This window comes from Dermacentor albipictus, unplaced genomic scaffold (genome assembly GCF_038994185.2).
Source record: "Dermacentor albipictus isolate Rhodes 1998 colony unplaced genomic scaffold, USDA_Dalb.pri_finalv2 scaffold_35, whole genome shotgun sequence".
Taxonomy (NCBI): domain Eukaryota; kingdom Metazoa; phylum Arthropoda; class Arachnida; order Ixodida; family Ixodidae; genus Dermacentor; species Dermacentor albipictus.
In genome coordinates, this window is record NW_027225589.1 from 224,236 (window position 1) to 296,324 (window position 72,089).

At 44.6% G+C, this 72,089-nt stretch overlaps 1 protein-coding gene and 1 long non-coding RNA gene across 4 annotated transcripts; both read left to right on the plus strand.

Annotated features, from left to right (window-relative positions):
• The first annotated feature begins 946 nt into the window (after positions 1–946).
• LOC135897218 (uncharacterized) lies at positions 947–11,605 on the plus strand. Its single transcript, XR_011510062.1, has 3 exons — positions 947–1,084; positions 7,831–8,306; positions 10,627–11,605. It is a non-coding gene; the product is annotated as an uncharacterized lncRNA (long non-coding RNA).
• Positions 11,606–39,889: 28,284 nt separating this feature from the next.
• LOC139046730 (sulfotransferase 1C2-like) lies at positions 39,890–64,979 on the plus strand. 3 transcript variants are annotated; one of them, XR_011510067.1, is made up of 5 exons: positions 39,890–40,011; positions 51,900–52,375; positions 59,181–59,677; positions 61,927–62,074; positions 64,903–64,979. XR_011510067.1 is itself a non-coding variant. In XM_070529896.1 (3 exons), the coding sequence occupies exons 2-3, from the start codon at positions 51,920–51,922 to the stop codon at positions 59,664–59,666; spliced, it is 942 nt and encodes a 313-aa protein (XP_070385997.1). In that variant the 5' UTR covers positions 39,890–40,011; positions 51,900–51,919; the 3' UTR covers positions 59,667–59,716. The 3 variants fall into 3 exon arrangements, 2 of the variants coding, with proteins under 2 accessions (XP_070385997.1, XP_070385998.1); XM_070529896.1 differs by lacking the exons at positions 61,927–62,074; positions 64,903–64,979 and having other exon boundaries at positions 59,181–59,716; XM_070529897.1 differs by lacking the exons at positions 39,890–40,011; positions 61,927–62,074; positions 64,903–64,979 and adding an exon at positions 50,793–50,812 and having other exon boundaries at positions 59,181–59,716.
• The last annotated feature ends 7,110 nt before the right edge of the window (positions 64,980–72,089 follow it).

A 72,089-nucleotide genomic window follows, 5' to 3' on the forward strand; every position in this document is an offset into this window, starting at 1 on the left:
AATTTGTTCCGGAATTATTTTTTTTACATGAACGTTTCTTTTCCGATGTCTTCCAGACTTTACTGTAAGCCATGACTTCTGGGTAGTAGAGCCAACTCTATGAGAAAACTGAACTGCGTGCCCGATGGTGGCATCGTACTCCCGGTCATACCACAACAGCAGCCATATATCTAACCATTAGGCCACAATTGCATGAATGGTTCTATCACGACAGCGCTAACTACCTCTCAGAGTTAGTCGCCGTGAACGTCTCCTTGAAAATAACACGCGCACGCGAGAGCAAACGAACTTTCCAGCTTTCCTTCCCACGAAAGACACATAGATGAAATCGGCAAACTTATAGCATTTGATTTACCATTTTAAGCAAGCTTCGCTTCACATATATCCAAGATGTGCGTTGCTTATGCATAGTTTAATATTTCTATTCGCCCGTCCTTGTATGCGTAGAGTACCTATAGTGGCAACATTATGGTGATAATAAAATTACTATTTTTTTCGAACAGGGCGCAACGATACGTAAGACAGCAGTCAGGTATGCAAAAAAAAAGTGTGCCATTTGGCTTATATATTGTATTTCTGTACGCTATATGAAAGCAATAACCTGAACACGTACAACAAGAAGAAAACAATCAAGAGAAGGATTGATTTGCGAAATGACTGAAACCATCCAATTTTTCCAGTACATGCAAGATGAAATCGCCGTACAGTAAACAATAAGCATGCGAGGTTCGTACAATAATTAAAGGAGAATCCTCTTTAAAGTTGTACAACATTCACATAACCCAATGACTTACGTAAGTTACAACTGTCGCATTCACTTCGGACACAGCAAAAGGAATTATTTGCAGGTAAAGAAAAAAATCACCTTTGTTCCCACAGCGCGCCATACGGTGACCGTATCAGTACAAGAAGCACTCTAAAGGCTCTCACAAAAGCAACGCCCAGAAAGAACGAAAGGCAGGCGGGTTTGCTTGCCGCAGCAGTTGAGATAGCAGTCCCGTTATTCTGAGCTCAGAAACATTCGTTGGCTCGCTACGCTGAAAGAGCGCCAATTATACACATCAGAAGGCACTGTGAAACAGAGGTAGGTGGATCTACCCACTATTGTTTCGTTCCACTTTGCGCTACTTTTTCAGCAACAGGGGTATTCCATTGCTAGCGTATATATTAAGAAGTCTGTCCTCCCGCAGAAACTGTAGTTAATGAAGGAGATTGCAGCCAATGGCTACGTTGGGCATTTCAGCGAAGTTTGGATGGTCAATATCTAACCGCACTTGCCAAGGAAAGGGTCTTAGAATTAACAGATTGTCTTTCTAAATTATCATTTGCCTTTGGCCAGTTGCATTCCCTAACTATATGGCGATCGTCAATGTTAGCAGATTTTTTTTCTTCTGTTAGAAACAATTCCATACTAGGAATTGTTTCTGGATACGGGTCTTGTGGTTTTATGCCACAGCAGTACTGCATTCATAAGAAGAAATAAGATATCTTATTATAGAAGTTAATAACGTGTTGCCGTTTTGGTGGCTAGCAACTACATGAATAATGTTCAACTCTACGGAATGCATTTTCATTGAACCCACACCTCAGCTTTTCAAGGAGGGGCATCGAACTACAGCTTGCATATAAAGGCTAATGCGAGTTATACAAGTGTCAAGCTGTCATTTTCCATTGCGATTGGGCGAATCCGGATTGCGCTCGGCCCGCATGCATGGTCACGTCTCTTTTGATCACGATCTTGGTCGATCCGAATTGACACAATCGCGATCCGTGCATCGCGATTGCGCCTCTTTAACGAAATTATAGACTGACGGCCATGCATATTGGAGAGTTGCAGATGATCATTAGACGATAACAGCCCTGAAAATATAGTTTCCTGAAAAAAAATATTTCAGTGGTGCAATTTTGACACCATATTAGACAAATTTGGTAATTGATTTAGACCCACTTACTACAACGGGTGTGGTTGAACTCACTCAAACTTGATCGGGACTGTTGGACCATGTAGCAGCGTTCATTATCGATAGCGATCAAAGGTTCCACCACAAATCGGACCCTCTCGCGATGAAAAACGACAATCTGACACTGCCAATAATCTTAACGCAATAATAAATTTGCTTAGCGCAATATACATGAACGTTATACGAAGTAGACTTAACTAACTTCTGAACTTCTCAGTTATTATAATAACATGACAAGCGTCAATGAGAAAATATTTAGAGTATCATGGAAAACTGCCGATACCGTTTTCTGTTGCTCAATACGTGCCACATAAAAGCATTTTTTTTCCGAGCAGGTAGAAGCCCGCAAATTCAGGCAAAATTGCCACGCGATGGCCCCCTCGAGGCGCTTTGCGTGTAATCGCGGGCTTCGTTCACGCTTGCGAAAACACACTTTCCTGGGGCACGTATTCAGCAGCAGAAAGCTGTATCAGGACTTTGTCGGGTTGCTCTACAAATTTTCTCAGTGGCACTTTTAAGATAATTGTGACATTTGAGATGTTTATAATTTAGCTAACGCCAATGATCTGATTAGATTAGGTGAGAAGAAAAATAATTTGGGTCATCTATCGACCTACCTCTCTCTCTTTCTCTCTCTCTCTCTATATATATAGAGATATATATATATGTAGAAACGACCAGCAAGTGGGTAAACGGAGAGCCATGATTTTTGTTAGTCACATCATGAGAAGCCCACAGACACTGACACCAAGCACACCATAGGCGAAATTACTTGTGTTTAATCATTGAAATAAACAAACGATAAATTATTGGTCGCGGAGTTTGTGGGATCGTTCACCAGCTTCGGCAAGTTGTTTCTTTGGCCACTTTTATTTCCGGTGATTCAGCTATTCTTTAGTTCATCTATTGAGCACAAGTGATATCCCCCATGTTGACCTTGGTATCGTGTGTGTAGGCGTCTTGTGATGTGAATATATATATATATATATATATATATATATATATATATATGTTATAATATATATATATATATATTATATATATATATATATATATATATATATATATATTTCTTTATTTATTTATTTATATATAACAAGTACCATGTACCATGTTTCATTTATCTTCCTCCCAAAGTGTGTGCATGTTGTCAGGCATGGCGTGCACCGCTGAAGCGTTCACGTCAGGCAGGCAGTCTACCAAGCTGAAGGATAGGCTTATCATTGGCACTAAGAGAAATATTTTTGTTTTGTCCGTTAAACACTTAAAACAATCGCTGCGAAATTCAAACAGTGGTTATTCAGTGGATAATTATTATTCGATGTTGGCACCTTCATTTGACGAGAAGCAAACTTCACGGTTATATTTGGTGTATTTACCGGAGTCTGGGTCAGTAGATCAATTTTTGTCAAGGCGTACAATACATCGTTGCCACACTCTTTTTATATATTTAGGTAGAGAAATAACAACGCCATAAGAAAGGAAAGACAGAAAAAGAAAGAAAACAAAACGGGGTGAGAAAGAAAACATGCAAAGGAAGAAAAAAATGGCCATGGGAGATAGCCGCAGGATACGGAGAGTACCGGTAGATAGCGGGGTTATCACTGGCAGTGTTGAAGTCTAGAACACTGCCAAGTCTTGACCCGCTCTCCAAGAGAAGTGTCAAGTGGCCATGGTGTCAGAGGCCTAAGAAAGGAAATGTGTTACGCGTGCTTTTACATGGTTAGCAACCCCGCAAGCCACGTGCGGCGCACTGATTAAAAGCACCCTGGCGCTTTTATTGTTCAATTTCTCCGATATAAGCGCAATCTTCGGGCAACACCTGTCAGTCAACAGCTTGCGATACCTTAATTGCACGCTTGCTCATTATGTCATGGCTTTACCGACTACGGCGATTGGCAGAAAGCCAATGCATCATGTTACTTGTGGGCGGAGTCATCTTCGTCATCGAGCTCCCACAGCCGTTGGCATGCAGCAATGGCCAGGTAGCAGTGCTACACGCTTGCTTTCCAAGACTTTTCCCTCAGCGCGCACTCCAGGGAGTGACGCAACCAGTTCTCCAAGTCAGCGCACAGTGTTTCTGCGAACAGGGGTACTTGCCCATTCTCGCATCTGCAGCAGTTCATGCTGGCTTCAAAGATAATCATTGAAGAGCAGCAGCACGTATGCACGCATTGCCGCACACTAAGTGACCCAAGCTGACCCAAGTTTTGCAGAGCAGCCTGACGCGCTAACAATTCGATCATTGACTGCCCAGTGAACCAGGTAGCAGGAAAAACGGTTTTATACAAACATAGATACGTATACATATACAGAAACGTGCATACTTATGCTCATAATAGTCCGTGAAGGATTCTAAGACTTCTAGACATTAAAACAAACATATATGAATAGAAACAGACAGGCGGGTGCATGTACACTTACATAGCACGGCGAAAATTCATGAAATACCTTCACATTGCTGATTTTAATACCATATTCCTAAAATTCCAGAACGCTGAGCGGAATAAAAACCACGTCACAAGGGTTTCTCAAGGGCAGTAACTCGACGCTTTAGCAGGCTGCCCTACAAATTCAGTGGGTATGTGGCACTTTCACGGCAGTGCTTCAGCAAGCTACGCCATGAGCGCACGGTGCATGTGGGGCTTTTCAATAAACCTGTCCCAAGCTTGGGTCACTGAGTACGCACTACTCCGTGTGCGGCTAGCGAGGGAACAACTCTCAATGTTTGCAGGCGCCGGCGTACCACGCCTGTCCTCTGGGAGGCATTGCGCGGACTTCCCGGCGGTGCCTCCAGATGGCGCAGTGCTTCCTGAAAGAAGCGCGAGGTTTCCCCATGACGCCTTTGTAAGCGGTGACACGAACCGGCACGCCGTGCATTTAGGAGGCCGCGCAAAATGACATCGAGTGCATTAGGAAAGTGTGAAACAGGAGCCCCGCTGAACTACGCGCCTGATACGTAACTCCTTTTGGGGGTGGCAAAAGTTGGGTTGCTCTATGGATCCTATTCTAGACGGATTGACATCGACAGTCATCGTGAGAATGGTTCTGCCATATTTCTTGTCTGTTTGTTTATTTTCATTTTTCGATAAAACGATGTAGTCTATCCTAGGCAACACAGACGACCGCTTCTTCAAAACTCAGCAGATGTGAGATTGGGTAAAACTATGGTATGATACTGTTTTCAATCTGCCGTGGTGCTTTAGAATGAGGCAAGTGCATTGCATAGTCTCAAGTGCATCAGAAGGAACCCCTAGAGCACACCTGGGCAGGAAAAAAACAGCTGTTCTTTTCTGATAGTGCATCGCCATCTGCCGCCATCATGTGAATAAACCACGTTTATTCCACATGAAATGCGTCGAAGACGCCGCGCTGGAAAGAGGAGGGGTGTTGTTGGAAAAGGGGAAGGGTAAGGCTGCCGCCGTTTTATCAATGAACGTCCTGGAGGCAGCTAAGTGGGGGCGGCATGACGCTTGTGGCTGTCGCGGAGGCGATCGCCGACGGGTGGTGCTGCAGGGTCCTGAAGGAACAGCAGGAGTGCTCGCCAGAGCTCGATGGCTTGGTCCGGAGACGTGGTATCCGGGCAAGCCCAAGTCCATGAGAGAAGAAGGCCAGGGTCCTCGCTAGCTGGTGGCCAGGGCACGAAGCCTAGGTGGGATGTAGAGGGGGCACTCCGAACAAAGGTGGTTTAGATCAGCATATGTGCACATGAAACAGAACCCACTTACGGTTGGTGGTTTGCCACCCTTGTGGAAACGGTTCAACAAGTGAGGAGTAAGGAGGGTGCTTGCCTGGATTCTCCGAAGCAAGACTGATTCTCGCCGTGTGAATACCTTCGGTGGAAGTGACGGTATAGAGAGTGGATTGCCCACTGCTGCGAGGTAGGCGGCACGTCGTTGTTTGGTCGCATGCTTGTCTGCCATTGGGTCAAGCATGCGAAGTCTGTGAATGCGAATAATCGGCATGCGAATAGTCTGTGAAGTGTTCTAGGAATGCTATACATTAAAACAACCATATATGAACAGAAACAGACAAGTAGACGCATGTATACTTACATGCCGCGGCGAAAATTCATGATGTGCCCTCAGATTGCTGATTGTGATACCAGATTCCTAAAATTCCCCAACGCTGAGCGGAATCGAAACCACATCGCAAGGGTTTCTCAAGGGCAGTAACCCGATGCTTTAGCAGGCTGCCCTACCAATTCAGTGGGTATGTGGCAATTTCACACCAGCGCTTCAGCAAGCTACGCCATGAATGCACGGTGTATGTGGGGTTCTTCAATGAACCATTCGCCAGCTTCGGTCGCTGAGTACGCACTACTCGGGGTGCGGCAAGCAAAGGAACAACTCTCAAAGTTTGCAGGCGCCGACGCACTACGCTTGTCCTCTGTGAGGCATTACGCGGACTTCTCGTCGGTGCCTCAAGATAGCGTAGTGCTTCCTGAAAGAAACGCCAGGTTTCTGCATGACGCATTTTTGTAAGTGGTCGCACGCACCGGTGCACCGTGCATTTTAGGAGGGCACGCAAAATGGCATCGAGTGCTTTAGGAAAGTGTGAAACAGTAGCCTCGCTGAATTACGCGCCTGATACGTAACTGATTTTGGGGGTGGCAAAAGGTTGGGTTGCTCTATTGATCCTATTATAGACGGATTGACATCGGCAGTCATCGTGAGATGAGTTCCGCCATATTTCTTGTCTGTTTGTTTATTTTCATTCTTCAGTGAAAGGATGTAGTCTATCCTAGGCAACACAGGTGAGCGCGTCTTCAAAGCTCAGCAGGTGAGAGAATGGGTAAAAACACATTATGATATTGTTTTCAATTTGCAATCATGCTGTAGAATTAGGCAAGTGCATTGCAATGCCTCAAGTGCATCAGAAGGAACCCATAGAGTGTACCTGGGAAGGAAAAAAAACTGCTGTTCTTTTCTGATAGTGCATCGCCATCAGCCAGTAGTCAGGTCAAATGTCAAAGAGGGTCAACTATTGGGCGGTCTGTTACGATTCTTGTACCTCGTCATTTCGTCGCAGGCGTTAAACATCGTTACGCGTGATTTTGTTAACCATGCGATAGCCGAAGCAAAAGCGAGCGGAGCCACCCTCTTTCTGCACTAGAATGACTGGGGAGCACCTGGAACTTGCCGAATGTCGTATGATAATTCAGTGATATATTTCAAATATACTTTCTTCAATAATTTTAGGCTCGGTAAATGACACGAAATACGGGTACCGGTGAACAATACGGTAGCCTGCAGTTTGCAGGCCACGCGTCGTGGCGGTGCGTTCGACGGGCGTATGAAGATCGAACGAGCAAGTGGTCTTGTCAAACTAGGCGAACAGACCCCAGTTCTGGCAGCGGTATAAGGCGTGCGTTTACGGTAGTCTTCAAAAATATGGAAAGTGCCGATGCTAGGACGCAAGCTTCACTCTGGTGGGGCACTTAATACATGAAAAACGTTGGACCTCGGAATCTATTCCTGGCAGCAGATATTACTCGAACAATAAACAAAATACGCGTACCTGATGACGCTGCGAATACTCCGGTAGTTCCATTCGTGTTAACAATGCCCTCTTTAGCTATCGGCCCGGTCAACCCGCACCATCCCAATCCTTCGAGCAAGTTGACACCTATGGGTTTCTGTTTCTCGTTTCATAACAGTTGGCTTTATTATTACTTTAGAAATTGCTCCGTAGTTCACTTGGTTATTTCGTGTTTTTCATTTCTCAAGTTTTATCTCTCACGTTGTAATGGCTCTCAATATATAGACAAAGTTATCGCAAGCGCTCTGCCACAGTACAGTTTCATAACATGTTATCGCATTGTCACCGCCAATTTAAAAGTTTCATCTATCATCAATGCAATGCGCAGGGCCACCCAACAGTGCCACGATGGATGAAGAGTCATACCGTTACGTCGAAGGCCTGTGGATGCACAACCTCTTCAAGGATGAAGATATCCTCTCCGCAATGAACTACAAACCACGGGAGCGAGACGTCCTTGTCGTTACGTACCCGAAATGCGGCACCAATTGGACTCAGTTTATCGTTTACAACATCTTAACACATGCGGCGCCGGTCTCTAACATGTTGGAGTTCAGAATTACGTGCCCGTTCATCGATTTGACTGGAGCAAGTTCTGCTGAGAGCTCGTTGAGAACTGGCCCCATTATGACACACTTCCCCTTCAGCGTTTTACTTCCAGTGGACTGTGCCAAGTACATCTACGTAGCCAGGAACCCTTATGACTGTGCCGTGTCTTTCTACCACTTCATAAAGGGGCTGACTCCGCGAACTGTCACCGATGTTTCCTTTGAGAAGTTCTTCAGCCTCTACTTGGAAGGAAAGGTAAATTTTTTTTCATCTTAATCAAATGCATCCGGGATCCGGATGTATCTCGAATTGTTTACAGCAGTTAATTTCATTCAGATGACTTATACGCATGCCAAGCGTCTGCAGTTTCGACATTAGCTTGTCTCTAGATACAGATCCATTATGCCTTCGTTGCCGACGATCGCTTACACGACTAACTATCATTTTATCCTTAGCGTGTATCTAGAGCTATCGCCAAATTCCCACCTAATCTACGTACTGAGTGGAGAGTGCCCATAGCGTCTTAGTGCTCACAGAAGCATCTCTGACGTAGTCAGGGTTTGCGGAATCGGTCATATTTCAACGCACTACCGTATGAAGACCCCTGCCATGTCTCCGAAAATGATGTGAAAAGACTAAGATAGTGAGATCAACGTTTGTTCAGCAGCGTAGACCACGGTCGAACGTGCACTTCGGCGTAAGAAGCACAAGTGTAGGATATTGTTGCAAGCGCGAGAGCCCATACCGGCTAGTAGTGCGACGAACTCGATCGACGGAGGGCGTAGTTGTGCGCCACCAGTACGGGGGTCACTTATTGACGCTGGTGTTGACACATCCTGTAAATGGGCACAAATAAAATGAAATGAAATGAAATGAAATGAAAAACAAACGGGGCCACTACTAATTTGGAGTGCGCACAATTGCAGAATTACACCCGGTGGCGACTAGCTGCAACGAGCTCTAGCTTGTAAGCATTGTTATTGCGCGAATAAAGGTAACGTGTGCCCCCATTTGTGGACGGCCATTTATGCACCCTAGGGCCCATACACCATCTGCATCACTCACAATGCGTTTAGGGTACCAGAGGGCCACTGCATCCTTGATCCATCCTATAAGATCTGTCATAGTTCAAATGGCATCATTTGATAAATAGAATCCCTGTCTTCTGTTGAGTAACTCGGCACAACTAGTAACAAATTATGCCATCGTTCTTAATCCCATCAAATGTGCCCGTGAGTAAAATGTGTATGGACCAGGAATTCCACAATAAAACAAATTTTTGGTACTGCCTGCGAATTTAGCTTGAAATCGTGCACTTCAGGGAAAATTTGGCGGCGCGAGTTTTCCAGTGGATCGTCCATTTCAAGTGGTCCGTCTTAGTTACCAGTAAAATCAATTTTTTTGGTAACCTGTGCTGCTTAAACTTTTGATCACGGACGTACATTCTTGGTTTTTAAGCCCTAGTGCAACATAGGCAAGACACCAAGTCTGCAAGTTCTGCTATACAGGCACACGTTATCTCCAACTCTTCACAACATCCTAATAACTATGAAACAATAACGAGTCCCTGAAGTGGATGTAAAAGCGAACGAATTGCATATTCCATAAACACCAACTGTCCTGGACGTCTTTCATTTCGTGTTATTTTTATCACGAACTTAACGTGCGCACTGTAAGATTGCTTAAGTTTTGTTGGCTTGCCTTAAGGTACTCGAAGAATGACTAGTTTATGTGGCAAACAATACCAATATCGGGCAAAATGAGGGCATATAAAAGCTGTGTCATTTTGAAGACAATTATCGAAGAGCACATTTCCTAGCTTCGGGTTGAACTATGATTTTAAATATTCCAGTAACGGTGGTGCACCCACATTAAAGGCTATATTTTTCGCGCGAAGGTGCGGCAGCAATTGAGGTTACTAAAATTATTTCGGCTGTGTTATGACCTATATTTGAACGTATGGCTTAATCCTTAGCCAACGAAAAGGCCACCATGATGAGAGGCCCTGTCACTTTAAGAGATTGCCTTGTTTCCAGCCCAGCAAATTAGCGGTGTTTGAGCCTTACGCTTGACGAATAACAGCTCAACTATCCGCACATGCAGAACTGCGGTCCCATTCTCCTCATCAAATAGGCGGCGCATATAGTCTAACAGAAGTTTATACATGACTGCGTAATATGTCAGTCAAAGAATCTTAGGTATGATCCTGCAACTACTCGCACTCAGCATCGTTTCCGTTATACTAGTAAAAGGTTTGTAAACAGACTTCAGCTAAACATTGCCTAATATGAGACTACCTATTTGTAAATTGCGCTATCAACCTAAAGAACCTTGTTTAGCACATTGTTTAATTTAATTAACAATACAATTCGCCGTGCGCAAAGTAATTTTAGCTTTTTGTAAGAACTAACACAAAATGTAGTTCAACATTTCACGAACGGAAGAAAGTAGAATAGATGCAGATTACCTTAGAAAAAATGAAAAAGCCAATGGTGTAGGCACCTAATGCGGCCTTATTAAAATCCTCCGTTTCTATTCCTCTTTCTTAAACAAAGATCGCTTTCCTCTTGTCCAGGTCCTCTACGGCGACTACTTCGATCACCTACTACCATGGTATGAGCATCGAGGAGCAGAAAATATTCTCTTCATCACATATGAACAACTGAAGGCGGACTCAAGGTCGCAAGTGCTCAGAAATGACCGATTTTCTTGGTGAAGAACACGGAACTGCATTACGTAAAGACGATGAGCTTCTTCAGAGAGTCCTCCACGCCTTCAGTCTGCAAAGCATGAAGGCCGTCTTCAATGTAAAACCAGCGGACCTAGCAAAGTCGATGCTAAAAGCTTCACCGGAGAAGTCAGAGACGTGTGAAGTGATGAAGGGCGTGGCCGAGGTAAAGGACGAAATGCACGAGGGCTCCAGCTTTGTTCGCAAGGGAATCGTTGGCGATTGGCGAAGCTATTTTTCTGCTGAGCAGGTACAGCGAACGAAAGCATGGATCAGGAAAAAGACACAGGGAAGTGACGTCATGGCACTATGGGAAGACTGTGATCTCCCGTGAGGAAACGTGGTGTATGTGTATAATATGCATAATATGGTGCATACGCATGGCCTTGTATATATATATATATATATATATGTATATAATATCAGGGTTAGAATACGCACATTTAGCTGTGTATTCATTCACTAAAAGCAAAAGGGCCTGCTGAGTGTAATGGTGGTGTACTCCACCTGGCATTTGCTTGATACACGCGCGTTTTCAAGCTGTCACCTATCAAAACGAAGCATCCAGTAAAACTACTGCGGCTTTTCTGACTTGTGCTTTCTTGGTATAATATTCGATCTTGCTATGTAAGCAGCTAAATGAGGTCACCCATGCAACTTTTTTTATTGCTTCGTTTCAAGTGTACAATATAGTGCAAAAAATTTTGCGTACGAAAATAAGTATTTCGGGTGTATACTGGGTATTTCACGTAAGTTGTGCCAAAATTGAAAATCATGTGATTGTCACATAGCTGGACAGTGCTGCGGTAACGTCGTTTGCCGTGGCCTAAAGCTAGTGAGACGTTTTTGTAATTTGCCTAACTTTCCAATTGGTCATTATTAGGTAATAAATTTGTTACCGGTTTGTAAAACGTTTATCTATGTTTCCCAACGATCACACACAGACACACACACACACGCACGCGCGCACACGCACACACACACACATTGATGATAAAGATCGTCATTGCCACCAAGTATGATAGTGCAAAAATTCCACTTTGCAAGAGGGTGTTTTCTGCTGCACTCTTACAACATAGTCTTTGGACTTGTAGCACGCAAGTGACTCCTGTGCATTACTTCATGATGTCGAGTTCAGTAACGGTGGTTTGCATATCTTGCTTCTAGTGCGACAATGAGAACCCGCTGTTCCTTAGACGCGCAACATCCCGAAATAGGCTTTAGCGAGCTCCCTCAGGCTAGTCCAGTACCTTGGATTAAACCGAACATTTTCGCAGCCGTAGCACAGGCCACGAAGGTTGCCTTCTTCCATTAGTCTGCGTAAGGTCGAGTTTCCTTGACTCTATGCAATATGTTCAGCCTATTCCACGGTGGGTTCTTTGAGCATCTTGAAGCACTCTCCCACTGAGAGCAATGCCATGGCCTGCAATGTGCACTGTGGGAGCTGAGTCCATAGCTGAACTGTAAAAGCAACGAAGCGCTGGCATTCCGAATCAAATGCTGCAGTAGTGGCCATTCATTGCCTTCGCGCGTTTCTCGAACTTGAATCAGAGGTTTGAATGGCGATGAATTGTGGTGTGAGGGACCATGACTCGGCATGCACGGGGGCTCAATCAATCATTCTCGCTGTGCATAATTTAGTGCATGGGATTTTAGTCAGAAGCGTTAGATCTTCCAGTAGCTTCGTGGGAACCGCCTCTTGGGGACCAGCTTTGTCTGTGCGCTTAATCACTTTCGTTACTGGCAAATAATACGGAAGGTAGAGCTTGTTTATTCAATGGGCGTACGTTTTAGGTGGCAGCTCTGGTGTATAGCATTCTTCAATAAACGTTGCCTCAGTAAAGTCTTTGTGCAACAAGCATCATATTCGTCCAATACTTTGACCACTGCAGGCTTCAAGCAAACCCACGTCGTATCTTGTACCCTCATAAGCACATGCGGCTCTTCCCCACCGCAGGGATACCCGAAGAGCTGGCAATATGCAGCTTGGTGGTTCTTTAAATAAGCAAATGACATGTGCGTTTCACGTACCCGAAAATACATGTTCCTAAGAAAGCTTCCATAGACTGCGTGCAGAAATGTCACTCGCGCGAACTGGCCGAAACACTACGATATCTCCTCTCTCAGGGTCTCAACAAATAACTTATGCCTCCAATAAAGTTTGCTTCACTCTCTCTTGCACTTTACCTATTATATTCATATTCGCTTCATTTGGAACACACTTCTCTTCACATCATTTGTGTTCCCCGAGGTGCCGTGAACAGCAATGCCTAGCAGACCTTGCTTTATTTTTCCGGTGGGCGGGCTGGGGCCTTCGACTAGCTTTCCGAACCCCATATATATATATATATATATATATATATATATATATATATATATATATATATATATATATATATATATATATATATTATTACGCTCTTAGGTGCATAGTGGGTCCACGCCTCAACAAACAGTATGGGGAGGCACCTAAGAGTGGTGAACGAAGAAGACGACGTGTGGCTGGCTGGCTGGATCTTAACAGGCGCTCAGCTGATCAAGGCCATCGCTTCTAACTCTTCCCAGCTTCAAAGTAACGCCTTTTGCGGGCGCAACAGAGTGGTGGAGGTGCTGGGTACGACAGGACGTACCACGGAGTCGCAACATCCAGAACTTCGCCGGAGCCGTCGTCTTGCCGGTCTCTTGCCAACGACCTTCCCTATGGCTCAGGACGGAGGTGAACAAATGCCAGCTCTAGTCTCACCTTCTCAACGGTCAGCGCCAGTTGGACCTTTGCGGCACTACATGGAACCACGCTCGTTCGCGGGAAAAGTGGGCGAAGACGTCGACGAGTGGCTGATGCACTACGCAAGGGTGAGCCGCTACAACCGTTGGGATTCTGTCACACAGCTTGAATATGTCGCGCTCTTTCTGAGTGAGACAGCGCTGATGTGGTACGAAAACCACGAAGACTCCCTAACAACGTGGGAGCACTTTGTCGAGGAAATTAAGAAGTGTTTTGGCGACACCCACGCCAAACAGAAACGCGCCGAGAGAACACTTGCTCAAAGAGCTCAAGCTCCTGGAGAAACACGCACTATATACATAGAGGAAATCCTCAAGCTGTGCAAAATCGTAAATCCGCAGATGTCCGAGGAAGACCGAGTCGGACATCTCCTCAAGGGAATTGCAGAAGATGTATACAATTTCCTCATAAGTCGGGAACACGTTGATTCCGTCTCAGATGTCGTGCGTCATTGCCGTACGTTTGAGACGTTGAAAACACGTCGCATTGTGCCAAAGTTTGGACGCCTGGCGAATGTGACTACCATTGCCAGCGTCGATGAGAGCCCATCTGCCGATCTTTCGTCTACTATACGGCAGATCGTGCGTGAGGAACTGCTGCGGCACCAGGAACTTGCACGCGACGTCATACGACAACCTGACGCTTATTACCCGCAACACATGGCGCTTGCCGCACCCTGCGCTTCCTGGCAACCGGCGGTATGTGTCACAGACGTCAACCGCAGAGGTGCTCCATGGCCACGTGAGGACACATTTACGCCCGAGCACCGACCTGCAGAACACCCTCGCCCCAGCAGGTTTGCACGCAGACCGACCGTTCCTCCTGTGCAGCAGGCTCAGCCGCTTCGCTCTGCTACACGACCCCCCACGGCTGAGCCCTTCGAAGGGCAGTTCATCGATCGTCGTTTACCTGTGTGTAATAGCTGTGGCGACTTGGGTCACATTGCCAGGTACTGCAATCGCCGCCAACCACCGAGGTTCGACCGATCGACGATGTCTAGGCGGTACCGCGCTACTCTGGGCGAAACATACTCGCCCTCGCAGACATACTAAGGAAGCTTGCCTCACCAGCACCCGGAGCCGCTGCGGAACCGTTCTCCAGCATCCGATCGCAGCTTGACACCACCACCCGCTCCTCGTGTAAGCCGATCGCCCTCTCCGCGGCGTCGATACCCGTCGCCACCTCCGGAAAACTAGCCAGCGCGGCCGTTGGAGGTGAGGTCGCTGGACAATCTTCGCTGTCGACAGAGATACCTCCAACCATTTGTATGTTTAAGAATAAGGTGTTTGTATTAATTGACGGGGTTTCATCCATGGCCTTAGTGGACACGGGAGCAACCGTTTCAGTGATGAGTCTGGCGTTTAAATGCCTCCTAGGACGAAAGGTGATGTTTCGCTGGGACCGTGCCGATACGTTTCGCGGAGTGAGTGGGGAGTTGTATCCTGTGGGCGTGTGTAATGTAGACGTAACCTTGGGTGGTCAAATATTTAACGCGGAGTTCGCTGTTCTACCTCATTCTACGCATGACGTAATCCTGGGCCTTGATTTTTTGAAACTGTGTGGTGCCACCGTCGACTGCAAAACGGGTGAAATCAGTGTAGGTACGAGCTTGTCTGCTGCGTTTATGGAAGGCCCACCGTATCGTGAAAGTGTGCTTTGTGTGTCCCGGGATACCGTTGTGCCTCCGTTATCCGCAACGTGCGTTTCAGTCGCCTGTTTCCCCACCACCGACAGAACGTTCGACGCTACCGTGGAGCCCGTTCACCTGAGTTGCATCAAGAGGAATGTACTGATACCGTATTGCATGCTGTCAGTTGTTCAGGGACGCACCAACTTATTGGCCGTAAACTGTTCCAGTGAACCTGCAATACTACCACAGGGTCTGAAACTTGCCGCCTACCATGAAGATCACGTGCTAGCGCTCGCCATTCTTACAGAGGCCCTTGATTCTGCGGATGAGCGCCATTTCGCTAATGTCTGCCCTGAGGCGCACTCCTCATTTCTGACTATGGTAAACAAGTCGCTCAGCACTAAGCAGCGTCACGAAGTGGCGAATATTCTGCTAAAACATGCCCGATTGTTTGACTTCTTCCAGCAAGAGGGACCACCATTGTTTCCTCCTTCTCGTATAGACCATCGTATAGATACAGGATCTGCCCAACCGCTGCGACAGAAACCATACAGAGTCTCACCATCGGAACGCAAGGTTATCAATGACCAAGTCCACGAAATGCTAAATAAGGATGTAATCCAAGAATCCTGTAGTCCGTGGGCAGCGCCAGTGATCCTGGTTAGAAAGAAAGATGGTTCATGGCGATTTTGTGTTGACTACCGCCGCCTCAACACCATCACTAAAAAGGACGTATATCCTCTTCCGCGTATTGATGATGCTATCGACTGCCTCTCATCAGCGTCTTACTTTCCATCTGTTGACTTGACGTAGGGGTACTGGCAGATTCCTATGCACGAGGCAGACAAGGAGAAAACGGCATTTTTAACACCAGATGGACTTTTTGAATTTGATGTGATGCCGTTCGGGCTCTGTAATGCGCCTGCAACTTTCGAGCGCTTCATGGACAACATCCTGCGTGGTTTGAAGTGGGAAGTATGCATGTGCTATCTAGATGATGTAGTGATTTTCGGGCGCACGTTCAGTGAGCACAAGGCACGTCTCGTTCTTGTGCTAGACTGCTTGGACAAAGCGGGTTTGGTCCTCAACTCGAAGAAGTGCCATTTTGGAGAGCGCCAAACACTCGTTCTGGGACACCTAGTGGATAAGGACGGTATACGACCTGATCCAGCGAAGACTGCTACGGTGGAAGCCTTCAAGCATCCTCACCATGTAAAAGAGCTACGCAGTTTCCTAGGGCTTTGCTCGTACTTCCGCCGGTTTATTCGTGGATTTGCCAACATCGCGTATCCGCTGACATGCCTCCTCCAGAAGGGCGTTCCCTTTGAATGGACTCCTGAGTGTGAAGCTAGTTTTCGTGAGCTGAAGTCTCGTCTGACGTCTCACCCCATTCTGCGACACTTCGACCATGCGGCTCCCACAGAGGTTCATACGGACGCTAGCGGTATTGGTATCGGCGCTGTCCTTATTCAACGCGTCGACACCAAAGAACACGTCGTCGCCTATGCGAGTCGTTCTTTAAGTAAGTCCGAGCGTAACTACACTGTTACAGAGCAAGAATGTCTCGCAGTTATTTTCGCAGTACAGCGCTTCCGGTCGTACCTGTACGGGCGCCCCTTCACTGTGGTGACAGACCATCATTCTCTCTGCTGGCTGGTTATTCTCCGTGATCCGTCGGGCCGGCTTGCGCGTTGGACACTCCGTTTACAGGAATATAGCTTTACCGTTTCTTATAAAAGCGGCCGCCGACACGCTGACGCTGACTGCCTCTCGCGCATGCCGCTTCCAACGACGGACTGCGACGCGGACAACTTCGACTGCTATATTGCAGCACTGGAGCCGGGATTTCCTGATATAAATACCTTCAAGGTCGAGCAACAAAAAGACAGAACTTTAGAACCACTGCTCATTACTGCAAGGCAATCAGCACCACCCCCTCGTTTCTGTGTTCGTGATGGGGTTCTTTACAAAAAGAACTATTCTACTACAGGCCCACGATATCTTCTGGTGGTCCCGGAGAGTCTCCGTGTCTCCCTCTTGCGCGCTATGCATGACGATCCAACATCTGGACATTTGGGTTCTGCGCGAACTCTCTACCGCCTTCAAGAAAGGTTCTACTGGCCTAAAATGCGCCAGACGACCGCCCAGTATGTGTCCAGCTGCAGCGAGTGTCAACGTTACAAGCGCCCGACGAGTGCTCCTCCTGGTCAACTCCATCCAGTGCCACCCCCCAGCACTCTCTTTGAGCAAGTTGGCATCGACCTCCTCGGTCCTTTCCCGCGTTCATCCGATGGGAATCGCTGGATTATCGTGTGTGCCGATCACTTGACATGCTACTGTGAGACAGCTGCAATACCATCGGCTACTGCAACCGAAGTGTGTATTTTTCTGCTGCATTTTGTCATTCTCCGACATGGACCTCCCAGAGTCATCTTCAGCGATCGTGGGCGGCAGTTCACTGCAGACGTGGTCGAAGAGATGCTTCGTCTTTGTGCTTCAAGGTTTCGACATTCCACCCCGTATCATCCCCAAACAAATGGCCTTACGGAACGCACGAACAGAACTCTTACTAACATGCTGTCCATGTATGTCGAGTCAGATCATAAGAACTGGGACAGCGTGCTACCTTTCATTACGTACGCATTTAACACCTCAAAGCATGAAGTTACGGGCTACAGTCCCTTCTTTCTTCTTTACGCTCGTCCGCCTCGTTATACACTGGACACTATCTTCCCGTTTTCCTGCCACGATAATCTTTGTATATCAGAGACAGTCTGTCTTGCTGAAGAAGCCCGACGACTTGCCGCTTTACGCACTCTTGCTTCACAAGACCGCTCGAAGGCACGCTACAACCGCCAACGCCGACACGTGATATATGACCCTGGTGATTTAGTGTTGCTCTGGAAACCAACCAGGAAACGTGGACTATGTGAAAAACTGCTGGCCCACTATGTTGGACCCTATGTTATTACGGAGCGCATCAGCGAATTAACCTACCGCATAGCACGTCTCACATCAAATGGCCGACGGTCAGCAAAGACTGAACTTTCGCATGTCGCCAGTTTAAAGCCTTTCATTTCTCGACAGCCTGTTTGACTTGCCCGGCGGGCTTCGTCTGCGCGGAGGGAAATGTTACGCTCTTAGGTGTATAGTGGGTCCACGCCTCAACAAACAGTATGGGGAGGCAACGAACAGTGGTGAACGAGGAAGACGACGTGTGGCTGGCTGGCTGGATCTCGACAGGCGCTCAGCTGATCACGGCCATCGCTTCTAACTCTTCCCAGCTTCAAAGTAACGCCTTTTGCGGGCGCAACAATATATATATTTTCTACATGTCAAGCAAAATATATGCCATAACGTCTTTTGTTCCGCTTTGAATGTTAGGCATTCAGGTCTTGCGCGGAACCGCTCGTCTTGCATATATATATATATATATATATATATATATATATATATATATATATATATATATATATATATATATATATATATATGTGTGTGTGTGTGTGTGTGTGTGTGTGTGTGTGTGTGTGTGTGTGTGTGTGTGTGTTTCTTGCACTTGCAACTTCTCTTGACCTCGAATAATTGTGCATTCATGTGATGGTGGGGACGATGCGACCTTGTGATGTGTCACCTTTGCGGTTGAACTGAAGCGTCTCTTTTTTTTTCTTTTTCTTTGAGTCCAAGTATAGGCGTTACTGCGCATGACTGCGGCTCGTTCTGCTTTCTAGCGAATCCAGCTTGACCTCATTTCGGTTACTGAGAGGATAGTACAGTGCTCACCAACTATCTTGCACAAAGACTTAAAAAAATATCAGTTGCGTTACTCGAAGAAAACCTCGTGCGTATTGTTTTCAGTGTAGCGGAGTAGCCGCCACTAATTCTTTGGTTACTGAGATTTAATTCGGTAGATACAATGAACTGTTTAACTCGTGAAGTACTGTCCTAATTTTCAGTCTCAATGATGCACTTGTAGACACCCAAAATGGCGTCTAAGGGCAGTATTTTCAGTGACGTAGTTATTGCTAATTTTTTTCCCGAATGGCGAAGGAAGCTGACGAAGTATGGAAATACCACGTGAGTACGCTCCCACCCACACCATAATGCAGCGCCCTAAATAAGTTAATTTAAAGCAACCGTATTGCCTGTCACTAGCCCGAAGGACAGCGCATCACTTGGATAATGGCATGGAAGGAGCGCCAACAGCAGGTTCTGCGGCTTCGCAGCTTCTTCTTCGTCTCCCTTCTACGTCACACTTATTATCCACCTCTCAAGGCCTGCTTATCAAATTGATAGCAAAAGCCCCATGATAGCGAGGCCGAAGCGCCGCTGTGACTACGCACGAAATGCTAAAAGCAAAGTAATCGGCATAGAATGTTTCAAAATCCCGGCTTTGCTCGCACCGCGTCGAAAGAGTGCGCGCGAAGGTATATTTTGCGCCAGAAACTCGCTTCAGACCAAAGTGACTGATTTATTTTTCATGAAATTGTATACGTGCTGCAAAAACAGGTCGGGGTTAAAAAAGAAAAGCGAAATAAACAGACCGAGAATTGGCCAACGTGTAGAGAAAAGGCAAAAGGCGTGCGCTAAAGAGAGTAAATATACTTCTAAATTAGCTGAATTGACAATCCGTATGTCTGCACAAAAAGAAGAACACACAGAAAAAAACGTCAGATTTCACTGTGCCCTTAATATCTCTGAATTCGTAAGCCCTATTGAACACCAGCTACTACATGCAGGACGTGTTCTAATGAGTCTCCGGCAGCAGCTACACAGTAACGAGTCCGCTTTATCGCATCTTTAGTGGCTTTCTTCATGACAGACGCCGTAATTCTACGGCGGCCATCCGTTAACCTTGCCTGGAAATAATCTGACGTCCGCCTCGATCATGTACGCACGATTTTTCCCATAACCCCAAAGAAAGAAATCGAGTAGAAAGAGGTCAGGTGACCTAGCCGGACAATTTACAGGCCCGTCCCTTCTAATTTATTGCGCATGAAAAGTTGCATTCAGTCAGTTTCCTACTCAGCTGATAATGTGTGCGGGCGAGCCCATCCTGCTGATATCACAGAAATGGAAGACTTGACAGCGGTACTTCACCGAGAAACTCATCCACCACTCCTTCAAGGATTTCGTTCCCGTGCGCTGTCCAGTCAGTGTGCGATTGAAGAAAGTGGGACCGATTACACCACCGGCGTAATTTCTGCACCGCACATTGAGTGACCACTGGTACTGGTGCCGACGGCGCTTTCCCTGGCGTGGATTGGAGTCACTTCAATAGTGTTCATTAGGCTCATTTACCTGGCCGTTTCTGCAAAAACTGGCGCCACCTGTGCACATGATGTCTCATAAAATGCCCGATGACTCATCAGCTTTTGTGAGGACCCAATTCGAGAAATCTAGACAATTCTACAGGTCCCTCTCTTCTAAGCGTTCGTGCTGGCTAAGGTGGTACAGGTGAAAGGCCGTCATTAAGAATGCTTCAAACTGATGGCTTGGAAATTGGTACCTGGGCACCCACGTCCCGCATGCTAACATGATGGTTTCAGGCTATCAATACGGAAAAAATCCGTGCCTAGGATAAGGAACTCAAAGATGGAGACATCCGCAGCTGTTTCTTGAAGGTGCCTGTTTTTCTCAGGTTCTCATAATTGCTCACGATAGTCGTTGATGCGTGTGGTTTAGCGCCACACTGCCATGACTTATATATATATATATATATATATATATATATATATATATATATATATATATATATATATATATATAAAGTACGAGTTAAAATACACTCATTTATTTACAGGTATCCATCTTGATCACTTCTTTCTCTTCCCCCCCGCTGTTCTTGTCTCTTCTGTCTTCTTCTTCTTCGCCGGAACATCACATCCTCCCGGACTTCGGTTTTCATCCCTCCTGGGATGATAGGGTATGACATTTCCCACTGTTGCTATTTCAGTTTTTCCTTCCGGTCCCAAATAGTGTAGCGATTTCAAGATTCCTTGTTGCTTGACGGTCTTTATCACTGCGTAGGGCCCAGAAAATTTGGACTTCGGTCCATCTAAACTCCTCCGGACTAAAACTGTATCTCCAGGCTCTATTACAGGCATCTTTGGGCTATGTCGCAGATCGAAGTGTCTCTTCATTGTTGATCTGTAGCGTGAAAGCTCCTCTTCTGTTTTGCGCCTTTCCTGCAGATCTACTTTCCCAACGATTCCAAGGTCGTAGTCGGCCGGTAGCCAAGTTGCTTCGCCTGATGCAGCAAAGTTAGGCGTGCATCCTAATCCCATGGTATGAGAATGATTGTGGTGCCTGACTGCTGCTTCCAAGGCACACTTCCATCCTCCATGGAAATCATGGTAAATTGCGATGAATGTTTTCAAATCCCGAATGAGCCTCTCAGCTAGGCCGTTTCCTTCCGGATGGTAGGGTGTGGCAAATCTCAGGGCAATTCCTCTATCAAGGGCCCATTCTTGAAGCTTCTTACTGCGGAAAGCTGGCCCGTTGTCGGAGACCACTACCTTGGTGTTCTTGAACATATTCCGCTCCAGTAACGTCAAAACAGAATTGGCGTCTTCCTTTCCTGGCTTTGCAGCAGCCATGCGTGTGCATTCATCTATTGCGACAAGGAAAGCCTGAGTCTTACTGACTCCCTCTCCTCGCTTTTTAGTGCGGCAAAATCTAGATGAATTACTTCAAATGGGACTTGGGAATGATGGGCGATGACCATTTGATTCCCTCTTGGACGATACTTGGCCTTGTTAATTTGGCACTGGTGACATGTTTGCACGTAGTTCTTGATATCTTCCTTCATATTTTTCCAGATGAATCGACTTTTTATCTTCCAATAAGTTTTCCAGAATCCATCATGCCCTCCTGACTCTGGGCTGTCATGGTACAGCTTCAAAGCCTTTTTCACCAAAGTTCCTGGCACACAAAATTTGCCATTATTGCAAGTCAGATCTTCGGTGCCTTCCCACAAGCTGCAAACATGTTCATGATCCGATGTTCTCACTTCTGTGATGTGAAGCCTGGAAAGTGCATCTGCGTCAGGAAGCTTATCACCAGGTCGATGGCTTACATCGAAAGTGAACTGTTGTATTTCACTGATCCAACGCGCCACTCTGCCCTTGGGCTGGGTTAATCCCAAGAGGTAGGTTAACGCTCGGTTGTCAGTGAAAAGCCGGAAATGACGACCCTCTATGTAGCTTCTGAAATACCGGAGTGCCATCACAACAGCCAGAGCCTCTTTTTCTGTGGTCGTGTAATGTTCTTGAGCTTTTGAGAACGTAGAAGAATAATAGCCAATCACCTTGAGCTGGCGTCCTTGCTGTTCCGTTGTGTCTCGTTGATATAGAACGGCCCCTGTACCATATTGTGAAGCGTCCGTACACAGCTCGAAAGGCTTGTTGAAGTCAGGTAGCAAAAGCACAGGATCCGACGATATAGGTTCAACAAGGTACTCGTACGCTTTCTCGCACTCTTCACTCCAGATAAATGGCACATCCTTTTGCGTCAGCTTGGTGAGGCATCTTGTCTTTGCAGCGTAATCCTTAATGAACGCACGAAAATGACCGGCGAGTCCGAGGAAAACACGGAGTGAGTGTAGGTCATATGGCTTGACGAGCTTCTTCATCCTTTGTATAGACTCCTCTTTGGTTGTTTTAGTTTTGCCATCAAAAACTCTTCCTAGAAAGACAACATTTGTCTGAAAAAATTCACTCTTGTTCTTGTTAATCTTTAACTTTGACTTGCTGAGGGCTTCTAACACGCACGAGAGGTGTTTTTCATGTTCTTCTCTTGTACGTGAGTATATGATGATGTCGTCAATGTATACGTTACAAAACTTTCCCAGGAACTCATCAAGAATGCCATTCATCATTTTCTGAAACCAAGCTCCAGAATTCTTCCAACCGAATGGTAAGCGGTTGTACTCGTACACATCGAAAGGTGTTACAAAAGCAGTGTACTGCTTGTAATCTTCTTGTAGTGGCACCTGCCAGTATCCTTTACAGAGGTCGATCCGAGAGAAAACATTTGATCCACCAGTTTCATTGATGATCTCGTCTATTCGGGGCATGGCAAAAGGAAACAAATCAGTCTGGCCGTTGATCTGCCGGTAATCTGTGCAAAGGCGAAATGAGCCATCGTCTTTCGGTACTACGGTGACTGGTGACGCGAAAGTGGATGTTGATGGCCTTATAATACCGGCATTTAGCATTTGCTGCAGTTCGGCCTTTAGCCAGGTCTTTTTCTCGAGGGAAAGACTGTACGGCTTTTTACGCACTACTGTGACGTCACGAAGCTTAAACGGTACCTCGAAGACATCTGCTGCTGGCGGGTACGTCTCAACACAAATAAGTTCGGGAAAATTTGTCAGTATCTCATCAGCATTTCTAACTCTTCGATGTGAATTTTCAATTCCACGCAAGTTAGGCTTAAATGATCCGTCAATAGTCACTTCGTCTCTCCAAGAAATATTCATCTTCAATCGCTTCATATCAGGCCGAGATAAAAGAAACAGGAAATCAACACCCTGCATGACAAGGGCATCTACTTTTAGGTGATGTCCACCAAATTCAACCTCTACTTCTGCCCAGTGTTGCAACCTTCTAGTTTTTCCATCATAGCTTTGAACACTAACTATTCTTCCTTCATAAACCTTGCTCGGTTGGATGATTTCCTGATTTACCAGGCTTACAGATGCTCCAGTATCAACCAGTGAGTCCAGACATTTTCCATTTACCATCATTTTAACAAATAGGAGATTTGACTTCAGAAGGTATACATTTTCCATCGTGTCACATTGGTCGGACTCGGTATTAAAATATTCTACTGTTTCGCCATGTGCGTCAATGCTCAGTGGTAGAGTACTATGCCTTTTGATGGGACCGTGAATCAGAAAATCACTGGACACATACTTAAGGCAAGCAAGTAAGTCATCCGTGGAGGTTGGACGGTGTACACAAACCTCTCTTTGCGATTTGTTAGTCATGCCTTGAATTATCAGGGGAAGGATAGCAGAGTCTGGTAGATTAGGGTCGGCAATGTAGAGTAAACGTCTCTTCTCGAAAAAATAATCCATGACTGTCCCTTCTCTGTGTCTGAAAGCTAATGCGTCGTCCCATCTGTCAACCGGATTTCGCTCAAAAGCAGAAAGAAAACTATCTTTCCACTTCTGCCATGAATCACGGCATTGACTTGCGATTCGCATGTCCCACCATGTTCTGGCATTGCCAGATAAAAAACGGCGCATGTTACACACTTTGTCGTCCAATGACGTCCAGTGGTTTTGCGCACATGCATATTCATAAAATCTGAGCCACAAGTTGGCGGCATTAGACACCCCATCGAAACTATCGGGCTTGAACTCTTCTTGATGTGGTTTCTGTGCTCTTAGTGAGTCGCTAACTGCTTCGAAAATCAGTCGCTGTTGCTCATACTGCGTGGTCTGCTGCTGAAACAGCGCTTGCAACAAGGCGTTATGCGAGTGCTCAGTCTCGTTCTTGGAATCTATCCTTGAATGTCCCGGAAACATAACCTCAAATTCAGACATAGAAGCATCGATTCTTACCACACCTTTCTCAACGAGGGCTGCTTCGTTCAGTTGACTCTTCTCAGCGATGATGCGAAGCAGTTCCGATGAAGTCGCTGATTCCTGAAGAAGCACTGGATCTTCGCCGTCAAGCTGGTAGGTCTTCACGGTCGTCTGCCCATCTGTTCTTCTTGCCAACGTTACTTCGAGCCACATGGTCGGCTGCGCCAAATATAAAGTACGAGTTAAAATACACTCATTTATTTACAGGTATCCATCTTGATCACTTCTTTCTCTTCCCCCCCGCTGTTCTTGTCTCTTCTGTCTTCTTCTTCTTCGCCGGAACATCACATCTATATTTGCAGCCTTCCTTTTGCTGCCGTTTGCAGATCCCAAGGCAAGGATCTTCTTTACCTCGCTCTCGATCTTCATCTTTAGTATCTTTAGAGGGCGACTGGGACAAAACAAAACGAACATCTAAAGCTTCGCTTTGACGTTGTCAATTATCTTTTGTCGTGATAAGTTTTGTGTCATAAAAAACCATCCGTGCACTTTATCTACACTGAGGCAGCAGCTATCACAGCTTCCTTCGAACTAACTCCACAGGCAATTTCTTACTTCGGCCGGGGCGCGCTAGATGAGGCACTAGCACCATAACGATGTTTTTCTTCATTTCCTTTATTTGGTTCTGGATAACTCGTAGGGAGCCTGTTCGAGGGTGCTCCTCTATGATCCGGGTGGGAGCGCAGTCAAGTTGTATTCTACATATTGCGCGATTTTTATTTATCAGTCGCAAAAACGTTTTTACGCAATTAGTACGTCACTCAAAATACCAGAATTAGACATCTCTTGGCTGTGCCTTCAAATGCCTCATTGATAGTCTGATAATTATTCTAGTACGTCTCGAGTTGTAATTACATTATAATTACAATTACAATTATTTACAATTTCTTAATTAAATCTCAGTAACGAAAATATACTGGCAGCTACTTCACTGTGATGTAAAAGGTTTTTTCGAGTAACGCATTGGTTTTCTTTTAAAACATGGCGCATGACAGTTGATTGGGACACACTGTACATATTTATTACCTTTGCACGCAAGTGACGATGTTTCCATTCATAATAAATGTTCCAAATCATTAGAAATGTTTTTATCATGAGTCGTTAGTATTGTTACTGGAAAGAGAAGCGATACTGAGACAAACAACATTCACGTGCATTTCACACGCCATTGATAAGACTCTGCCGAAGGTGTCACTGAAGTCTATAGGTTTTTTATTCATGGTCAAAAAAGCAGGCAAAGCAATTTGAAGCGTGGCCAATATACAGCAACATATCAATTGTCTGGGCATACGCTATCCATACTTTGAGAAATAATTTTTAATTGGCTACCTCCATCTCTTTCAAAAATATAATAAGCTTTGTCGTGTGTGTATATCTAAATATATTGTGTATGTGCATGGTGTTTACAGTGAAAATTTAAAACAATGTTGAAGTGAGAAAATACGGAGGAGGCTGCCGCCGCTAATGCTTCTAATGCACGTGTCCTCCTATTGTGAGGATTTGCAGAAATAAAGTGAAAGTATAAATTAAAAGTCATGCACGTCCGTGCCAACAATGATGCAGTAAGCTATTACTAGCATTAAAATTTTGGAGTGTGAAGGTCGAGGAAAGTTAAAAGAAACAACTGATCTGGGTGGCAAAGCTCTGGTAATGCCACTTTGGTGTGTGTGTTTGGGGGGGGAGAGGGGAAGGGCCCCAATACCCCCCGGTAGTCGGCTCCTAAGGGCCTTCCATACGAAGAATTTAATGCGACCAGCATTCTGTGGGAATTTCACAAGGTTTGCGGTATGTATGTATGTATGTATGTATGTATGTATGTATGTATGTATGTATGTATGTATGTATGTATGTATGTATGTATGTATGTATGTATGTATGTATGTATGTATGTATGTATGTATGTATGTATGTATGTATGTATGTATGTATGTATGTATGTATGTATGTATGTATGTACGTATGTATGTATGTGTGTGTATGTATGTATGTATGTACGTATGTGCGTGTGTGTGTGTGTATGTACATGACTGAGCTCTTTCAGGTCAAATAAAGTTTGTAGGTAGTCTATGGTCAAATGGGTAAAGCACGAGGCTGCTGTGCTCATGGAACCGTGTTCAAAAACAACCTTTGGAAATACTTGGGTCAGTGAGTACCTGGCGCTCTTCAAGGCATCATTTTCACGCTAGCTTACACAACTGGGTATCTGGCACTGAGCATGAGCCACTCTTCAGCGAACACGTTTTGCGCCTACTTGGTATGGGCTGCACCTAGATAAACATCCCTAACGCCAAGTTTGGTCATAGGGTATATGCCGCTTTTCTTATGATGCATCGGATAAAACCAACACCAATTACGCCTCCATCATTGCTAATGACAGTGAAGGCGTAAAAGTGTATGCGATGCCATTTTTTAATACCTCCACGATGGCAGCGGAATCAGCATTCTCATGTTTGATAAGCGCCAAGGAAAGTAGTGGAAATTCTATTTTGCTGACTACTGAAATGGTGTGCTACTATAACCAATAACTTTGTTGTTACTACATTTGTAGCCCCCTCGACAATCAGGCTGTACGTCAAATCCCCGATTTAATCCGCCAAAAGCTGCCTGAAGTGTGGCGAGTACGCGTTCAAAATGATCTGCGCGCAATTACAGTGCACACGTAGGCTTTCTGCAACACTTGCTGCTTGTGAATTGATTCTGGCAGAGATTGCCTAAATAATCGGCGGAAAGGGAGGCGTCATGATCCCAAACGAATACACAGAGAGTTATTCACTTTCTCCGCTGGAAAAATCGGTTGGTGCAGAAAACGGGTGCTTCAGCAGTCGGGAACTTCCACAGGGCTCTCATGAATTCTATTCCTTTCTCCTGGCAGGACGAGTGTCTACATGCTAGATCATCTCATGCAATTCAGTGGTGCAATGCGCCCAAGATCATTTCCTTGTATCATGTTCAACTGGACACAACCAGCTTTTGAAATCAGGTGATGACTCAGAAAGTTTTAGCTATTGCTGATCGTGCTTCGCGGGCATAGTGGATCCACCGTTCACTAGGCAACTGTCGTATGGCGACAGGTGCGAAGGGTTGCTAGGGCATGTTACATTGTTTACTTTTGCGTGTCTCCTCGACTGACTTGGGGCTGTAAAATCACACATCTCTTTACAAATTGTTTGCTCTATCTCCCTGATCATACACCCGCCTTGGTGACGTAGTGGCTATGGCATGGCGCTGCTGAGCCCTTGGGTACGGGGTAGAATGCATGTCCCGGCTGCCACATTTCGACTGAGATAATAGGCAAAAAAATAAATATCATTGTGCCGTGCATTGCATGCAAGTCAAAGAAGCTCCCAGGGGTCGAAATTAATGCGGAGTCCCTCACTACGGCTTGCCTCTTGATGATATCATGATTTTTACAAGTAAAACAGAATTCAATTTTTTTAATAAAACAGAATTCAATTCAATATTTTTTCCATGGCCGTGGTGATTTTTTGCACCAAATGCAAGAAGAGTACCGGAGCTATCTACAAAGATGGCTCATTCAAACAGCGCAGTGTACATTTGCAAATAATCTCGTGACCTCTGCACATCATATATTAGCTAATTTGGGATCCATTATACACATTACCAAATGTTTTTAAAAGCCAGTTTAGGGTTCAGTCAGATGAAGACGAGAAGAAAGCAGAAAGTGCGGAAATGAAACCCAGGGCTTGACGGAATCTCGTTTGGTCAGGGAGAGGCATGATGAAAAAATATCAACACCGACCAAGAAATAAAAACACTGAATTAAAAAATGAAAATATTTAGGCTCTCATATAGGAGCCTTGTTCACAATCATCATCACTCGAAACGTGAGGATTGTTGAAATAAAGCATGTTTTAATTCTTCACTGAATGCTTCTTTTAGTTCTTGGTCGGCATTCTCTTTTTTATGAAAAGTATGGAAATAAATGTGAAGCTGGACAGAACGCCAGCATAAGATGGAAGACATGCTCTAATAAAGCAATGCAAGAACAACAAAACTGGAGCGAGGGCCAAAACTTTCAATCACAAGAATATACCATAAACAATTTGCGAACCATATTATACTAATCACCTACTGCACTTTAGCAAGGCTTGCCACTATGGAACAGGCTTTTTCATTGCATCAACAATTGGTAGTGGAATAGCTATGCCACATTAGGAGTACACTCAAAAAAGTGCTATCACAGAACGAAAAGAAAGCATAACGTTGCAAATAGTTACATCTTAACATTGGTGTAAAGGTAAATTATGTTGGTACACAGCCTTTCAAGGAGCAGCAGACTTGCTTGATAAGCAAAATTGCAGGCGCCGAGGTCGACTTGGCGGGTGATGGCCACTGCTGTTCACAAGGGCATAATGCCAAGTACGGCACATACAATCTACTTTGCACACAGGGTAAGCAAATATTGCAGTGTGAGCAAGTACACGTAAAACAGGCAAGTAACAAAAAGGCAAATAATCCAATCAACTGCTACCAAGTTCTAAATGGCGTTTTTTTTATAGTCAGCTGCAGTGCCAAGCAGCACTTCAATGGAGAAGGAGGGGCTGGTGAGGAGCCTGGACTACTTGGAACAGGGAGTCACAGTGCGCTCCCCAACCACAGGTAAAGTTGAACCTTAAAATTACACAGGCAAGTGATTGACAGTGGTAATACAGTAGTTTCCATGTACAGCCTGCCAACTTCCATTATTTTATTTAGCACTGATCTGTGCTCTAATGGAAGTAACCCTACATAATGCAAAGCAGTATGTGCAGTCACTGAAATGTCAACAGTGCAGTGCATGAGGGTGCATGGTTTTTGTGAAACAAACGAAAAGTAAGAGAGGTTGAAGCTGTCTGATGAACTCTTTCAATACAAACACCAACACATCGCAGTTCGTCGTACATGTCCATGGCCTTTGGTTTTACAAAGTTTGTACAAAAACCATGCACTCCACTGGTCGCACTTGAATGACTGCAGATGATAACTTTACGTTTACTTTTAGGCCTGTCTTTTGGAAAAGCTAGCTTATTTTGCAGATCGACACCCTGCCATCAGGGCCTACTGCAGGCAGAAAAAACTTGACATGACACACTATTTCAATGTGTGGCACATGGCAAAGTGTGCGTCATGAATATACCTCATCAATCTACACCAACAATGAGTGCCTGGGTCGTGCGGTGTTCCTAGGATTGAATAAGTTGATCAAAGCAGCTGCCAAATTCCGCCACTGTGCTTATATTCGCCAATGGATACACAGCATAATCAACCATCTCTACTGGGTGGCTGCTATGGGACAAAGTGCTGGTGAGCATGTGGAAGTCCATGGTGAACCACACCTGTGACCAGCCTCATGAACATCAAGGACCCTTCACAGAATGTCTGCATCACCCCCTTGAAGACATTGTATGGATGACACGAGGTAATTTGCTTAAACTGCTCTCTTAAATGCATAATGGCTTAAAAGCCTTAAATACCTCAACAGACAGTGGCCTTGAATACACTGCGTGTGGTGCAGACAGTCACGTAAGTTCGCCTTGCGCAGACACGTGTTTGTGCTATTGCTCGGGCGTTTGTCGCCGTCTTCCACAGATGGCTGCGATGCCGTTCAGCATGCCAGCGCTCCCGTGCTGACTCTTGAATTTGTGCCACTGCTCTAGCATTATGCATCATTTTGCACAGCTGCTCCGATGCTGGTCTTCATGCCAAGAAACAAAGGCAAATTTAATTAAGATAAAGTTAATTCAGGCACTCGAACCGCGACCTTCGATGGGAGTCGAACCTTAGATCTTATGTGGGGGTTAAACCCATGACCTTTGGTGTTATGGCGAAATTAAGGCACACGAACACTCGACCTTTGGTTGGAATTGAAATCATGACCTTTGGTGCTACATATGGCAAAGTTAATTAAGCCAGCGTCCTTCTCACACCACATTTGGTGGCAGAAGAGAAGTATGCTAAAGTGACTGTCAATTTTTTTCTATCTCTTGTGCAATCAGGAACTCTTCACATGCTGCTACATACAGTTAGTGTCATATCATTAAATTTTCCGTGCACAAATTCACAACTCTAACATCACAACTTCTATGCATGAGCATGAATTGAAAAGTATATATACATGCATATATATTTCCACGCAGTATGGATTCAACCACTGCTGTAAAAATAATTTAAAATATGACGTAGTTTGCTTACAGGAGGTTTGTTCGAAGCAAACTACCACACACAAAGATGCATGGGATGAGTTTGTACTCACAAAGGGTGCGTCCAAATGTTGTAGTTGCTGTTGCAAATGTTGCTCTTACCTGCGGTATTCCTATGTCCGGTGTTTTTGTACTACCTCAGAAACCTGCCATGGGAGTTGCTTGCAGCTTTTCTTTTCTTTTTATTACAATGGATTATTATTTTTTGTCCTGCCAACACGTGTTGACGTATATGCTATGCTGCGTGTGCATTTTTTTACACTTGTAACCCTCCACATGCAACCTGCCTACCATGGGGAGGAAGGCCGTGGTCAGGCATTGTGTCTACCGGCCTCTTCCCTGGAGTATATGCAGTTGTAGTAAACTTCTATTCCATTTGAATGTTTAACCTTACAGCACTTTCCTGTGTATCTGAATGCATGGTCATCTGCTTAGTCTTATAGAAGGACGATACCTGTCCTAGTGTCATGCTCTCCCTGTGGTCGTTAGTTAACACTGTTTAAATCTCTGCTATACCTACTGTAAGATATCATGCACCAACTACCACACATGCCAAAAAGATACTGTGCTTCTATAATTCAGCAGAAACAAAATCACATTATTTTGTCTGTGAATGTCAAGAGAAAGCCGTGCTATGTCATACGGTTGTGCATACTTGCCATGTTCATCATTTTAACACCTTCTTGAAAATATCTTTTGCGAACAGATTCAACCACCTTTCAAAAGCTGAGACCAATCTTGGAAAGCCCTCGCTTGCTGAGTGATCTGCGCTACCTTTCACCTGGAGCGCAGACGTACTCATTAGAGTCATTTAACAGCTTGTTGCTTTGCGTTTCCGCTAAATCTGTGGCTTACTAAGCAGATGGCATGAACGTATGGTAAACTGCCTAAAAAAATTACATGAAAAGGCATACCAGCTTCCACATTTGTTTCCAGGACTTAACTAGCCGTTCTTCACTATAGTAAGAATGCTACAAGACTTTAGGCTTCCACCAAGCAAGGAGCGCTACGATGGAAAGTAAAGCTCAGCAAAGCGAGCAGGGGCGCTTCAGCGTCACCCCTTGCAAGACACTTCCAACCTATGGCACTGAAACAAAGTGTGTCCCTTCAGAAATTTACTAGGTTTGTTGCTAATGTTTACCACACATGAAGAATGCCTCTAAGATCTGCTTCGGTAATATCTTTCTTGTGGTATACGCCACCCTACAAAGAGACATGCTGCGACATAGTTGATTTATTTATGTGTTTATGTAGAGGCTACATTCACAAGCTCATCCAAGCAGTGGTGATGAGCCGTGAGGCCAGCTCATACCGGAGCAGCTTTACCAGCAGCTCATCTGGGCCACACCTGCACATGACAGAGGCTTATGGAATACCAGCCAAGGAAGAACTCATTGCTACACGACATCCAACATTTTCTGCTACAGCTGAGGAATTTCTAAGAAAATCGTTGCCGTTTTTTAATTTTGTCGGAACAGCAACTGCCTACATTAGCAGCGTCTTTGTGTACACTTAGCTTGCTCTCCCCCTCACTTGATGATGGGAAGAGGAAGGGAATAAGCTGGTGCACTACGTAGGTGGAATTGAGAATGTTGAATATAAGAGGTGGAAGGACAAAAAGAAAAGAGGGGCTGAGGATGGTGTTTAGTCGTCAAACTGAGACAACATAAAGAAACTGATACTGGCTTAGAAGCAAGCTGACCAAAAATGTAAGTGGATATAAACATTCAAGCTGTTGCTGGCAACAACCGCACACCCATCTTTCTGCAAAAGAAGGAATAACAAGTTGTGTAGTTCGAATGTGTGGAAAAAAACAACAAAAATGCACAAAGAAAATCGAAAATCGCTAGAAGGAAGTGAGTTATAACAAGATATGCTCAGTTGGGAGTAAAAATACAAATGCACGTCTTCTCGAAAGCTGAAGAACAGGTAAACGCGATTGATGAAATATTTAGTTAACAATAAGCTTACACTGGGGAAGACAATAGACCAGTAAAACACTGACGTAAACATAACAGTATTTACTTCTATTTTGTCAATATAAACATGAGAACCAATGAACGTTACATCAAATAGGCACCGTACGAGCACGGCTAAGAAACATCCAAGAGCAGTCACACATCATTTTAACCTGAGAGGCCACAATTTGAACGAGCTTAAATTTCATATCCTATGGTCACTCTTCTGTTCATCAGAGATGGAAAATATGGAGAATGATCTCTCTTTTACGAGTTCACTGCACTGCAACTAACAGGCATAAATGTTTCAAACGCACCATGCGGTAATTTCTTTCAGTCTTACAACTGGTTAGACCAGACCTGAGAATGCACCCCCCCCCCCCGTCTAATTTATTAAACCAGATATTTTTCTTTTTTGATTTGGGAACACACTACACGCCCGAAGAAATCCTTGAAGCCCAAGGGTTTTCCCAGTTTGTCAGACTATCCGGTACACCAGCCAGCCGAGCAATATTTGGCAAGTTGGCACGAAACCCCATGGTCGTCAGGCCCGACGCTGTGATGCTTCCCACCGACGTAAGATCCCAGATTTACATACACCGGATGCCGTGATGCATCCCACCTACAACGAGGGACGAAGACTAGCCGGGGGTAAAGCTCTGCTCGCCAGTGCCCGCTTGAACAAGGAGTGAATATGCTTGATACGTTCACGAAGCCTTCTCCTCAGGGGTCATCGTCTGTGATTCTAAAGTCCTTAGCTGCGCTACTATCCGCGCTTCTAGTTCCAGCGTTGCAGAGCAGGTTGGTCTTCCTGTTGCATTGACGGACAGTGTACATAATATGATTTATTCAGATTCCAAAGCCGCTGTCAGGGCCTTTGAGATGCGAATGGTGGCTCAGAGGCCCTGCATATCATCCAAAATGATAAAGACATCCACCATCACTCTTTGGTCTGGTTTCCTGCGCACCTTGGAACCATTGAGGGTGCCTAGATCAACCCCAATGAGGAAGCTCACTCGGTGGCATGAGGTTTGACTGACCGTGCGCTGGATAACGCATTCTCTCCTGGGCGACCCGAGCCTATGTGCTCGTGCAACGAGATTTGATAGCATAATTATCTGTCTACACGACTCATGCCTTTGCCGCACTCCTCGCTGTGCCGGGCCCAGGCAGTCACTGTCAGCCTTCTGCAAGCAAGCTCTTACCCGAGGCCCACGGCGTTGCACACTGTACCCCGAACGGTTCCCAAGCCCGGACGGCCATCTCTGTGGTAATTATGGGGACTTCGAGCACGTCCTGTTGGGCTGCCTCTCTGCCAGTCCCCCTTTCATCCAAGAGGGAATGATGAATCTCATTAGGGCCCGGGACCAGAACTCTCAATTCCTGGCAGTCCAGAGGACTCGCGAGAGGGCTGTCAGGTTTCACCTGATGGTTCCGAGTAGGCCTAGCCAGGTGACGTTGGGTTAGCTCGCGTCTACTGTGCACCAAATAAAGTTGTTTCGCTCACTCACTCACAAAGTGTTTTACTAATCTATTAAGCTTATTCAGCTTATACTGAGCTTATTATAAGCTCAGTATAAGGTAATTGTTAACCTATTTAATATTGAATCAATCTTGTTTCCCTCAATCTCAGCCTTCAAGCAGGTGCGCATTTGTTCTTTTACTACTAAGCGTACATGTCTTGCCTCTTAGTTCCTTCTAACAATTTCGATTGCCTCATTTCGATGGTTTGGCTGACCGTACGCCGGGTAACGCATCCTCTCCTGAACAACCCGAGCCTCTCTGCTCGTACAACGAAATTCGCAAACATAATTATCTCTCAAGAAGACTCCTGCCTTTGCCGTCCTCCTCGCTGTGCGGGTCCAGGCAGTCAATCTCAGACTTCTGCAAACAAGCACTTACCCGAGCCCCACGGCGCTGCACACAATGTACCCCGAACGGTTTCCAAGCCCAGACTGCCTTTGTGTGGTGATAATGCGGACTTGGAACATGTCTTGTGGGGCTGCGCCTCTGCCGGTCCTCCTTTCACCCAGAGGAAATGATGAGGCTCATTAGGGACCAGGACCAGAATTCTCAAATCCTGGATGTCCAGAGGGCTCGCGAGAGGGCCGTCAGGTTTCACCTGATGGTGCCCGAGTGGGCCTAGCCAGGTGACCTTGAGTTTGCTCGCGTCTATTGTGGACCAAATAAATTTCCTTCACGCACTCGCTCACAAAGTGTTTGGCTAATACATTGTCTTCCTCCGTATAAGATTATTGTTAACTGGTTTATTATTTGATCAAGCTTGTTTCCATCTCTTCAGCCTTCAAGCAGGTGCGCCTTTGTATTATTACTACTAACCGGACATGTCTTGCGTCTTAGCTCCTTCCAACAATTTCGATTTTTTCGCTTCGTTTTTTCAGATTTTTCATTCCACGCATTCGAACAGCACGACTTCTTATACCGTCTTTTGCGGGAAGATGGGCGTGCGGCTGTTGTCATCCAGTGCTTGCACGTTTGTATCAGCTTACATTTTTGGTCAGCTTGATTTTAACCAGTATCATTTCCCCGATGTTGTCTTAATCTATCAACTTAACACCATCCTCAGCCCCTCTTTTCTGTTTCTCCTTCCTCACATTTTCTTCAAAATTGTGAATTCCACCTACTTGGTGCACTAGATTATTCTCCTCTTCCTCCCCTCATCAATTGAGTGGGAGAGCAAGTACATAAACACCAAGGTAGGCAGTTGCCATCCTAACGAAGACAAGTTCCGTTGTCGAAGCGTCGGCTTCCAGCGACATTGTCTTGTTATACCACCCTTTGCGACGTTAGGCCTCCATCTACCAGCGAACCCCTCTCTTGTTTTGAATAGAATAAATTTTATCGCGTTCTTAACTGGAGTTGTACACCAAAACAAAAGCTACTGTTTTATCAGGGCATGGCCCAAGCACACAATTGTGCCCGTAGTTTTCTGCCACTGTCCACTGCAGGTACCTTTTCGTGATTTTACTGCGTGCAGTATGCACAACATCTATGTATAGTTCAATGCCACAGTAGTATATTACATTAGACTGCAGTGCCGTGTTAACGTCCCAGAATAGATATGCTTTTATGTGTAACACTACCTTTTCACAAATGCATCTCGAACAAATGAGTATGTGCTGCAATCGCTTCCTCCTCGTCCTTCTTGTTTGGCTTCCCCTTTGTTGTCCTGCACCGTAGTCCATTTTCAACATAGCCAAGGGGGTGACCAGGTCGATGCAATGATGGGCATAGAAATGCAGACTTGTTTTGCAATCCAAAGTTTCATATTGCGCTATTCGTCTTGCCAATCATAGGCCAAACCTGGACATGATAAAGGGGCTGTGTCAGCTAGAACCCAAAATTATCTGAGTACTTTGATACGTTCGTCGCGAACTTTCCACTGAATAACGTCGAATCGAGCTGGCTGCTTTTCAAAGCAGAGATGCATCGCCTTAGACGTCTTTACATCCCCACTATTACAATAATAGAAAGAACATCACCATGGTTTACTGCACCCCTAAAACGACTAAATAATATGAAAAAAGACAGCTGTTTCGATGAGCCAAACGATCTAATTCTTGCACATGGCAGAACTATAACGCCGTCGAGAAAGAATATGACAAGTGAAGCTCTCAAACTGGACACAAGTTTATTTCTACCACATTACCAGCTATGCTGCAAACGAACCCTAAACGATTTTGGAAAATAATGAATCCTAACCAATGCTATCATATTTTACTTAACAGTAGCTCCAGACTTCCGATCCCTGAGACTGAGGTTGCAGATCTTCGTAATACAACATTTACTTCTGTTTTTACTAATTAATTACCTGGTGGCATGCCCGATTCACCATACCTCGCGTACCAGCTCATGCACAATATCACATTCGATCCATCGGCATGATCAAAGTAATGGAATCATTGAAGAACTTGTCATTCACGTCAGTAGACGGTATCAATGCCAAACTGCCAAAACATAATAAACAAATGTGTATCCTGTTTTTATCACTGATATTCTACGAATCACTTAACGGCGCTTCAATTCCACATGAGTGGCAGTAGGGCAAGGTCATGCCAGTCTTCAAGAAAGAAAACCTATCATCACCAAGTAACTACCGCCCTATTTTCATAACAAACGTGTCTCGTAAAGTATAGGAACATACTTCATGCTCGCGTATTGCTAACTTCCTAACATCCGTCAATTTGTTTGACCCAGGTCAACGTCGTTTCCGCCAAAATCATTCATGTGACACCCAACCTGCTCTTTTCTTGAACGACTTACACTTAAACCTAGATTGTAACATCCCGAATAGAACAATATTTCTAGATTTTGGAAAAGCGCTCGATAAGGCCCCTCATGGTAGTCTCTTAATAAAGTTATCCCGTACTATTTTTCATCTTTGCGTCCTAAGCTGGATTCGACGGTTTCTAACTAACCATCAGGAGTCCGTATACGCTCACACCCTTCATCCTTAACACCCGTGCTTTCAGGTATAGCTCAAGGTACCTTATTTGGTCCCCTCCTTTTGTTAATATAAATCAATGACCTGTCTTGTAATATTTATTCTCATATCCGACTCTTCGCAGATAATTGTGTCGTTTACCGAGCAGTTGCTCACCCCTATTGCGCACACAAAACTGGTGTAACACTTGGCTCATGTCAATAAATGTAGCTAAAACTATGTTAATACGTATTCATCGTCATCGTAATTACGATATGCCTAATTATAGCATCGATAACATGCAGATTGCAATAACTGATTCATTCAAATATCTTCGCCTGTATATCTCGCGTGACTTGGACATGTCATGTTAACCACATAATAAATTATGCTAATCGTACTCTAGGTTATCTACGCCGTAACATTTTTGTCGATTCTCCATCTATTGAACAAATTGCTTTTCTAACCTTTGTGGGGCCCAAGCTGGAGTATGCCGATGCTATTTTTGACCCCCACCACAATAACCTTATTAACCCCCTCGAGTTGATCAGAACCTTTCGGCTAATTTTACCCGCGCTACACAATGCATTACTTTTGAAGAAAATATAATAAGGCAAATGATTGTTGCAATATTTTATTGCTACTAGAAATTACAAGGATGGTGCGGATCGGTACGTTGGCCTAGCACAGCGTGCATAGCATATATCTGAACAGAATATCTAGGAATTCTGTTTGTTTATTAGGTCCCACCGAATAACTGCGTCGATACCGCTAGCTGAACTATACAAACAGAAATCTCATAGTTGAACAGCATCGACATAGGATCTGTGACCACAAAGCCTCCAGCCATTGTGGATGCGACAGACGATCGTACATGCAGTGGTATAAAACATGAACTAACTGCTTTGTTTGCTTTTGTTCTCAAGCCTCGTAGAAGTTATGCCAATACATTTGCATGAATTTCCAATTAAGCAGAGAAACATGATAAACATGACATGCTATGAGCTTGTTCACACGCTACCGCTTTAAAAAGCTCGCGGCAGCCGCTTCTAAAGCTTCATTGCTTGATTTCTTCCAGTCAAAGACTGCGCTAGATGGTACATCACTGTTAGGTGCGTACAAGCTTGATCTCCGTATCCAAAAGACCGAATTGAGGCAGTTTTCACAAATGTAAGAATCACCTTCACATTCTCGCAACAAGTGCATAGGCACTTCTTTATATTAGATGGTGCGAATTGATTAAATTCGCACCTACCTCGAGTATGCGCCTGTGTGTCTGTGGGTGTATATGGGTTTACAAATTTACGCAACTTTCGTTTAAACTTTCACACAATTGCTCAAGGTCAAGATGCAATTTGTCAAAAACTTTTTTTATGTGAGGGCAAGCTCAGGTACTGAGCATCAGTGTGGTTGCATTTATCCCGGAATCATAATTCTTTTTTTTTTCAGCCCATCAAGCAATCAGCCCACGGAAACGCAGATTTCAAAGAGCGCACGCGATATTTCCGGCAACTAGTACATGTGAAGTGCGGGCATGTCATGTTGTCCCGAAATAATTTTTTTTTTACACGAACGTTTCCTTTCGGATGCCTCCCTCATTTGCCTGAAGGCCGTGGCTGCTGGGTAGTACCGCGGTCCTGCCATATATACAGCCAACACTATAAGAACACTGAATTACGTGCCCGACGGTGGAATCATACTCCTGGTCACATGACAACAGCTGCCATATGATCGAACCATTAGGCCACAGTTGCATGAATAGTTAGATAACGACAGCGTCAACTTGCTCTCAGAGTTAGTCGCCGCATACGTCTCCTTGACTATAACGCACGCAAGCGAGAGCGCACCCACTCTCCAACTTTCCTTCCCACGAAAGACACATCGATGAAATCGGCAAACTTACAGCATTTGTTTAGCAATTTAAGAAAGCTTCACTTCACATATATCCAAGGTGTGCGTTGCTCATGCATAGTTTATTATTCATACTCGCCTGTGCTTGTATTCGTAGAGTACGCATAGTGGGTGCATTGTCATTCTAATGAAATTTATTTTCGGAAGCAGTTAGCTATGCAAAGAAAAGAAAGTGTGCATTTGATTTATATATCGCATTTATGTGCGAAATACGAAAGCAATGTCTGGAGCATGCACAACAACAAGAAGATATTCAAGAAAAGAAGTGGAGCTGCGAAATCATTGTAACCATCCAACTTATCTGCTACGTCTTAGACGAAATCACCGTAAAGTAAACAATTAGCTTGCGAGGCGCATAAAATAATTAAAGCAGATCTCGCTTTAAAGCAGTACACCATTCACGTAAACCAATGGCTTAAGTTAATTACTGCTCTCGCATTCACTTAGGATTCAGCAAAAGAAATGAATTTGCTTATTAAAAAAAATACCTTTGTTCCCACAGCGCGCCTCACGGTGACCGTATCATTAGGAGAAGCACTTGAATGGCTCTCACAAGAGCAAACCCCGGAAAAAAACAAGCGGCAGGCGGGATTGCTTGCCGCCTGTAGTCGAGATAGCAGTTGCGTTACTCTCAGCTCAGAAACAGTCGTTGGCTAGCTCCGCAGAAAGAGCGTGCAGGATACGCATCAGAAGGCGCTGTGAAGCAGAGGTAGGTGGATCTACCCACTATTGTTTCGTTCCACTTTGCGCTGCTTTTTCAGCAGCAGGGGTATTCCATGGCTAGTGTATACATAAAGATAAAAATTGGCCTGATGCGAAACATGTAGTTAATCAAGGAGATTGCAGCCAATGGCTCCGTTGGGCATTTCAGCGAAGTTTGGATGGTCAATACCCAACAGCACCTGCCAAGGAAAGGGTCTCTGAATTTACCGATTTTCCTTCGTAATTGTCATTTGCCAGTTGCATTCTCTACCTAAAAGTCGAGCGTGAAGATTAGCACATTTGTTTTTCTGTTAGAAACAATTCTAGTCTAGGAGCTTTTTCTGAATACGGGTCTACTGGTTTTATGCCCCAACAGTACCGCTTTCATAAGAAGGAGTGAGATATCTGACTACAGAAGTTAATGAAGTGTTGCCCTATTGGTTGCTAGCAAACAAATGACTTTACCCGTCTTATACAAAATAATGTGCAACTCTCCGGAATGCATATTCAATAAACCCACACCTTAGCTTTTGAAAGACAGGCATCGAACTACAGCTTGCATATAAAGGGTATCGCGAGTCATACAAGTGTCAGGCTATCACTTTCCATTGCGATTGGGCCGAATCCAGATTGCGCTCAGTCCGTATGCATGGTCACGCCCCTTTTGATCGCGATCTTGGTTGATCCGGGCTGATACAATCGCGATCCGCACACCACGATCGCGCCTCTTTACCGAAATTGTAGGCGGACGACCATGCATTTGAGAGAGTTGCAGAAGATTAGTAGACGAAAACAGTCCCACAAAAAATGTACATATTTTCTTGAAAAAGAAAAAGATTTCAATGGTAGAATTTTCGCACCATATTTGACAAATATGATAAATGATTTGGACCCACTTACTACAACTGGTGTGATTGAGCTCACTCAGACTTTATCTGGATCGTTATATGACTAATAATTATCGGGTCGCTCGGTTAACCCCCTTTCTTCTCGTTTATTACATAACGAGGGTCCCGAATCCGGCAACATTGATGCCTTCAGGTAGCATATGTGGGTTTATTGACCAGTTGCCTTCACCCGAAAAGATCACATTCTCGTGACGCCTGCGGCAAAAAAGACGTTCCACGTCCGCCGCCAAGGTCTGTGAGTGGGGGCACTGGCTAACACTCCCAGGGTTCTACTAGTACACATAAATACCTAAGAAAGTGGATGGGGAAACGCTGCCGCGGTAGCTCAATTGGTAGAGCATCGCACGCGACATGCGAAGGTTGTGGGTTCGGTTCCCACCTGCGGCAAGTTGTTTTTTCGTCCACTTTAATTTCCATTAATTTATCATTACTTTATTTCATTTATTAAGCACATGTAATTTCCCCTATGTTGTACTTGGTGTCAGTGTTTGTTGGCTTCACATTATATGACTAATAATTATCGGGTCGCTCGGTTAACCCCCTTTCTTCTCGTTTATTACATAACGAGGGTCCCGAATCCGGCAACATTGATGCCTTCAGGTAGCATATGCGGGTTTATTGACCAGTTGCCTTCACCCGAAAAGATCACGTTCTCGTGACGCCTGCGGCAAAAAAGACGTTCCACGTCCGCCGCCAAGGTCTGTGAGTGGGGGCGCTGGCTAACACTCCCAGGGTTCTACTAGTACACATAAATACCCAAGAAAGTGGATGGGGAAACGCCGCCGCGTTAGCTCAATTGGTAGAGCATCGCACGCGACATGCGAAGGTTGTGGGTTCGGTTCCCACCTGCGGCAAGTTGTTTTTTCATCCACTTTAATTTCCATTAATTTATCATAACTTTATTTCATTTATGAAGCACATGTAATTTCCCCTATGTTGTACTTGGTGTCAGTGTTTGTTGGCTTCTCATTATATGACTAATAATTATCGGGTCGCTCGGTTAACCCCCTTTCTTCTCGTTTATTACATAACGAGGGTCCCGAATCCGGCAACATTGATGCCTTCAGGTAGCATATGTGGGTTTATTGACCAGTTGCCTTCACCCGAAAAGATCACGTTCTCGTGACGCCTGCGGCAAAAAAGACGTTCCACGTCCGCCGCCAAGGTCTGTGAGTGGGGGCACTGGCTAACACTCCCAGGGTTCTACTAGTACACATAAATACCTAAGAAAGTGGATGGGGAAACGCCGCCGCGGTAGCTCAATTGGTAGAGCATCGCACGCGACATGCGAAGGTTGTGGGTTCGGTTACCACCTGCGGCAAGTTGTTTTTTCATCCGCTTTAATTTTCATTATTTAGCATTACTTTATTTCATTTATTAGGCACATGTAATTTCCCCTATGTTGTACTTGGTGTCAGTGTTTGTTGGCTTCTCATTATATGACTAATAATTATCGGGTCGCTCGGTTAACCCCCTTTCTTCTCGTTTATTACATAACGAGGGTCCCGAATCCGGCAACATTGATGCCTTCAGGTAGCATATGCGGGTTTATTGACCAGTTGCCTTCACCCGAAAAGATCACGTTCTCGTGACGCCTGCGGCAAAAAAGACGTTCCACGTCCGCCGCCAAGGTCTGTGAGTGGGCGCGCTGGCTAACACTCCCAGGGTTCTACTAGTACACATAAATACCCAAGAAAATGGATGGGGAAACGCCGCCGCGGTAGCTCAATTGGTAGAGCATCGCACGCGACATGCGAAGGTTGTGGGTTCGGTTCCCACCTGCGGCAAGTTGTTTTTTCATCCACTTTAATTTCCATTAATTTATCATTACTTTATTTCATTTATTAAGCACATGTAATTTCCCCTATGTTGTACATGGTGTCAGTGTTTGTTGGCTTCTCATTATATGACTAATAATTATCGGGTCGCTCGGTTAACCCCCTTTCTTCTCGTTTATTACATAACGAGGGTCCCGAATCCGGCAACATTGATGCCTTCAGGTAGCATATGCGGGTTTATTGACCAGTTGCCTTCACCCGAAAAGATCACGTTCTCGTGACGCCTGCGGCAAAAAAGACGTTCCACGTCCGCCGCCAAGGTCTGTGAGTGGGGGCGCTGGCTAACACTCCCAGGGTTCTACTAGTACACATAAATACCCAAGAAAGTGGATGGGGAAACGCCGCCGCGGTAGCTCAATTGGTAGAGCATCGCACGCGACATGCGAAGGTTGTGGGTTCGGTTCCCACCTGCGGCAAGTTGTTTTCTCATCCACTTTAATTTCCATTAATTTATCATAACTTTATTTCATTTATGAAGCACATGTAATTTCCCCTATGTTGTACTTGGTGTCAGTGTTTGTTGGCTTCTCATTATATGACTAATAATTATCGGGTCGCTCGGTTAACCCCCTTTCTTCTCGTTTATTACATAACGAGGGTCCCGAATCCGGCAACATTGATGCCTTCAGGTAGCATATGCGGGTTTATTGACCAGTTGCCTTCACCCGAAAAGATCACGTTCTCGTGACGCCTGCGGCAAAAAAGACGTTCCACGTCCGCCGCCAAGGTCTGTGAGTGGGGGCACTGGCTAACACTCCCAGGGTTCTACTAGTACACATAAATACCCAAGAAAGTGGATGGGGAAACGCCGCCGCGGTAGCTCAATTGGTAGAGCATCGCACGCGACATGCGAAGGTTGTGGGTTCGGTTCCCACCTGCGGCAAGTTGTTTTTTCATCCGCTTTAATTTTCATTATTTAGCATTACTTTATTTCATTTATTAGGCACATGTAATTTCCCCTATGTTGTACTTGGTGTCAGTGTTTGTTGGCTTCTCATTATATGACTAATAATTATCGGGTCGCTCGGTTAACCCCCTTTCTTCTCGTTTATTACATAACGAGGGTCCCGAATCCGGCAACATTGATGCCTTCAGGTAGCATATGTGGGTTTATTGACCAGTTGCCTTCACCCGAAAAGATCACGTTCTCGTGACGCCTGCGGCAAAAAAGACGTTCCACGTCCGCCGCCAAGGTCTGTGAGTGGGCGCGCTGGCTAACACTCCCAGGGTTCTACTAGTACACATAAATACCCAAGAAAGTGGATGGGGAAACGCCGCCGCGGTAGCTCAATTGGTAGAGCATCGCACGCGACATGCGAAGGTTGTGGGTTCGGTTCCCACCTGCGGCAAGTTGTTTTTTCATCCACTTTAATTTCCATTAATTTATCATTACTTTATTTCATTTATTAAGCACATGTAATTTCCCCTATGTTGTACTTGGTGTCAGTGTTTGTTGGCTTCTCATTATATGACTAATAATTATCGGGTCGCTCGGTTAACCCCCTTTCTTCTCGTTTATTACATAACGAGGGTCCCGAATCCGGCAACATTGATGCCTTCAGGTAGCATATGCGGGTTTATTGACCAGTTGCCTTCACCCGAAAAGATCACGTTGTCGTGACGCCTGCGGCAAAAAAGACGTTCCACGTCCGCCGCCAAGGTCTGTGAGTGGGGGCGCTGGCTAACACTCCCAGGGTTCTACTAGTACACATAAATAACCAAGAAAGTGGATGGGGAAACGCCGCCGCGGTAGCTCAATTGGTAGAGCATCGCACGCGACATGCGAAGGTTGTGGGTTCGGTTCCCACCTGCGGCAAGTTGTTTTTTCATCCACTTTAATTTCCATTAATTTATCATTACTTTATTTCATTTATTAAGCACATGTAATTTCCCCTATGTTGTACATGGTGTCAGTGTTTGTTGGCTTCTCATTATATGACTAATAATTATCGGGTCGCTCGGTTAACCCCCTTTCTTCTCGTTTATTACATAACGAGGGTCCCGAATCCGGCAACATTGATGCCTTCAGGTAGCATATGCGGGTTTATTGACCAGTTGCCTTCACCCGAAAAGATCACGTTCTCGTGACGCCTGCGGCAAAAAAGACGTTCCACGTCCGCCGCCAAGGTCTGTGAGTGGGGGCGCTGGCTAACACTCCCAGGGTTCTACTAGTACACATAAATACCCAAGAAAGTGGATGGGGAAACGCCGCCGCGGTAGCTCAATTGGTAGAGCATCGCACGCGACATGCGAAGGTTGTGGGTTCGGTTCCCACCTGCGGCAAGTTGTTTTCTCATCCACTTTAATTTCCATTAATTTATCATAACTTTATTTCATTTATGAAGCACATGTAATTTCCCCTATGTTGTACTTGGTGTCAGTGTTTGTTGGCTTCTCATTATATGACTAATAATTATCGGGTCGCTCGGTTAACCCCCTTTCTTCTCGTTTATTACATAACGAGGGTCCCGAATCCGGCAACATTGATGCCTTCAGGTAGCATATGTGGGTTTATTGACCAGTTGCCTTCACCCGAAAAGATCACGTTCTCGTGACGCCTGCGGCAAAAAAGACGTTCCACGTCCGCCGCCAAGGTCTGTGAGTGGGGGCACTGGCTAACACTCCCAGGGTTCTACTAGTACACATAAATACCTAAGAAAGTGGATGGGGAAACGCCGCCGCGGTAGCTCAATTGGTAGAGCATCGCACGCGACATGCGAAGGTTGTGGGTTCGGTTCCCACCTGCGGCAAGTTGTTTTTTCATCCGCTTTAATTTTCATTATTTAGCATTACTTTATTTCATTTATTAGGCACATGTAATTTCCCCTATGTTGTACTTGGTGTCAGTGTTTGTTGGCTTCTCATTATATGACTAATAATTATCGGGTCGCTCGGTTAACCCCCTTTCTTCTCGTTTATTACATAACGAGGGTCCCGAATCCGGCAACATTGATGCCTTCAGGTAGCATATGTGGGTTTATTGACCAGTTGCCTTCACCCGAAAAGATCACGTTCTCGTGACGCCTGCGGCAAAAAAGACGTTCCACGTCCGCCGCCAAGGTCTGTGAGTGGGCGCGCTGGCTAACACTCCCAGGGTTCTACTAGTACACATAAATACCCAAGAAAATGGATGGGGAAACGCCGCCGCGGTAGCTCAATTGGTAGAGCATCGCACGCGACATGCGAAGGTTGTGGGTTCGGTTCCCACCTGCGGCAAGTTGTTTTTTCATCCACTTTAATTTCCATTAATTTATCATTACTTTATTTCATTTATTAAGCACATGTAATTTCCCCTATGTTGTACATGGTGTCAGTGTTTGTTGGCTTCTCATTATATGACTAATAATTATCGGGTCGCTCGGTTAACCCCCTTTCTTCTCGTTTATTACATAACGAGGGTCCCGAATCCGGCAACATTGATGCCTTCAGGTAGCATATGCGGGTTTATTGACCAGTTGCCTTCACCCGAAAAGATCACGTTCTCGTGACGCCTGCGGCAAAAAAGACGTTCCACGTCCGCCGCCAAGGTCTGTGAGTGGGGGCGCTGGCTAACACTCCCAGGGTTCTACTAGTACACATAAATACCCAAGAAAGTGGATGGGGAAACGCCGCCGCGGTAGCTCAATTGGTAGAGCATCGCACGCGACATGCGAAGGTTGTGGGTTCGGTTCCCACCTGCGGCAAGTTGTTTTTTCATCCACTTTAATTTCCATTAATTTATCATTACTTTATTTCATTTATTAAGCACATGTAATTTCCCCTATGTTGTACTTGGTGTCAGTGTTTGTTGGCTTCTCATTATATGACTAATAATTATCGGGTCGCTCGGTTAACCCCCTTTCTTCTCGTTTATTACATAACGAGGGTCCCGAATCCGGAAACATTGATGCCTTCAGGTAGCATATGCGGGTTTATTGACCAGTTGCCTTCACCCGAAAAGATCACGTTGTCGTGACGCCTGCGGCAAAAAAGACGTTCCACGTCCGCCGCCAAGGTCTGTGAGTGGGGGCGCTGGCTAACACTCCCAGGGTTCTACTAGTACACATAAATAACCAAGAAAGTGGATGGGGAAACGCCGCCGCGGTAGCTCAATTGGTAGAGCATCGCACGCGACATGCGAAGGTTGTGGGTTCGGTTCCCACCTGCGGCAAGTTGTTTTTTCATCCACTTTAATTTCCATTAATTTATCATAACTTTATTTCATTTATTAAGCACATGTAATTTCCCCTTTGTTGTACTTGGTGTCAGTGTTTGTTGGCTTCTCATTATATGACTAATAATTATCGGGTCGCTCGGTTAACCCCCTTTCTTCTCGTTTATTACATAACGAGGGTCCCGAATCCGGCAACATTGATGCGTTCAGGTAGCATATGTGGGTTTATTGACCAGTTGCCTTCACCCGAAAAGATCACGTTCTCGTGACGCCTGCGGCAAAAAAGACGTTCCACGTCCGCCGCCAAGGTCTGTGAGTGGGGGCGCTGGCTAACACTCCCAGGGTTCTACTAGTACACATAAATACCCAAGAAAGTGGATGGGGAAACGCCGCCGCGGTAGCTCAATTGGTAGAGCATCGCACGCGACATGCGAAGGTTGTGGGTTCGGTTCCCACCTGTGGCAAGTTGTTTTTTCATCCGCTTTAATTTCCATTAATTTAGCATTACTTTCTTTCATTTCTTAAGCACATGTAATTTCACCTATGTTGTACTTGGTGTCAGTGTTTGTGGGCTTCTCATTATATGACTATATGTATATATATATATATATATATATATATATATATATATATATATATATATATATGACTACCAGTACCATGTTACCAATTTAACTTCATCCCAGGGACTATGCACGACGCCATACATGGCATGCACCGCTCGAGCATTCACCAAAGACAGGCAGTTTATCAAGCTGAAGGAGAGGCTAGCCATTCAAACTGAAAGCAATATTTTGGTGGATCCTCTAAACACGTGGAACATGCACTACGAAAGCCAAACCATGTTTATTTAGTGGACAATAATTATTCGATGTGGGCACCTTCAGCTGACGAGAAGCACAACTTCAGGGTTATTTTTGGTTTACTTACCTGAGTCTCAGTAAGTGGACCAATTTTTTCAAGGCATACAATAAATTGCTGCCACAGTCTTTTTATATATATAGGTAGACAAATAACAACGCAATAAGAAAAGAAAGACAGAATAAAGAAAGAAAACAAGACGGGGTGAGAGAGAAAACATGCAGAATGAAGAAAAAATGGCCATGGGAGATAGCCGAAGGCTACGTAGTGTACTCGTAGATAGTGGGGTTATCACTGGCAATGTCCAGATCTTTGACCCGCTCTCCAAGAGAAGTGTCAAGTGGCCAAGGTGTGAGAGCCATAAAAAATGGAATGCGTTATTCGTGCTTTTACGAGGTTAGCAACGCCGCAAGCAAGATTGTGTCGCACTCTTTAAGAGCACCCTGGCGCTTTTAATGTTCTTTTCCGATATAGGCGCATTGTGCGAGCAACACCTGTCAGTCGGCAGCGTGCGATACCTTGCCTGCATGCTTGCTCATAATGCTTGATTGCTTCCTGAAAGAAGCGCGAGGTTTCTGCATGACGCCTTTGTAAGCGGTCGCACGCACCGGTGCACCGTGCATTTTACGAGGGCACGCAAAATGGCATCGAGTGCTTTAGGAAAGTGTGAAACAGTAGCCTAGACCTGAGAAGGGAACGGAAGAAACTGGTATATAAGAAGCCGATCAATGAGTTAGTGGTAAGAGGCAAAATAGAGGAATTCCAGATCAAGCTACAGAACAGGTACTCGGCTTTAACTCAGGAAGAGGACCTTAGTGCTGAAGCAATGAACAAGAATCTTATGGGCATCATTAAGGATTGTGCAATGGAAGTCGGAGGCAACTCCGTTAGGCAGGATACCAGTAAACTATCACAGGAGACGAAAGATCTGATCAAGAAACGCCAATGTATGAAAGCCTCAAACACTACAGCTAGAATAGAACTGGCAGAACATTCGAAGTTAATCAACAAGCGTAAGACAGCTGACATAAGGAAGTATAATATTGATAGAATTGAACATGCTCTCAGAAATGGAGGAAGTCTAAAAACAGCGAAGAAGAAACTAGGAGTTGGCAAGAATCAGATGTATGCGTTAAGAGACAAAGCCGGCAATATCATAACTAATATGGATGCGATAGTTCAAGTGGCTGAGGAGTTCTATAGAGATTTATACCGTAGCAGTGGCACGCACGACGATAATGGAAGAGAAAGTAGTCTAGAGGAATTCGAAATCCCAGAGGTAACGGCGGAAGAAGTAAAGAAAGCCTAAGAAAATGAAAGGCAGCTGGGGAGGATCAGGTAACAGCAGATTTGTTGAAGGATGGTGGGCAGATTGTTCTAGAGAAACTGGCCACCCTGTATACGCAATGCCTCATGACCTCGAGCGTACCGGAATCTTGGAAGAACGCTAACATAATCCTAATCCATAAGAAAGGGGACGCCAAAGACTTGAAAAATTATAGACCGATCAGCTTACTGTCCGTTGCCTACAAACTATTCACTAAGGTATTCGCAAATAGAATCAGGAACACCTTAGACTTCTGTCAAGCAAAGGACCAGGCAGGATTCCGTAAAGGCTACTCAACAATAGATCATATTCACACTATCAATCAGGTGATAGAGAAATGTACGGAATATAACCAACCCTTATATATAGCGTTCATTGATTACGAGAAAGCGTTTGATTCTGTCGAAACCTCAGCAGTCATGGAGGCATTACGGAGTCAGGGTGTAGACGAGCCGTATGTAAAAATACTGAAAGATATCTATAGTGTCTCCACAGCCACCGTAGTCCTCCATAAAGAAAGCAACAAAATCCCAATAAAGAAAGGCGTCAGACAGGGAGATACGATCTCTCCAATGCTATTCACAGCGTGTTTACAGGAGGTATTCAGAGACCTGGATTGGGAAGAATTAGGAATAAAAGTTGATGGAGAATACCTTAGTAACTTGCGATTCGCTGATGATATTGCCTTGCTTAGTAACTCAGGGGACCAATTGCAATGCATGCTCACTGACCTGGAGAGGCAAAGCAGAAGAGTGGGTTTAAAAATTAATCTGCAGAAAACTAAAGTAATGTTTAACAGACTCGGAAGAGAACAGCAATTTACAATAGGCAGCGAGGCACTGGAAGTTGTAAGGGAATACATCTACTTAGGGCAGGTAGTGACGGCAGATCCAGATCATGAGACAGAAATAATCAGAAGAATAAGAATGGGCTGGGGTGCGTTTGGCAGGCATTCTCAGATCATGAACAGCAGGTTGCCATTATCCCTCAAGAGGAAAGTGTATAATAGCTGCGTCTTACCAGTACTCACCTTCGGGGCAGAAACCTGGCGGCTTACGAAAAGGGTTCTACTCAAATTGAGAACGACGCAACGAGCTATGGAAAGAAGAATGATAGGTGTAACGTTAAGGGATAAGAAAAGAGCAGATTGGGTGAGGGAACAAACGAGAGGTAATGACATCTTAGTTGAAATCAAGAAAAAGAAATTGGCATGGGCAGGACATGTAATGAGGAGGGAGGATAACCGATGGTCATTAAGGGTTACGGACTGGATCCCAAGGGAAGGGAAGCGCAGCAGGGGGCGGCAGAAAGTTAGGTGGGCGGATGAGATTAAGAAGTTTGCAGGGACGGCATGGCCACAATTAGTACATGACCGGGGTTGTTGGAGAAGTATGGGAGAGGCCTTTGCCCTGCTGTGGGCGCAAACAGGCTGATGATGATGATGATGGTGGTGATGATGATGATGATGATGATGATGATGGTGATGATGATGATGATGATGATGATGATGATGATGATGATGATGAAACAGTAGCCCCGCTGAATTACGCGCCTGATACGTAACTCATTTTGGGGGTGGCAAAAGGTTGGGTTGCTCTATTTATCCTATTCTGGACGGACTGACATCGGCAGTCATCGTGATATGAGTTCTGCCATATTTTTGTCTGTTTGTTTATTTTCATTTTTCAGTGAAAGGATGTAGTCTATCCTAGGCAACACAGGTGAGCGCATCTTCAAAGCTCAGCAGATGAGAGAATGGGTAAAAATACATTATAATATTGTTTTCAATTTGCAATCATACTATAGATTTGGGCAAGTGCATTGCAATGCCTCAAGTGCATCAGAAGGAACCCATAGAGTATACCTGGGCAGGAAAAGAAACTGCTGTTCTTTACTGATAGTGCATCGCCATCTGCCGGTAGTCAGGTCAAATGTCAAAGGGGGTCAACTATCGGGCGGTCTGTTACGATTCTCGTACCTCGCCATTTCGTCGCAGGCGTTAAACATCGTTACGCGTGATTTTGTTAACCATGCGATAGCCGAAGCGAAAGCGGGCGGAGCCAACCTCTTTCTTTACTAGAATGACTGGGGAGCACCTGGAACTTGCCGAATGTCGTATGAACTTTCTTCTATAATTTTAGGCTCGATAAATGACACGAAATACGGGCACCCGTGAACAATACGGTAGCCTGCAGTTTGCAGGCCACGCGTCGTGGCGGAACGCTCGACGGGCGTATGAACATCGAACGAGCAAGTGGTCTTGTCAAACTAGGTGAACAGACCCCTGTTCTGGCAGTGGTATAAGACGTGCATGTACGGTAGTCATCAAAAATATGGAAAGTGCCGATGCTAGGACGCAAGCTTCACTCTGGCGATGCACTTAATATATGAAAAACGTTGGACCTCGGAAGCTATTCCTGGCAGCAGATATTACTCGAACAATAAACAAAATACGCGTACCTGATGACGCTGCGCATACTCCGGTAGTTCCATTCGTGTTAACAATGCCCTCTTTAGCTATCGGCCTGGTCAACCCGCGCCATCAGAATCCTTCGAGCAAGTTGACACCTATGGGTTTCTTTTTCTCGTTTCATAACAGTTGGCTTTATTATTATTTTAGAAATTGCTCCGTAGTTCACTGGGTTTTTCGTGTTTTTTATTTCTCAACTTTTATCTCTCACGTTGTAACGGCTCTCAATATATAGACAAAGTTATCGCAAGCGCTCTGCCACAGTACAGATTCATAACATGTTGTAGCAGTGTCACCGCCAATTTAAAAGCGTCATCTATCATCAATGCAATGCGCAGGGCCACCTAACAGTGCCACGATGGACGAAGAGTCATACCGTTACGTCGAAGGCCTGTGGATGCACAAGATGTTCAAGGATGAAGCTATCCTCTCCGCAATGAACTACAAACCACGGGAGCGAGACGTCCTTGTCGTAATGTACCCGAAATGCGGCACCAATTGGACGCAGTTTATCGTTTACAACATCTTAACACATGCGGCGCCGGTCTCCAATATGTTGGAGTTCAGAATTACGTGCCCGTTCATCGATTTGACTGGAGCAAGTTCTGCTGAGAGCCCGTTGAGAACTGGCCCCATTATGTCACACTTCCCCTTCAGCGTTTTACGTCCAGTGGACTGTGCCAAGTACATCTACGTAGCCAGGAACCCTTATGACTGTGCCGTGTCCTTCTACCACTTCATGAAGGGGCTGACTCCGCGAACTGTCACCGATGTTTCCTTTGAGAAGTTCCTGAGCTTCTACTTGAAAGGAAAGGTAACTTTTTTACTCGCTTTATCCCCTGCAACCAGAATCCGGATGTATCTCGATTGGCTTACTGTAGTTAATTTTACTCAGACGACTTATACATACGCCAAGCGTCTGCAGTTTCTACATTAGCTGGTCACTAGATACAGATTCATTATGACTATGTTACTTACGATTGCGTACACGAGCAACAATTGTTTATTAACTACTTATTATAACATTTTCAGCAAGGTAATTGAAAAATTATTCGTAGTACGTTTAGCTAGCTATTTCGCAAAGTTCAGTATTTTGTCATCTAATTAATTTGGATTTCGATCTATTACTCAACTAAATTAGCGCTCATTACTTTAACTTATCTTCTTAAAGCAGCCATTGACACTAGTAGATTGGATGGTACCTTGTTTCTTGCTTTTTCTAATGCTTTCGATTCATTAAATCATGACATACTTTTTGCTAAACTAAGCGCTGTTGGCATATGTGGTCCAGCATTTTGCCTAATTTGCAATTATTTACATGATGGAAAACATGTTGTCTCTATACTCATTGACATTCTCTGCTCCTACGATTCTCATTCTCGTACCAAACTAACACAAGGGTTCCACAAGGCTCAATACTAGGACAAATTTTATTTATCTCGAGAGCATCAATGATCTTCCAGAATGCATTACACATTCTAGTTGTATTTTAAGTGCTGATGACACAACAATTTATTCTTCTAACACGTGTTTGCAATCACTGATATCTTACGTTAACGCTGACGGGGCTAAAATCGTGAATTGGTGCAGAGATAATATGTTCAATATCAATGCTACCAAATCGAAATTTTTAATTATTTTCATCCCGCAAGAAAGTGCACAGAAGAAGCCATGCATTAACATTGGTCCGACTTCACTTCAGGCTGCTGACCATGCAACATTTCTTGTAGTTGAATTCGAAAATCATTTGAAATTTACAACTCACATATTTTTATTAACAAGTAAAATGGCATATGTTCTCAGAATACCAATCAAAATCCGCCCGTGTTTTCCTGTACGTGTAATTATTTCACTCTACTATGCATTTCTTCACAGCCACATCTGTTACTGCATTTCTTTTTGGGGCAATACCTACGTAACTCACTTGTCGCCCCTGCAGCACACTCAAAAGCAAGCTTTGGGAATAATCACTTACTGCCATTTTTCATCTTGTGCCTTGCCATTACTCCAAGCATATAATATTTTGACAGGAGGGGATTTAATTAAACGTTCTCTTGGTGTCCTGTCGTATAGGTTTTGTCAAGGAGAACTACCAATTTTGTTGATAACAAAAGACTAAACCCTACATTTCCCTGGCACTCGATTTTCACACCATAATAACTACCTGCTACCGAAACCAAGAACTAACTACAGCAAATTTACTGTGAACTTTTTGGCAACACCCCCCCCCCTATATGGAATTGACTGAGTAATACTTGTTGGAGGGCTAGTTGTTGCATGTTTTCAGAAGGGGGTTTTAGGGCCGAAAAAAGACAACACATATTTGACAGCACATTTTCCCGTCTCGCTTGCTATGATTTGTCTTTTTTCGGTGCTACAATCCTCTTCTCGAAAAAAAGAAACTTCGTCACCACTTGTTAGAACAGTGAAGGTTTTGTTTATTTCACGCTTCTGTACGTGGAATAATACTTCGAGAATCTGCCTTTTGTGTTTAAACTTTGCAATTATTACTATGACCTGAATTTTTTGTTAATATTTGTGTTTCATTAACTTAGAAACTTATACCAGTTTTATTCTAGCTGTAGGGTTAGAGGCTTTCATACATTGGCGTTTCTTGTTCGCAGGAGACGAATGATCTGATCATTAAACGTCAATGTATGAAAGGCTCTAACCCTACAGCTAGAATAGAGCTGGCAGGACTTTCTAAGTTAATCAACAAGCGTAAGAGAGCTGACATAAGGAACTATAATTTGGGTAGAATTGAACATGCTCTCAGGAACGAAGGAAGCCTAAAAGCAGTGAAGAAGAAAATAGGAATAGGCAAGAATAAGATGTATGCGTTAAGAGATAAAGGCGGCAATATCGTTACTAATATGGATGAGATAGTTCAAGTGGCTGAGGAGTTCTATAGAGATTTATACAGTACCAGTAGCTCGCACGACGATAATCTGAGAGAGAATAGTCCAGAGGAATTCGATATGCCACAAGTAACGCCGGTAGAAGTAAAGAACGCCTTGAGAGCTATACAAAGGGGGAAGGGAGCTGGGGAGGATCAGGTAACAGCAGATTTGATGAAGGATGGTGGGAGCATTGTTCTAGAAAGACTGGCCACCCTATATACACAATATCTCATGACCTCGAGCGTACCGGAATCCATGAGAAAGGGGACGCCAAAGACTTGAAAAATTATAGACCAATCAGCTTACTCTCCGTTGCCTACAAAGTATTTCCAAAGATAATCGCAAATAGTATCAGGAACACCTCAGACTTCTTTCAACCTAAAGACAAGGCAGGATTCCATAAAGGCTACTCAACAATAGACCACATTCACACTATCAATCAGGTGATAGCGAAATGTGCGGACTATTACCAACCCTTATATATAGCTTTGATTTGTTCAGAAAAAGCGTTTGATTCAGTCAAAACCTCAGCACTCATCGAGGCATTACGGAATCAGGGTATAGATTAGCCATGTGGTAAATTACTGAAAGATATCTATAGCGGCTCCACAACCACCGTAGTCATCCATAAAGGAGGCAACAAAATCCCAAGAAAAAAAGGCGTCAGACAGGGAGATACGATCTCTCCAGTGCTATTCACAGCGTGTTTACAGGAGGTATTCAGAGATCTGGAGTGGGAAGAATTGGGGATAAAAGTTGATGGAGAATACCTTAGCAACTTGCGATTCGCTGATGATATTGCCTTGCTTAGTAAATCAGGAGAACAATTGCAGTGCATGGTCAATGACCTGGAGAGGCAAAGCCGAAAGGTGGGTCTGAAAATTGATCTGCAGAAAACTAAAGTAATGGTTAACAGCATCAGAAGAGAACAGTAGTTTACGATAGATAGCGAGGCACTGGAAGTGGTAAGGGAATATATCTACTTAGGACAGGTAGTGACCGCGGATCCGGATCATGAGACTGAAATAACCAGAAGAATATGAATGGGCTGGGGTGCGCTCGGCCGCCATTCTCAAATCATGAACAGCAGGTTGCCACTATCCATCAAGAGAAAAGTGTATAACAGCTGTGTCTTACCAGTACTCACGTATGAGGCAGAAACTTGGAGGCTTACGAAAAGGGTTCTGCTTAAATTGAGGATGACGCAACGAGCTATGGAAAGAAGAATGATGGGTGTAACGTTAAGGGATAAGAAAAGAGCAGATTGGGTGAGGGAACAAAAGCGGGTTATTGACATTTTTTTTTGAAATCAAGAAAAAGAAATGGGTATGGGCAGGACATGTTATGAGTAGGGAAGATAACCGATGGTCTTTAAGGGTTGCGGACTGGATTCCAAGGCAAGGCAAGCGTAGGAGTATGCGGCAGAAAGTTAGGTGGGTTGATTACATTAGAAGGTTTGCAGGGACAGCATGGCCACGATTAGTACACGAGCGGGGTAGTTGGAGAAGTATGGGAGATACCTTTGCCCTGTAGTGGGCGCAACCAGGCTGATGATGAGGATGATGTGTTCCATAGGATTGCTACTTCTTTTAACCGCATTAAGTACTTTATCTATGCATTTATTGTTGAAGATCCCTGGCCCAGTCTTTGACTATGGGACCTCCTAGCGCTGCGTGTTTTGTACAAAATTTCAATCGCATCAATAAACTCAGACTGAAAGTGAAAAAAAGACGTGTTCGTGTATAGTCACATGGTGAAAACGACCACATCTGCTGATGTTAGTAGGACACCTCATGTTTAAAGAACTTTGTGACAAATCACTCACAGTAGCATGGATGGTTCTCCATTGCTGCAAAAATATTCGATAGGAAAGTGCTGTAGGCGGTGTTCTACGAATCTCCAACTAATGTAACGAAAGAATGCACTCGTTCCCAATATAGTATAGATAGTTCATTATATATAGTTGTTTCGCGTACCTTGAAGCAATCTATAAAATAGTCGTTCACCTTAGGCGATTTGGACAAATACATGTTATTATTGGTCGCCCAGGCTGATCAGATGTGTATTAAAGTGCGATAACCTAAGAAGCTCATTGAATAATTGACAATTTTAAATATTTGTCGTCGGGCACAAATTACAATGCAACCGCTGCAGACCGTGCTCATAAACGAGTAGTGCTGTTTCTACGATGCTATTCATAACGTAGCTCATTTTCCCGAGCTTGAGGAAAGCGCCCAAATTATATGTAAAGACCAATAAAGTTATTATAAGATTTTGAGAAGGGCTAGTTGGGTCATATTTTGAATTGAGGTTAAACAGCGCGAATCAACAAGGACACGAGACAATAAATACCACAGACAAGCGCTCACTGCCTACTGAAAGTTTATTTGAGATTCTCCACCCCTTTAATACCTCTTTCATTATAGACATGCGTACACGAGTGGCAAAAACATTTGCAAGACCGCAACATCATGATGTTTGTGAAACGTTCTTAGGATCCTCAGAAGGAATCTCTTGGTAAAACCGCGTGTAACGAAAACTTGTTGACTAGTAACCGCTTAGGTCTCTGTGACCGTTGTAGGGACTTTAGTATCGTTGTGCAGAAAAAAGAATTCCCTCCTCAGTTATGTCTGTCTCCCGTCCTCACATGACTGCCCACCAGGTATGATGTCGCCTACGAATGCTAATTCTTTCTTGAACGTGGGGGCTCCATAAGCGAGCAGGCGCAAAATGTTTTCAACTACACCTCCTTCCCCCATATGGCCCCGGAAATGGTGTGAAAGGACTAAGGTAGCGAGATCAACGGTTGTTCAGCTGTGGAGACCATGTTTGAACGTCAGGCAAGCGTAAGAAGCACAAACGTAGGATATTGATGCAAGCTGGAGAGCCCGTAGCGTCTACTGGTGCGGCGAACTCGATTGACGGAAGGCGTAGTTGTGCGCCACCAGTACGGGGGTCACTTAATGACGCTGGTATCGACGCATTCTGTGCAAAACAAACGGGGATACTACTACTTGGGAGTGCACACAATTGCAAAATTACACCCTGAAATTTATCTTACCTTGAACTTACCTTACCTTGAACTGAAATTCCCTTACCTTGAACTTACTTACCTTGAAATTTCTTTTGCGCGAATAAATGTAACTTGGGCCTCAATTCGGTGACGGCCATTTATGTACCCTAGGGCCCATACACCGCCTGCAGCACTCCCAAAGCGTTTAGGGTACCAGAGGGTGACAGAATCCTTGATTCAGGCTATACAATTTCTCATAGTTCAAATAGCATCCTTGGATAAATACAGTGCCTGTCTTCTGCTGAGTAACTCAGCACAACTAGTAACAAATTGTGTCATCGTCCTAATTCCCATCAAGTGTGCCCTTCAGTAAAACGTGTATGGACCGGGGATTCCACAATAGAGCAAATTTTTGGTGCTGCCTTCGAATGTAGCTTGAAATCGTGCACTTCTGGGAAAATTTGGCGGTGCGAGTTCCAGTGGACCGACCTGTTCAAGTGGTCCGTCTTAGTTAGCAGTAAAATCAATTTTTTTGGTAACCTTTGGTGCATAAACTTTAGTTCACGGGCGTACGTTCTTGGTGTGTAAGGACCAGTAAAACATAGACAAAACAACCAGTCTGTAAGCTCTGCTATACAGGCACACGTTATCTGAAACTCTTCACAACATCCTAATAACTCTGAAAGAATACAATAACGAGTCCTTGAAGTGGATGTAAAATGAAGTAATTGCATATTCCATGTGCACCAATTGCCCTGGACTTCTTTCATTTCGTGTTATTTTTGTCCCGACCTTGAAGTGAGCACTGTAAGATTGCTTACGTTTTTTTGGCTTGCCTTAAGGTACTCGAAGAGTGACTAGCATATCGTGCAAACATTACAAATATGGGGCAAATTGATGACATATAAAAGCTGTGTCATTCTGAAGATAATTATCGAAGAGCGCATTTCCTAGCTTCGGGTTGAACTGTGATTATATATATTCCAACGATGGCGGTGCACCCACATTAAAGGCTATATTTTTTGGACGAAGGTGCGGCATCAATTGAGGTTTCTAAAGTAATTTCGGTTGTGTTATGACCTATATTTGATCGTTCGGCGCAATTCTTAGCCAACGAAAAAGCCATCATGATGAGAGGCCCTGTCACTTTAAGAGATTGCCTCGTTTCTAGCCCAGCAAAGTAGCGGTGTTTGAGCCTTACACTCGACGAACAAGAGCTCAACTATCCGCCCATGCAAAAATGTGGTCACATTCACCTTATCAAATCGGCGGCGCATATAGTTTAGCAGAAGTCCATAGAAGACTGCGCATTATGTCAGTCGAAGAATCTTAGGTATGATCCTGCCACTACTGGCACTCAGCATCGTTTCCGTTATACTAATAAAAGGCTTGTAAACAGACTTCGAGTAAAAATTGCCTAAATATGAGACTACCTATTTGTATATTGCACTCGCAACTTAAAGAACTCTGTTTAGCACATGGTTTAATTTAATAATACAATCGACAGCGCGCAAAGTGATTTTCGCTTTTTGTAAGAACTAACACAAAACGCAGTTCAACATTGAACAAACGGAGGAAATTAGAGTAGATGCAAACTACCTAAGATAAAATGAAAAACCAATGGTGTAGGCACCTATTGCCGCCTTAATAAAATCCACCGTGTCTATTCCTCTATCTTAAACAAAGCGCGCTTTTCTCTTATCCAGGTCCTCTACGGCGACTACTTCGGTCACCTTCTGCCATGGTATGAGCATCGAGGAGCACAAAATACTCTTTTCGTCACATATGAACAACTGAAGGCGGATACGAGGTCTCAAGTGCTCAAAATCGCCGATTTTCTTGGCGAAGAACATGGAACAGCGTTGCGTAAAGACGATGACCTTCTTCAGAGAGTCCTCCACGCCTGTAGTCTGGAAAGCATGAAGGCCATCTTTGATGTAAAACCAGCGGACCGGCCAAAGATCATGCTGAAAGCGTCAGCGGAGAAGTCAGAGACGTTTGCCGTGATGAAGGACGTGGCCGAGCTAAAGGACGAAATGCACGAGGGCTCCAGCATTGTTCGCAAGGGAATCGTTGGCGATTGGCGAAACTATTTTACTGCTGAGCAGGTACAGCGAACGAAAGAATGGATCACGAAAAAGACACAGGGAAGCGACGTCATGGCACTATGGGAAGACTGTGATCTCCCATGAGGAAATGTGGTGTACGTGTATAATATCCATAATATAGTGCACACGCATGTCCCTACATATATATATATATATATATATATATATATATATATATATATATATATATATATATATATATATATATATATATATACGCACATTTAGCTGTATATTCCTTCATTAAAAGCAATATAGCCTACTGAGTGCAATGGTGTTTTTACTCTTTTTCCACCTGGCATAAACTTGATAAACGCACGTTTTCAAGCTGCCCCCTATCAAAACGAAGCATCCACTAAATCCATTGCGGCTTGCCTGAGTTTTGCCTTCATGGTATAGTATTCGATCTTTCTATGTAAGCAGCTTCAAGATGTCATCCATTGCGCTCATTTTTATTGATTAGTCTAAAGTGTACAATGTAGTGCAAGAAATGTTGCGTACGAAAACAAACATTTAGGATGTATACTGGGTGTTCCACGTAGCTTATGCCAAAATTGCAAATCATGCGATTGCCACATAGGAGAGAAAAAGAAAGAATACACAAATCTTGCAGATGCTTGCGCAGCTGAGTTTTGTGTCTTCTTTCTTTTTTCGCATCTTTGCTCCCTTCAGTTGATAGTCGGCGTTCGTCTTGTCCACTTCTCTACTCTTGTGTCCTGTCCGCACGCCTCTTCCTTTTCGCATAACTGAAATCTAATGCCTTCTACAACTTTCTTTATTATATCCAGAATGAACCACTTCTCAATGAGATATATTAGCAAATATGAAGAGCCCCAAAATCGCATAGAGAAGGGATGTATCGTACGTAAGAGGTCGGGTCGTTGTGCTCTAAAAGCTGCAGTTACAAATCAGCGATTTTAATCATACTATTGCAGGTAAATCGGCATATGTTCAGCAACCTTAGGTAAAGCAAATCGTCCTAATGTATGTGCACTGCTAGCGAACCTGAGAACAAGGGGAAAATCCTCTGTAGTCCTATCTTTACTCATAATAAAAAAAATCGCTGCAATTGCATAAAAGTACAAGAAGCATATAATTAGTAGCATTTATTGTTTTACAAGGAATTGCAAAGAAATTATGGAGAAGTACTTTTGTTCGTTTCTGTGGGAATTTACAGGTAGTGAGAGTGCTCGTTTATCACACTAATCAAGCGCGCTACCTTTAAGCTTTAACGCGCTACCTTTAACTGAAGTTAAAACGATAATATTTTGTCCATCAGTGCACTTCATTGCCACAAGTCATTGTGGATGCAGCGGAGAGTGAAAAAGACACGGTATAAGAAGTCAATTCAACGCTCTCATTACCTATGTTTTGTTTTCTAGCATCGTAGTAGAGTTGCCACTGCTCTTAGGTGGATCTTCAATTCAGCTGAGCTAGCTTATGAACCAGACGAGATTTCTGCTCGCTCGAGAACTAGGTCTCCAATGTCACGTGACAGCCGGGCTTAAAATTTCTGTACGTGTGTTTTCGTTGAAAGCATATGCAGTGTAGTCGTTCTTCAATGTTCGACGCATAAGAGGTATAACCATAGAGTAACGTAGTAAACGTAAAGAGTGGACACTCCCATAGGCGCCTGCCTCCGACTTTGGCTTTCAGCGCACCTAGCGGATACAAGCTACCAGCCATCCTTTGATGAGAACTTTGTAAGGTACATCATTGTACAATTTGTCATGTCGTAGTGTGAATGGCACAAAGAATGAGAACAACCCTACAGTGCAACATTAAGCTGGAATTTGCAATCTCCAAACTAATAAGTTGAAAAGCTCAGTTTTTTTTTTGCAGTGTAAAGTACACTGTTCGGTGCCTGTCAAAAGCCATTGACCTTAATCATGTAATTTCACACTGGCATGCAAACTAGAATTTGGAATACAAAGCAATCATGCATCAACTACCACACATGCCAAGAAGATACTGTGCTTCTATATTCAGCAGAAGCAAAACCACATTATTTTGTCTGTGAATGTCAATAGAAAGCCGCGCTATTTCATATGCTTGCCCATACTTGCCAAGTTCATCAGTTTAAGACCTTTTTGAAAATACCTTTTGCAAACAGATTCAACCACCTTTCAAAAGCTGAGACTAATTTTGGAAAGCCCTCGCTTGCTGAGTGATCTGCGCTACCTTTCACCTGGAGCACAGACGTACTAAATAGAGTCGTTCAACAGCTTGTTGATTTGCTTTGCCCCTAAATCTGTGGCTTACTCAGTAGATGACACGAACGTAAGGTAAACTGCCTACATTTGGTGACATGAAAAGGCATACCAGCTTCCACATTTCTTTCCAGGACTCAACTAGCTGTGCTTCCCTATAATGAGAACGCTACAAGACTTCAGGCTTCCACCAAGAAAGGAGAGCTATGATGGAAAGTAAAGCTCAGCAAAGCGAGGAGGGCCACTTCACCGTCACCTCTTGCAAGACACTGCCAACCTATGGTACTGAAACAAAGTTCGTTCCTTCATAAATTTACTAGGCTCGTTGCTAATGATTACCACACTTGAAGAATGCCTATAACATCTGCTTCGGTAATATCTTTCTTGTAGTAGCCACCCCACAAAGAGCCATGCTGTGACACAATTCATTTATTTATGTATTTATCTGTTTATTTATAGGCTACATTCACAAGCTCATCCTAGCAGTGATGATGAGATGTGAGGCCAGCTCATACCGGAGCCGCTTTACCAGCAGCTCTTCTGGGCCACACCTGCACATGACAGACGCATATAGAATACCAGCCGAGGAGGAACTCATTGCTACACGACAGCCAACATTTTCTGCTACAGCTCAGGAATTTCTAAGGAAATCGTTGCCTTGTTAAAATTTGTCGGAACAGCACCTGCCTATATTAACAGCATCGTTATGTACACATAGCCTGCTCTCCCCCTCACTTGATAATGAGAGGAGGAGGAGGAGAATAAGCTGGTGCACTGAGTAAGGGGGATTGACAATGTTGAAGCAAAGTGGAAGAAGGAGAAAAAGAAAAGAGGGGCTGATGACGGTGTTAAGTTGTCAGGCTGAGAAAACATAAAGATAATGATACCGGTTTAGAAGCAAGCTGACAAAAAATTGAAGGTGATACAAACATGCAAGCAGTTGCTGGCAACATCCGCACACCAATATTTCTGCAAAAGAAGGAATAAGAACTTGCGCAGTTCGAAATGTCTACAATCATTGCAATTAACTTCTAGTAACATGTGTGGCAGGTATGTGGAGGCTAACAAAAAAGCTTCAGAGGAAGTTAACGACCGCGCATCATGGCATTGGAGGTAAAACAATTTAGGCGTAACGTTAAGAGGAAGGAAGGCATTGCTGTGGATGTGAGGTCGAACGGGTGGTACCTGGTATTTTGGCTTACATTAAAATGAAAAAAAATGGCTGTGGCTTTGCTCGGCTATGCCAGGATATACGTAGCGAAAGCTAAGGCATATTATGATTACCCTAGGTTAATCTTGATTGCAAGTCCAGGTTAGTCTGGCTGTCTAGCTATGTTGCCGCGTTTAGCCAGTCGTTCGGCGCGCTGTTTGTCTGTTTCCCGGGCGATCCGTTTCCTCTTCATCTCATTCCGATGCCGATTCCATGCCTCCTCCTGTTTATCAGAATTGTCGCCGTCCATATTGCCACATCAACTGTGGTTGCGGCGTACACGAGCTCTCCCTTTCAATACTCCGACATGCTATCGGGCATGCGATGCAGCTGGCGAAGAGAGTGAAGGCGAGCGCAACGACGAGGAACGCCATGTGACGTCATACGAAACGGTGGCGGTGGCGGAACACTTGTGGCTCCGTTCTACTAGTGGCGCCTGCGCAGTAGTGACCAGGGAGCGAGAGAGAGAGAGAGAAATATCCGCGGCGAGGGCTGCGTTCTGGCGTCATGTGTCTCCTCGTAGCACCGCCATGGCAAAATCGCAAGTTCGCCACCAGTAAAGCTTTCGCTTTAAAAATGGAGCTGGGCTGTCCCTATCCTTCGCTAGGCAGATAACCAACGGTCGTTTAGAGCTAGAGAGTGGGTGCTAAAGGAAGGTGCTTGCCGTTGACGACGCTACAGAAGTAGGTAGTGGGATGAAAAAAAAAAGACGGAAACTAACAGGCCCAAGTGGTAATTGCTCCAAAATTGTTCCTCTATATGCTCCCGCAGGGAGCTAAGTTACGCATAGCGTTTTTGGCACCGCTCACACCGATATTCGCCGATCGCAATCACGTGGTGCTAAATGACATCAAATGAACAACATCGCCGCGGTGGAGCCAACTTTACGTGTACGATGGCGACTCATTGTTTCCATCAGTGTCATCGACATTGCAATTAGAAAAGTGTCGAGCACGCACTGAATTCATATACTCCGAGTGGCAGGTACGGTATTCGACAATTTTATGTCAGGGACATTGGCGATGTGATGCGAAACACATCATATTGACAGTTGGATTCCACTATGACGGGCTGCAGCCCGCCAAACTGCACAAACCGCACGGAATGGGGCAAAGCTCCTTACGTGGCACCACGCGGATGAACACATGTGCACAGGGGATTGGTATGGCTGCTGCGTATGCGCCGAGACTGGCCGGTTCCGGAAGCGACGAGGATATGCGAGTTGCGTTCGCCGTGTTTACACTAAAGCAGCATTTAGCTCGAATAAAATTCTTGTTAACGCTGAGATGCCTACGGGTGGCATGAAAGGTTGTTAACTTGTACAATTTTTGGCGTATATGTGCAGCGCAATCATACGCGTGGGACAAAGAATGAACGACACGTCTGTGTCGCGCTGAACATATAAGCCAAGAATGTGAACTTACCAACTCGCTCAATTCACTGTGTTGCTTGTACGATTGTTCGGACTATGCGGCTCTAGAACAGTGTACAAAACAGAGTGAATGCAAGCAGACACAGTTTATTCGCTGCATCCTGGATTTTCCTTCTCTTCCTTTTTTGTCAGTTCTTTATTTCTTATGTAACTTCGGTAGATGTGCTAGTGTTCATTGCTTTGCAGTATAGCGAGAACCCCGCGGGCTCCCACTTACGCGACAACTGTGATAGCATCAGCATTTAGAGGCCGCAATATCTTGCTTCTTCGATTGGCCTTCGTCGAAATGAGCAATTGAAAATTCTGCCTGTACGTTTAGTAAGCGCTCTGTTATGGTAAACTGACCCGAGTAGTATGAAAAAACATGTGTTCTCATATTACAGTCTGTAATGTGTGAATAAATACTTTGCAAGTTTGCCATCTTGTTCTGATTAGTGTAATCAAAATAACCTCTTGTTGCCTTTTCAGTTGCTTTGAATTCTGCCCCCCAAGGCTCCAAGAACCAGTACTCTTGCCCTGCTGCCAGCAGCCGTTGGTCATCCACTCTCTTGTACGAAATAAATTTGATTTCGCAGTTCCTTCATGTTGAATCTTACTACACTTGCAGATTTGCTACTACGAAGCAGTCTACTAGTCTGCGGTATCAATGAATCGTAAAAGTATGCATTGCCTAAAATTTGCGCATTTGAACATTTGAAAAGTGTTCAGATACACATGTCTGCACCCCATATATCCCAAACGTGCAGCTGCTATGAACGACCATTAGTGATGAATGATGGCCACGGTTAACGGTCACTTACATAACTGTAGGCACGATTTTTCTCTTGCCGACAATCATTATTCGTCCGGTTTCGGTAGCCAAAATGTTCTGTCATAATTGCCCACCACACGCGTGTGGAGTTTTCCTTGAACACCCATTAAAACATTTCTTGCCTTTCAGCTTCCGCGAGAAAACTTCATATGCATGCTGCACATAACGTTGCCGTGGGTTTTGTTGCAAAGAACTGCATGTTTGCAAGCGACGTTTGGAGCTCTTGAAGCCTCGGGCATAGTCAGTATTTTATTTCTGGGGATCGAGGCGTGTCCTACCACATGTATGCACGTTCTTGCGTGTGTTTGTATATGGCATGTGTATATCCAGATGGCAAAATCAAAATTTAGGGGCGTTGGAACGCTATGCCCTTCCGCCTACGCGAATGGTTCGAGCATAGCCTGCATTAAAACGTGCCATCTTGTTGAGCGCTTCCGAACAATTGCCGCATGTAGCTAGCGAGCAGCAGACAAAAAAGCGAATGGAACACCGCGCGTGATTTTCCTCCTGTGAGCGCTAGGAGTGGCTTCACATCACAGCTGGCACATAATGCTGGAGCTATGCGCAACTCTGCGCCCTTCGGGAGGTTATACAGAGACACTAGCCTGGAAAGCCCTTCGTCCTTGGCTGGCGGCGCTAAAGCTGACTAGGCGAAGAAAAGCTAGGACTAATGGATGTGGATTGCGCGAGGAAATACGAGAAAGCAGAAAATATATTGCGGAAATAGACAGTGGTGCTTGTCTTCAGAAAATCAGCACAGTATATATATATATATATATATAGATGTGTGTGTGTGTGTGTGTGTGTGCAAAGAACATTTTACGCATCTGTAGGTCACTTATGGCCACCGTTCTGATCCCATTCCGCCGGCGTACGAGTACCGCGGAGCTAAAGATATGCTCTGCACCAAGAACTGAAGATAGATACAAGGGATCAAGTGCGTACGATTGGAGACTTTCTTGGCGAAGAAAAACGAACAGCGCTGCGTAACAAAGAAGCTCTTCTACAGAGAGTCTTGCACGCCTCCACCATGCAAAGCGTGATGTCTACGATCAGAAAGAAAAGTGGACATGGCTAAAATTACGCTTAAAGGTGCAGCGGACAAGTAATGGTTGCGTGCTATGCTGACGGCCATGGCGGCTACGAAGATGGAGATTGACGAGAGCTCCGCCTTCGCTGCGCGAGTGCACCGTCGAGGATTGGCCAGACCGATTCATCGCTGAGTGCGTACAGCAAATGAAAGAATGAATCACGTAAAAGACCAAAAGGAGTCGTTTCATGGTACTCACGAACCACTCTGATTGCCCGAAAGAGAATATGCTGTTTATACGGGCTGTTTCAGCTAACTTGGGCGAAGTATTAAAGAAACAAACATAGGCGCTACGCGTGTAGAATTGCTTCAGCATTCTTCTGAGCAGCATGGAGCATGTCATGATATTTTTTCGCATGCGCCAAGCTGGGTAATCAGGAAAAATTACTTAAATAACTTTTTTAATGGCAACTCTAGCGAAACATCTTTATTAAGGAAGTTGTAGGGCTTGTGCAGAAACGTCGCATTGTTTCATCTATACTAAGATAACTACATTGTTGAATTTATTTTTGCAGCCTTTCTTTAAAGTGCGTGAAATTTCAAAAATAGCACGTGACTGCCGGCTAACCCAACGCGCTTGGAGTGCCTGCAAATACAAGTTGAACGTTTTGGCAGGAGCTGCTCCCCGCACAGAGATCGGCTGCGGGACTGCGCATGCGTTAACCAACGAAAGCAGCTTACCATGTTCAGAAAAAAATTATCCAATGCAAAAGTGGCTGCAACGTGCGAATGCGATATGGGACCGCAAGCAGCATTTGACGCAGCGCAGGCATTTCTTTTTAGGACCATTTGAGAAACGCGGTAGAGGGACTGACGCAGATAGTGTGTAGAAAGACAGAGATAAAAAACCACGCTGGATCCGGCCTCATATCGCATTCGCACGAGGCAGCCACATTTTCTTTGTAGGTTTTTTTTCCCCTAGAACTGTTCGCCCCTTTCGTCAATTAACGTGACATCGATCTCTGTGCGCGGAACAGCTTTTGCAAATCTGTTCAACTTACATTTGCGGGCACTAAAAGCGTGACGCGACAGCCGGCAGGGACGTAGAATTCTAAGAATTTCGCCGTTTTTAAAGAAAGGCTGGAAAAAAAAACACGGCAGTTATTTTAGCATAGACTATATATTCCGATGTCTCTGAGCAAGCGCTACAACTTCCGCATTGAAGATATTTCGCTAGAGTTACTAGTTAAAAGGCTAATTAAGCAATGATTTTTAAATACCTAGCTTGGCGGTCTGAAAAAAAATTGCAGGACGTGCTTCATATAGCTCATAAGAATACTGCACCAATTTCACGCGCGTACAGTATGTTTATCTTTTATTAATAGTTGGCTCAAGTTAGCTGAAACGCCATGTATATGTTCAACAAACAATGTGGTAGATGTAGCGTTATGTTAAGACGGAGGATTAAAATACGCTCTTCCAACTGTAGATGTGGTAAAAGAAAGCAATATACGGCGCCGAATTTGAAGATATGGCGCTATTCTTACGTTTCCCAATGCTTTGGCAAAAGCAAAATGAAATAGAAGTGAGTGGAGCGCCAGTGCTTCCACTGGCATCGAAGAGATGCCTCCAGTGGTGCCTACATATGAATATATGATTGGCAGCTCCCTGATAGCAGCAAATGCAGCCGTTGAATGATAACGGTGGAACAACAAGATATAGACCCCGCGACTACGCCGACACTACGCCTACAGGCGCCAAAGTTTGACCGCACAAGTTCTATAAATTTTGGAGGTTACATTCTTTTTCGTAAGATCACGACATCCTGCATATATGTATATATATATATATATATATATATATATATATATATATATATATATATATATATATATATATATATATATAAAGTGGTAGTGACGGTGAAGAACGCAGCAAAACTGTGAATGGCGCAGCTAAGTGTATTATTAGGTGAACCTGTGCCCTCTAAAAGAGGCTACACTCAAAGCACAATGATGGCGGCGAATACAGTGGGCGATCCTGGAAAATTTCATTTGCCGGTCAAGTGCGTCAGCTTTTCTACACGAGCCATCGAACTTTCTAGAGAACTCGCTGGTGTCCTCGTGTCGTTCAGAAAGTGCTATATCATTTGTGTCGCGCAAACAAGCAATCAGATTACACAAGCTTCGCTGTCTACAGACCGCAGATAGAACCACTGATAACATTGTAGAAACTTCCGACACCTGCAGGCATGTCCCGCGCTGAGCTACTACACTTGTTAGGCGTTGAAAAGCGCTCGACCCAAAAAGATAAACAAGTTCACGTGTCAATCCATACATATATATCATCATCATCATCATCATCATCATCATCATCCTAGTTACGCCCACTGCAGGGCAAAGGCCTCTCCCATACTTCTCCAACTACCCCGGTCATGTACTAATTGTGGCCATGTTGCCCCTGCAAACGTCCTAATGTCATCCGCCCACCTAACTTTCTGCCGCCCCCTGCTACGCTTCCCTTCCCTTGGAATCCAGTTCGTAACCCTTAGTGACCATCGGTTATCTTCCCTCCTTATTACATGTCCGGCCCATGCCCATTTCTTTTTTATGATTTCAATTAAGATGTCGTTTACCCGCAAATGTTGCCTCACCCAATCTGCTCTTTTCTTATCCCTTAACGTTACACCCATCATTCTTCTTTCCATAGCTCGTTGCGTCGTCCTCAATTTCAGCAGAACCCTTTTCGTAAACCTCCAGGTTTCTGCCGCATATGTGAGTACTGGTAACACACACCTGTTATACACTTTCCGTTTGAGGGATAGTGGCAACCTTCTGTTCATGATCTGGGAATGCCTGCCAAACGCACTCCAACCCATTCTTATTCTTCTGGCTATTTCAGTCTCATGATGCGGATCCGTGGTCACTACCTGCCCTAAGTAGATGTATTCCCTTACCACTTCCAGTGCTTCGCTACCTATCGTAAACTGCTGTTCTCTTCCGAGACTGTTAAACAATACTTTAGTTTTCTGCAGATTAATTTTCAGACCCACCCTTCTGCTTTGCCTCTCCAGGTCAGTGAGCATGCATTGCAATTGGTCTCCTGAGTTACTAAGCAAGGCAATATCATCAGCGAATCGCAAGTTGCTAAGGTATTCTCCATCAACTTTCATGCCCAATTCTTCCCACTCCAGGCCTCTGAATACCTCCTGTAAACATGCTGTGAATAGCATTGGAGATATCTTATCTCCCTGTCTGACGCCTTTCTTTATAGGGATTTTGTTGCTTTCTTTGTGGAGGACTACGGTGGCTGTGGAGCCGATATAAATATCCCAGTATTTTTACATGTGGCTCATCTACTCCCTGATTCCGTAATGCCTCCATGACTGCTAAGGTATCGACTGAATCAAACGCTATCTAGTAATCAATGAAAGCTATATATAAGGGTTGGTTATAATCTGCACATTTCTCTATCACTTGATTGATAGTGTGAATATGGTCTATTGTTGAGTAGCCTTTACGGAATCCTGCCTGGTCCTTTAGCTGACAGAAGTCTAAGGTGTTGCTCATTCTATTTGCGATTATCTTGGTAAATACTTTGTAGGCAACGGACAGTAAGCTGATGGGTCTATAATTTTTCAAGTCTTTGGCGTCCCCTTTCTTATGGATTAGGATTATGTTAGCGTTCTTCCAAGATTATGGTACGCTCGAGGTTATGAGGCATTGCGTATACAGGGTGGCCAGTTTCTCTAGAAGAATCTGAACACCATCCTTCAACAAATCTGCTGTTACCTGATCCTCCCCAGCTGCCTTCCCCCTTTGCATAGCTCCTAAGGCTTTCTTTACTTCTTCTGGCGTTACCTGTGGGATTTCGAATTCCTCTAGGCTATTCTCTTTTCCACTATCGTCGTGGGTGCCACTGGTACTGTATAAATCTCTATAGAACTCCTCAGCCACTTGAACTATCTCCTCCATGTTAGTAACGATATTGCCGGCTTTGTCTCTTAACGCACACATCTGCTTCTTGCCTATTCCTAGTTTCTTCACTGTTTTTAGGCTTCCTCCGTTCCTGAGAGCCTGTTCAATTCTATCCATATTATAGTTCCTGATGTCCGCTGTCTTACGCTTGTTGATTAACTTAGAAAGTTCTGTCAGTTCTATTCTAGCTGTAGGGTTAGAGGCTTTCATACATTGGCGTTTCTTGATCAGATCTTTCATCTCCTGCGATACCTTACTGATTTCCTGTCTAACGGCGTTACCACCGACTTCTATTGCGCACTCCTTAACGATGCCCATGAGATAGTCGTTCTTTGCTTCAACACTAAGGTCCTCTTCCTAGGTTAAAGCCGAATACCTGTTCTGTGGCTTGATCCGGAATTCCTCTAGTTTCCCTCTTACCGCTAACTCATTGATTGGCTTCTTGGGTACCAGTTTCTTCCGTTCCCTCCTCAAGTCTAGGCTAATTCGAGTTCTTACCATCCTATGGTCACTGCAGCGTACCTTGCCGAGCACTTCTACATCTTGTATGATGCCAGGGTTCGCGCAGAGTATGAAGTCGATTTCTTTTCTAGACTCGCCATTCGGGCTCCTCCACGTCCACTTTCGACTAACCCGCTTGCGGAAAAAGGTATTTTTTATATATATATATATATATATATATATATATATATATATATATATATATATATACAGTCCAGCCCACCTATAACAGCCGCAGATATAACGAATGCTCGCTTTGTACGAACGAGGGCGGTGCTACCGTCAAAATATATATTGGGGCAATGGCACAGTGTCTCACATAGAACGAACTGTTGTGGCCTCAACACTCGGTTAGAGCGAATGCGAAGCTGTCGGGCCCCTGCAATTGACCGAGCCGGCGGTGTTTGGTGCGGTTTCGCTGGACTGCGAACCCGCAGCAGGCGAATTTCGCACACTTTGTGTTCCCCTGACACGACGCGAACACAGAGCGCACAAAGCGTCCCCCGGCGCTCCTTTGCGGGTAAAATAAAGTAAAAAAAAGCGCGCGTTGAAAAATGACAACGAAAAAGCGCGCGCGCGCGGTGACGAAAGAGAAAGTGGCGCCACCCGCGTCGCTGTGATGCATCCATGTGATCTGTGTCGGCCAATCCGAAAAGTCAGGCGTCTGCTCTACCGGCTCAAACCGGTTCTCCATTTGTTGCTCCGTTGCCACCCCGCACTGAGGGCATTGCGGCGTCGATTCTTTCTGTGCGATGGCACTGCATTGACATCGTTGCCGTATCCGTGCCTTTCCCAGATCGGGGAGTTGAAGGCTGTCTCAGCGCGCGAGCCCAAGGGCTCCACTTGCGCCTGGTTCGATGGACGACTGTACGCCGACATCTTCAGGTGCTAAAAGGAAAGCTGTCGACATCGCAATGAAGATGGCCATTGTTAATGAACTTGCTCAAGGTGCAAAAAACTGCGAACTGGTCATATTACCGCGCTGGAAAAATTAGAAACGGCAGTGATGCGATCAGCTCTGAAGAAGCAGACATGCATCACGGGCTTTTTCAATAGTAAAGTGAACTTTCGTCTCGCTTGCTCTTTTTTCCCGTATTATAGGCGGTCCACTTAGTACGAACTTTGGATACAACGAACAAATGCCACGTCACGATCAAGTTCGTTATATGTGGGCTGGACTGTATGTATATATATATATATATATATATATATATATATATATATATATATATATATATACATATATATATATATATATATATATATATATATATATATATATCTTTCAGGAGTTCCGAATGAAAAACGTCTCTACGATGTAACGGGAGAGATTTGG

Excerpts from the sequence above, each read along its gene's own strand:
- LOC139046730 (XM_070529896.1), top strand. The coding sequence starts at position 51,920 with ATGGACGAAGAGTCATACCGTTACGTCGAAGGCCTGTGGATGCACAAG. Across the intron at positions 52,376-59,180 it reads GCTTCTACTTGAAAGGAAAG|GTCCTCTACGGCGACTACTT; the intron begins GTAACTTTTTTA and ends TCTCTTATCCAG.